The sequence below is a fragment of the Sceloporus occidentalis genome, unplaced genomic scaffold (genome assembly GCF_023333645.1).
Source record: "Sceloporus occidentalis isolate IW3139 unplaced genomic scaffold, rSceOcc1.0.p SCAF_10, whole genome shotgun sequence".
NCBI lineage: Eukaryota > Metazoa > Chordata > Lepidosauria > Squamata > Phrynosomatidae > Sceloporus > Sceloporus occidentalis.
In genome coordinates this window covers 30601307-30671720 of record NW_028316990.1, presented here as the reverse complement: position 1 = coordinate 30671720, position 70414 = coordinate 30601307, and the positions used below count along the sequence as shown (strand labels likewise).

Genomic DNA, 70414 nt, shown 5'->3' with positions numbered 1-70414 from the left:
CATGGGCTGAGGTCCACTCCAGGACAGTTAACAATAACAACAAAAGTGGAAGGCAGGAGGAAAAGAGGGAGACCACACTCCAGGTGGATGCCTACAACTAACATCCCTGTTTATATTTCTTGCTTTTGTATGATTTTTTTTTTGCCCGATGAAAACGCTAGCGTCTGAAAGCTTGCAGCCTGTATTTTATGCATTTCGGTTGATTCCATAAAGGCATCCCTGTTGGGAGGATTTGGGATGCTGCTCTTTATACTGATGGGAGCCAGTGTAGTCTATGGGATGTTGGTGGGTCTAAGGACTTTATCATGCAGGGAAAATCAAAGGTTTAAACAGTGATTATCCTGTGAAAATTGCGTGATCACGATTACAATTTTTGTACGACATCACAAATAAAGAGCTAAAGACGACTCTGGAGGCTAGGATTCAAATCCTGGCTTGGCCATGGCAACCCACTGGGTGAGCTTGGGCAAGTCACACTCTCTCAGCCTCATAGGATGGCCATGGTGTTACCCATGCTGCTCCATATATATTTTGGTATAAATGATAACCCTTAATGACCCCTAGATGAACTCTAACAGCCTGTCCACCATTGCCAGCAAGGCATGAGGACATGTACATACACCCCTGAGGGGCACCCACATCATCATATCTAGAGAGTCGCATAAGAGGATTATCATATGACCAGGAAGAGCAAATGTTTGCCTTGCCTGAGGCTCTTGCCCCCTCCCCAGGTCTGTTGTCCGAGCAGCTTAAGACCACTAAGACAATCAGACAGGGACATCCAGGTGAAAAGCAAGTAATTAAACACCTTTGTTCTCACCATCAAGCACCTTTGCCAGAAGCAAGATTTTGCCTATAAATACTCCCAGATTTGCTTGTTCACTGGGCCAGTCTGGATTTCAGGGGGAAGCTCTGTCCCCTTGAACCCTGACCTGGCTCCTGGCTCCTGGCTCCTGGCTCCTGGCTCCTGGCTCCTGGCTCCTGGCTCCTGGCTCCTGGCTCCTGGCTCCTGGCCAGTCATTCCATGGCTGAGCCTCATGCCATCCTCATCATATTCCATTTGGATTCCTGGAGGGAGTCTACATTCTGGTACGTATCACCCCAGTGATGCCTAAAATCCTATTCCATGCTAACCTATGCTTTTCCTGAGCCTTATATATGTGTGTGTATGCTAGTGAATTGTATGTGTTTTTCCCCTTATAAATAAATTGGTTATTAATTCTAGAAGTCTGTCTCAGCTCCATTTATTGGGATACCCTGGTCTACTCCGTATACATATCGGGAGACGATTCTGCAAGGGCCGTCGTAGCAGGCCCCCTCTTGCAATATTTGAGCTAATAACAATAATAATAAAATTCCCCTAAACGGACCCTTGGCTACAATGGCAAAGCCTCTCTGAAGAAACGTGCCAAGAAAACCCCAGGATAGGAAAGGACTTGAAGGCATGCAACAACAACATTGCCTTTTTCCATCGGACCTGTGTGCAGTTGCGTTTCTGTTGAATTACAAGGATAAAAAGAAGGGATCATTGTGCGGAGTGAAAGAAAACACATGAAGACAGAGAGAGGGAAGAGACTCTGCTCTCCAAGGTTGCAACCCATTGTGGGAGAAATAGAAATCCATGCAAGAAACAAATGAAAGCAAGGGTCCTGCATGAAGGCTGAGAAGTGGAGCAGCTCCCTCCCTCCATTCACAATTTCTTTTCTTGCTTTTGGCCCCCTCCTTCCAGAGAGAGGCAGGCAAAGAGTGGGAGGAGAGGAAATGATTGCCACTCTTTTGCCTTCCTTCGCAGAAGCAACAGGACTGTCCTTTTTTTGGATGCTTTCAGCTCAAAAGCTCCAGCCAGACAAGAAGCAAAGGAGGAAAAGCAGCCCTGATCTTGGGACCAGGAGGCAGGTAAGACCCCTTTCAAGGATCCCTTTTTCTCCAGATGATCTAGGAAATCTTCTTGGAGGAGAAGGCTTGAAGGTAGCATCCATCACCTTTCTTGGAAGCCCCTCTTCTCTGTGAATGTCAGAATAATTGCAAAGGGAAAGGCTTTCCCCCCCAGCTACAACAAGCCCTTCTTATGAGAGATCCCAGTATTTGGATCTGGAGGGGTCAAATCCTATTAGCATTACAAAAGACCTGCTCCTTTGGTCAACAACAGCTGCCTTCTTTTTGGGAATCTCTATGGGTCAGAGACTGGTTGATGCATACCACTGCCTGCATTTTGGGAATTGCCATGGGTCAGGCATTCTTTGATGCCTACAGCTGCCTGCATTTTGGGACTCTCCATAGGTCAGGGATTGTTTGAATGAGGGGTCGGCAGTGACTTCCAAATGACCATCACATCACTGGGCATCCCAGAGACATGTGCATGCCAAGGGAAACTGGAGTGTTGGACTACAATTCCCCACTTCCCTAGCTTCTGTGGAGATTCTGAGACTTATAGTCTGGCACCCATGGGCATCCCAGAGACATGTGTGTGCCAAGAGAAGCTGAAATATTGGACTATAGTTCCCTACTATCCTAGCTTTTCTGAGAGTTGTAGTTTGGCACTTGTGGGCATCAGGGAGAAGCTGGAGTGCTGGACTACAATTCCCCACTTCCCTGGCTTTTCTGAGAGTTGTAGACTGGCACACAAGGGCATCAGAGAGACATGTGTGTGCCAAGAGGAGCTGGAGTGTTGGACTACAAGCGTTGAAGGTGTTAAGTTGTGGGTTACTATAGGATCTGTAAAGTCTTAAACTGAGCTGGTGAGATTAGACAAAATTCAGCCTCAGATTTTTTTGAATGAGAGAGAGACCAAAAGTAGTAAAGACTAGTGCATCAGAATATGAGCAAGTGTGCATCTGAGCATCGCCAGAGTGACTTTCCTTCACCCAGGAGTAGAACTGTTGGCCCTACTACACCGATGGTTTTTAGAGAGGATTTGGCATTTTAGTTGAAGTAAGTTTGGAAAACCCTGGTGGGCCTCCAAGATCTATTCATCCAAGTCTCTAAAGGAGACCCAAAGGCACCTGAGAGACACCCATCCAAACACCTAAATTTATTAATTAAATTATTATCACACCATTTATCTCTGTCCTGGTGGCCATTTGCAAAATTTTGGCGGGTATGCAGTAGAAAGAGTGAGCGTGGTGTAGTGATTTGAGCATTGGACTATGACTCTGCAGACCAGGGTTCAAATCCTGGGTCTGCCATGTATACCCACTTTGGGCAAGTCACACTCTCTCAGCCTCAGAGAATGGCAATGGCAAACTGCCACTGAAGAAACTTGCCACGAAACTCCGTGATCGGCTCGCCATAAGTCGAACACGACTTGAAGGCACACAACAAGAACCAAATGTAGTGGACAGAGGAGGCCCCATCCACTGAAAGGTAATGGTTTGAGTGTGGGACTATGAATCCTATGAAGGGTTCAAGTCCCTGCTTGACTATGGGAACGCACCTTGGGCAAGTCACACTCTCTCAGCCTCAGAGGATGGCAACGGCAAACCTCTTCTGAACACATCTTGCCAAGCAAACCCCATGATCACTGCACCATAGAGTTACCATACATTGGTGGTGACCTGAAGGGACATAACAATAGTGACCAACAATGAAGCACCCTCCAAATGGCTATGTTGGCTGGGGATGATGAAAGCTGTAGTCGAACACATCTGGAGAGCACCAGGCTGGAAAAGGCAGGGTTGGAGTGTTGGACTAGCTCTGCACCCTCGCTAAAAAAGAAAAAGACATGTGTGGATGCATGCATAAACCACTAAAAGGATTCTGGCCCTTGAGTCGGCTATTATCGCCCAGGCAATTATTGCCTCCCTCGCAGAGGAAGATAAAACCCAAGGGAACTTGTTGGATAGAAATGTAGAAATTTAAGCCTGAGAGAACATTAACACATGCTGGGAAGCAAGAACGACTGAGCAACGTTCACATTAATTAAATACATTTTGCCCATAATACCTGGCAGGCAATGTTAACATTAATGCTATCCGGTTTGTAATAAATCCTTACCTTATTCCATTTATTACATCAATTTATTATATCAAATTATCCCACTTCCTCCAAGGGGCTAAAAAGGCATTCGGGGTCTTCCCACTGTTTGCCATGTTTATTGCTGGGTTCCTACAAGTCGTTTCTGACTTACAGAGACCCTAAGGCAAACTTGATGCAGGGTTTTCCAGGGATGAAAGCCTGTGGCAGCATCTGCACTGCAGAAATGACCCAGTTTGGCACCACTTTAACTGCCATGGCTCCATGTTAAAGCAGTTAAAGTGGTGTCAAACTGAATTATTCCTGCAGTGTGGATGCAGCCTGTCACTCACCCAAGATCACCCAGTGGGTTTCCACGGTCGAGTGGGGAACTGAACCCTCATCTCCGGAGTCCAAATCCTATGCTCAAACCACTACACCATGCTGGCTCTCAAGCTCACAATTTTATCCCAATACAATATTGTGACTTAGGTCCAAAACACACTGCAGAAATAACCCAGTTTGAGACCGCTTTAACTGCCCTGATTCAATGCTAGGGAATTCTGAGAACTGCCCAACTCCCCGACTTTCTTGCCAGAGTTGTGAAATAATCATCTTCAAACAGGGCCCAGCCTTGCGCTTAGAGCAGGGCATAGTGGCTACCTCAGGCAGCAGATTTTGGGTGGCATGCAAGGGCAGCAAATAGCTGTTCCATTTATTCTTAATGTGTTTCGACTCCAAGGGTGTGTCTACACTGACGGGAAAGCCTGGAATATCTCCAGGTTACCATGATCTGCAGTGACTGCATGCTTGTCTTCATGATCACCATATATACCAAGGTGGTTCGGGAGAACTATTCATACAGTCCTCCCTATTGAACTCACCCTGGTGCAATGAATCGCAATATGTGAGGCCACATGGCCATGGCCACTCTGGGTTTTTTCCTCTCCGCCTGCCATGTGTGCAAATTTACGTATTTCTAAACTACTCCCTCCTCTAGCCTCACACCAATGTTACTATGGAACGTAGTCCATGCACATGTCTATACACATTATTGAACTTTCAGGCTGTGGGATTTCAAGGTGCGCTTAATGCTTTCCCTGCTTGCCATGTATTTTACTTTATTTTTGGTCCAAATTGCTTTCCTACCTCTTAGGGCTTCCATCCAGTCTAGTGTTCATGAGATAAATACAGATCAGGAATCCCATTGAGAATCGAAGCCACAACCGTCCCCATCTAGGAGCCTGTCAGATGCTTTGGACTACAACTCACATGCAGGCTGAGAGATGATGGGAGTTGCAGTCCAGCACATAAAGAAGGCATCAGATCAGGGAATGTTGTAATCTGGATTCAGTTTGAAGTGAATGAGTGTTGCATGGGTGCGTTTGTGAGCCTGCATGGATGTGTGTGCCATTTGAGATCTGAATAGAGAGGCGGCAGAAAATAGAGATGCAGAATGAGGCTGTTGGGAAGGTTTAAGGGCCTAAATTAATTTTAAAATCTAATGAGGGATTTGAAAAACAAAGCATTTGAAGAGCCTTTATTATAGATCTCTCGGTGCTGGTTGTAAGTAATAAGCAACGGTGGAAGAACTGTCAATCCAACAAGCATTACTCATAACTCAGCTCTGTAGTCCTACCTAGACAGATTGACATGAGCATCACTGATGATCACTGATATTACCTCTGAGTAAGGAAGGACTGTCAGTTCCATTGAAAGCAAGGGGTTAGCTGTGATCCTGTTGCAAAACCAGACCCCATCAGGTGAGATTAATGTGTGAGTAAGCATGTGTGGGATTGAGTTCTTTTTTCATCACAGTCTTAAGTGACACTGACTTTAGTGGGAGTTCAAGTGCATCCCTTCTTCCTTTGGTGTGTTTGTTCAGAAACAAGTTTGTTCAGAAACAATCATAGGCATCATTAGGAGGAGAAAGAAGAGGCTCTAGGTTAGGTTTTTTTAAGTACGCTCGTCCCTCTGCATTCGTGGCTTTGACTTTTGGGGATTTGATTATTCATGGATTTTATTAATATGTTATCTCTAGGAATATCTAGAGTCCTGAGGAAGTAGACTTTAGCCTACGAAAGCTCCTGCTGCCAAATTCTTTCTTTCCATTAGTCCCAAAGGTGTTACAAGATCTCTCTAAGTACTGATTCTACAGACTCACTTGGCTATATCTTTGAATAGGTTCTCCAGTGCAACTCTGTGGTCAGCTTTAACCAAATGTTGCACTGAAGGATCTAATTCCTAGGATCTAACTCCACTTCTCTCTAGGCATTTGTAGCTGCCCTGGGTTTTTCCCTCTCCACCTACCATGCGTGCAAATTTATGTATTTCTAAACTACTCCCCCCAGCCTCACACCGATGCTACTATGGAACGCAGTGCACACACAAGTGAATATCCCAATTTTCTGCTCTGTCAAAGCCAAGTAACAACTGAATTGGTGAAAATACTGAGTTGGGGCGGGGGGGGGGGGACTGTGCATGGTACAACATTTTAATGGTATTTTTCAAATTCAACACCCAAAAATACATTACAAACAGCTACATTATTGGGAGGGGGGGAGCATGTGCAGCAGAGTAAATTTGTTTTACCCAAAACAGGAGGACATCTCTGTTTGATTTGCAGCTTCAGTCAATGTGTCTGACATGTAAATTAGCCCTTGGCTAATAACAGGGTATGAAGGCAGAAGAGTTATTTCCAGGAACCTGGATCACACTTTGTGTCAATGCTCTTTCAGTATGCGCTTGGATCACCTTTTGCAGATGGCTGAGTGCTGGCTTTGCTAATGGGAGATTATGTGTGGATCTGGTGGGGAGCCTGGAACAATTCCTTGTCTAAGGATACAGTTCACACAATCTCCCTGCTGGCATAATCGCTGGCCAAGTTAGCTGGATGATCTAAGGGTCTGGAGTCCAGAAAAATAACTTTTCCAAGCTCTAGCGTGGAAGGAGGACTCATTCCGGAGATCTGGTATCTCTGGGCATCTTTAAAGCTCTTTTTGGGAGAGTGTGTGTTAAGCTCATTCCTTTCAATTAAAGTTGATGGGATTGCGCACACATTGCCAACTATGCACCCAAAAGATATCTGAAGAAAAGGCCCAGCAGTTCCTCCCTCAATGGGTTGCAAGAAACAAGATGGAATCATTAGTTTGTTTATGCCATGGTCCGCATTATATGAATTGCAAAGTGGAAAGGAAGCCACATAAACAGAAAGGCTGCAGTCGCTTCTCTCAAACCTTATATTTGAAACAGATAGGCAGGAAAAAACAGCTTCAAGCAGCCTTTTCTGAAGCTGGATTGAGTCCTGCCAAACACACTGCTGACCCCGAAGTCAGCCTCAATGTGGATGAACCACATAAAATAAATGCAGCTTTGAGCCGCAGTGCTCGCTCTGTTAATTATTTTTCGCTTCCATTCTGTGCCTGTGCATAATCGCAGAGACACAAGAAGGCCATGTTCCTCTGTGCCTGTGCATGATCGCAGAGACACAGGAACAACACTACAAAGGCCATGTTCCCACCCGCATCCCTATGATCCTACATATTGTCTCAGTGACACCATTCATGTCACTACCAGGAGCTAACCGATATCATGGATGCCATGTCAGCTGTGTGGCCCGCACTGGCACTAACACTGCAATCTACAGGCAAAGCGGGCAGCGCTACATTGCTCCATTATGCCCAACACAGAGAAATGCTGACAGTGCACAGAGTTAATGATGCGCAGGTGCACAGGAGCATGGAGAAAATGGCACTGGAATTTGAGTGGGAATCCAGCTGGGAAGTGAAAGTCAAATCTATCACTTTCCACTGACGTAGCATCCGGTAGGTGAACTTTCAACGTCCTTTTATTCATACTGCTCATGCTCTTCCTCTCATTATATAGCCACACCTCTTAATATGCGTCCCTGCTACAATTCATTCACACAGAGAAATATGAACCTTTTTTGCTTAAGAAGTATATTTCTAGTCAGTGCATTCAGACGTACCTGCGAAGATTTCCCCCATGTAAGTCGCATTCTGTCTGGAGTCAATCCCGCTTTGAGACAGGCAGGATTGAATCCAGTTCATTTTAACTGTCTGTATCCCCCTGAATTCACCTTAGCAGTTCTGACATATTTATTTATGCATCTAGTACATAGTGGTCATAGCACAAGGAAGTATAGACCAAGGATGGTTAGACCAGAAAGTGGCTAAGAGAAAATATCAGGGAACCAAAGTTTCCTTTCTTGCTCAATGATGGTTTGTTTAGCAACAATGGCTGATCTGGTTTCTCTTGTGGGAGACCTGTTTGGGAATATCCTTGCATATGTTTGAAATGCCACCTTGAGCATTTCTTTGCATGTGTGTGACATTGTATCCTGAGTACCCAGATTGTTGGGCACAATTGGCTTGCACATTGCAAGCCGCTTTGGGAGTGCTAGTTTACCGATAAAGGGTATATATAAATGTACTTGCTATCGCTATTGCTGTCATACTGCTGTTCCTATGCAGCCTATATTGTGGTGGCTGCCATTAGAAATCCTAGTGGTGCAAGCAGGATTCAGGAAAGGAAGAGGCACTAGGGACCACATCGCAAACATACGGTGGCTAATTCAACCCATACAATGAGGAAATAGAAATAGTAAAAGAATTTTCATACTTGGGATAAAATGTTGGATAACAACAACAAAACATGTATAGACTAACTGCAGTTCAGAAACACAAGCCTTAGCAAAATCAGAAAGTTTTCTTTACATATCGGCATTCATCAGAGCATAACATTGTTGTTGGGACTTAAGCAACGTTGGGTTTCATAGCGTATTAAAAGCATTGAGCAGTTCAGACATGTTCACATGCTCACGCCCCGTTCATCTTCACACCAAAATATTCCCTTTTGCAAGGGATTAATTTTTCTTATAACGCTTCAGGAGATTTCAGATGGCGATAGCAGAGGATTCCAGACGGTTTAGTGTCCGTGAGTGGCACTGGTGTCAAAGATAAGGCGCACACCATGACAAGATTTCCCTGTGGGATTTGGCATAATCCTTGAAACTATCGAGCACATCTGTCTGAATTGCTGTATTGTTACTGGAGATAAGGCACTCTTCAGAGGCAACACTAGAGAAGGAGAGGTGCAGAAATGTGCATTTTATTATTTACTCATTTTGCTGCATGATTTAATGGCCATATTGGAATTTAAAATGAACCAAAATATTCTTGAAACCCTAACTCTTTTGTTAGGGCGGATTGTCTTGTTTTGGAGAGGCAAGGAAACCCATCTCTTGGCCAGCAGAAATGGTAATCAGCTTCTGAGGTTTCCGGAAGTCTTGAACATGATGCACTTTGGAGCATATCTTGGTAACAGTGAGATCCAATAGCATGAGTTGTTCCATGCTAAAAAGAAAGAAAGCCGGGTGGGAGTTTGGGGAAGAGTGCCTAATGAGTTATAGCACTCTCTGTTCCTTTTCTGTACATGGGGGGAGTTGCAGCACAGATAAGATGATGGAGAATTATGAGTCAACCCTTCTCTTCTTCTTCCCCCATAGTTTTTTTCATCAACCAAAGCTGGATCTAGGAACCTTATTGGCTTCAGAGAACAAAGCTGGCTGCTTATTTATAACTCAACCTGACCCTTTTGTTTTGTGCCGGCTGTTTGCTTTGAAGGGTCCTTTTGAGTTAAGATGGAATCTTGCTTTGCTTGAAGGATCATTGAAATCCTCTCTTTTATCCAACCAGCCCCCATGTTATACATATCACTAATGTCACAGTTATATAACGTGAAAGCAGTGTCTACTAGTGCAAATGCAGCAAGGGGCAGAATCTGGAAACAATACTTTTCTCCAGGGAGTCAGTGGAGTGTGAGGCGCTGAATTCACTCTGGGTTTAAGCCTGAACTCGAAAGGAAATATCTAGAGTTCTTGTTATAGTTATGCCTGCTGGAATTTTGTAAGTTCTTTGGCATTATATTGCTTTGCTTCACCTTTTAGATCCTTTGCTATAAGCCCCTAAGTTTTACCCTTGACTTATCCATGGATCATATCCATAATTTTGGTCTCAAAACCTGCCCTCAACCTATACATGAGGTCGATTTAGAGTCGAATATGTACGGTATATATGCCCTTTGGGGTCCTGCCTTTATCCTCCCACTGAGCCTCATTGCACTCACACCATCCCTTCAGTATTTTAAAGGGAGATAAGGGAACGCCACAACCCATTTCTACCCAAAAGCAGATGTTTGAGGAACAATGGTGTCACCCCTCTAAGGATGTCACCTGGCGCAGTCCGCACCCCATGCACCCTCCTAGTGACACCTGTGATGAGAACTATTGCTAGTTTCCTTGGTATCCTTTGGACCTGGATAAGTAAGCCATCATTGCTGTCCCTGCCAGCCAGAGTCATTCTTTTATGTCAGTTTTGAACATTATCCAAAACCTTTTCATTCCTCTTTCCGTAGGTCCATAATTTGCATGTGGCATCCCTGCATGCCAAGGACTGCAGCTAACCATGAGAGCGGCATTTCTCTCGCAGTGTGCAGTGAAGCTAATTCATTCCCTCTGGCTGAGCCTGATCTTCATGGAGGTAAGAGCATCAAAGCAACCAGAGGATGAAGGGGATGAATAATTAGCCCAAACTAACAGGCTGCAGAAGTTATTGCCAGCACTATGAAGTTGCCTTTGGAGAGGGCAAAGAGTAGCCTGGTCTCCCCAAACTCTCAGTTTTGTTTCCTCTTGAAGGAAAAAAGTGTCACTTCCTTGTTGCACCATTCTAGAATAGCAGAACTTCTGTATTTTGTTTTGGATTGCTTGCAAGCCGCTTGGGGTCCCATGCCAGGAGGAAGGCAAGGTACAACTTAAATAAGTAAGCTAAGCAGAAGGCGATTGACCAAGCGAAGTGCCACTGCTTTAAATCCACATGATGGTAATGGTGGCCCATTATGTTGTCTTTCATTTGGACGGGTGTATTTGGTTTCAGAGCTGTAGTGCGAAGGTTTTGGAAAAGACATTGGCGCAGTGGATGCAATACAAGGATGAGTGTTTTAAGAAAATGGCCAACGATCCCTATCCCTCGGGTGAGAAACGTGCTTTTCTTTGTTGATGGTTGTTGTCTGTTTTAAAGTAGTAAGAAGATAACGTTGAATGTCATAGAACCTTAGATTTGGAAAGGACCCCAAGGGCCATGTAATCCAATTCCTTGCCATGCAGGAATACACAACTATCGTATTTCTGAAATCTCTCAATCCAACCTTTGTTTAAAGGCCTCCAAATAAGGAGAGTCAACCATCTTCTGCAGAAGTCTGTTCTGCTGTCCAATAGCGTTTACAATAAATAAGTTCATCCTAACATTTAGCTGGAATCTCTTGTCATTTGAATCCAAATTACCATATAAACCATTTAAATCTGGCGTACTTTCAGCTGCATTATACTACACTTACTGTATATGATCTCTGTATTGCCAACCCAGTACAGAGTAAACTGCTTAAATGTATAAATTGTCCCCTCTAATTTCCAGGCAAACAGAGTGAGGCACTATATGTATGTATATATGTATGTGTCTGTCTGTCTGTGTATATATAATGTCACATAAAAGCAAGAAATGCAGGAACCCAAAACAATACAAGATGATTTCAGAGCAGCATTGAAATCAAATTTGGAGAGTCATAAGGATCTCTTTTCTTGTCATTTGAATCCAAATTACCATATAAAACTTTTCAATCAGGTGAAACGTCAGGAATAAACCCTTCTAGAACATGGCCACATAGCCTGAAAAACCCACAAAACATTATAGTCATGAGACACATTGCAACGAAACAGAACAGTCCTCTATGGATTGTCTGAAGCAAAATAAGGAAAGAGCCACTTTCACCTTCCTTGGGAGGGAGCTCTATGACTGACATTAGTTGTTGTTGTGTGTCTTTGGTTCTGACTTACGGTGACCCTAAAGCAACCCTATCGTGGGATTTTATGAGGCTGAGAGTGTGTGATCCAAACCAGTGGGTTTCCATGGCCGAGCGGTGAGCCAAACTAGAGTTCTAGTCCAACGCTCAAACCGCTATGCCACACTGGCTCCAAAACTAAAAGGGGCTTGTCTTGAATATCCTTCATTGTCTGGATGGGGGGACATGTAACAGGGTCTGTGTTGTTGATCAGAAATGAACAAGGAGGCTCATATCAAAGGTCCCTCTGATGTGATCCCTCAGATCCGTTGGGCTTCAAAGTGTTCGGCCTTTGTAGGTCAGAAGCAGCACCTGGAATTGTGCCTGAACTGTACACAACCCCTCGGTCAGTACTTTGAAGTCGATTTATACGTATGATGATCGACAGCGATACAGATTTAGGTTCATGATTTAAGACCAGAGGGTGAGATGGAGATTAGGAAGAGAAGAGGGAATTGGCTGTGCTGCCGTATTATATTTGTAAGGTGAAGGAAAATTTGTAAGCCCTGGGGGTTGGAAAAGAGAGGTCCCTCTTCTAACTTGGAATATGGCTGGATCTTCTGCATTTTTGTCAGAGGTCCTTGTTTGACTGGCTTTCCTATCATAGTGATTCACGAAACGTAGACTGCAGATGAATTGCTATTAAATGGATTTCACTCATTTTCAATTGGGGCAGAAACAGGGTCAAAGTATGGAAGAACAAGAGGGATCTGGAAACAGAAAAAGTTGTGTTTTGGTTGAAGCCGAGTTTGGGAGAGAGTTATTTTTGGGACTGCCATTTCCAGCTTCAGCGTCTTGAGATCTCTAATGAAAAAACTAAACCTTTCCAACCATTTTTCGAAGCTCTGGGCTGGAGCTTAGCCCTGAAGGCACAGGGCTTCTCGAAGTTACAGATCTGCTGCTCTGCAGAACTGCCTCCAATTTCCCCCCTCCGCACACAAATGTTCTGCTATATTTATACAGCATTAAATTTTATGAAGACACCGTCATCTATTCCAGACACCATTGCGATGCTCCTGGAACTTTTCACTGCTTGGGAAATACTTGGGAGCCAGTGCCGGCATTAAGGCTGCTCAGAGACATCTCCCCAAGGGCATCCTTTGCCTATCGAGAATAGGCGCTTCTCTTCAGTCTCCCTGTAAGGCATAATAATCTGAAACCTGGCTATCACTTTCTTTAGTTTATGGCTATCTCCGAAAACAGCACCCACCTTTTCAGATTAGAATCAAAGCCTAGAGATGGAAGGGAGTTGGGAGGTAAGTAGTCCAACTCTCCATGTAGGATTCTGGCGGTGCATAGTCCAGGAATGGGACTATATATGCCTGGATACCTCCAGCAAAGGAGAGTCCACCACTTTCCCAGGGAGATTATTCCACTGTCTAGCTAGCATTTATTTCTCATTGGGATGTTTTGCCTAAAGTTTAAGTGAAATCTATGCAATTTCCATCCACTGGTTCTATCCAAGAGCAATGGAGGAGAATAAGTCTTCTCTCTCTCTTCTAAGGCAAGAATGGAAACTTTTGGCCCTCCCTATGTATTGATCTGAGAGACAGCGTGATGTAGTAGTTTGCATACTGGACTATGACTCTGGAGACCAGGGTTCAAATCCCCGCTGAGCCATGAAACCCACTGGGTGACCATCTCCCAGCCTCAGAGGATGGCAATGGCAAACCGCCTCTGAAGGACCTTGCCAAGAAAACCCATGATAGATTCACCTTAGGGTTGCCTTAAGTCAGAAATGACTTGAAGGCACACAACAATAACAATATATTGATCCATAGGTCCCACCCAAAGCTTTTGGGGGGATGCTTTTGAGTACTCTTTCTACTCACGTTCCCTGGTCAGCTAACCAGGTTTTGCATCTATTTTCTTTCAGGGATCTTTTGCAACCGAACGTTTGACATGTATGCATGCTGGCCGGATGGGAGCCCTGGCGCCATCGTCAATGTCTCCTGCCCTTTCTATCTGCCCTGGTATGAAAAAGGTACGGTGGTTTGTGAACTCGAAGGCTTTCATGGCCAGCACTCATAGTTTTTTGTGGGTTTTTATATTGTTTTAAATATTATTTTAACATTATTATTATTATTATTATTATTATTATTATTATTATTATTATTTAATCTGTGAGCCGCCTTGGGTCCTTCTGGAAGAAAGGCAGCATATAAATGAAATAAATAAATACATACATACATACAAATCCCAGGATTCTGTAGGATGGAGCCTTGGCAGTTAAAGTGGTGTCAAACTGCATTATTTCTGCAGTGCAGATGCACCCAGTGACAGCAGGCTGAAGTCTGCATTAGCTGGAGAGAAGAGGAATCTTAGGGAACATTGCTGTCCTTAGTCCTGAAATAGCTCCTGCAAGACTCACCCACTCTATACTGTATATTGTACAACAGCGGTGTTGATGCAAAGGACACCAGAATGTCACAGCGTTGAGCCATGGCAGTTAAAATGGTGTCAAACTGGATCGTTTCTGCAGTGCGGATGCAGCCAGTGAGGTCAAAGTGCCTGCCTGGTCACAATCTTGAAATGAAATTTGAATGGACGAGGCTGCCGAGATTTCAAATTTATGTCCTCTGGGTGCTGTGATTATGGCACCAACCATTCTTGGATGTTCCTTCTGGAAATACACAATCCAGCTGTTACTCAGTATTGCAGAAGACTCAGGGGGACGCCAATTGCAAGGACTGCCATTTTAATGGATCATTCGTTGATTTATTGGTTGGGTACACATGTATCCCACCCTTCTTCCATTGAGTTCAAGATGGCATACATTGCTCTTCCCTATGTTGCCCTGAAAGGTAGGCCAGGCAAAGAGGGAGACAGGGAAGCCAAGGACACCCAGTGAATTTCACAACTCACTGAGAATGGGACCTGATCTAAATCTTTACATTGCAGTGGCCCTCCCATTTGTTGTAGGTGTTCTCCTGATGTTATTGAAACATGCAACACTGCCTGGCACCAAGTTGGTCCATTTTGCCCAATGCTGGCAGGAGGTTTCAGGTTGAGTTCTTTGCATCTGGAAAGGTTCAGGTTGAGTTCTTTGCATCTAAGAGCTAGACTAGGACCATCTGCACTCAACGTAGGCACAGTTTCTTCTCCAAAAAAGTAATGATGGCACTTATTGGCACCCATTCATAGCCATTAAGCACAAGATCCAGGTTTTAAATTGTCCATTCTCCCATATAATGCTGGACCCAATCTGGCCAGTAGCCACGTTGGCTGGGGAGTCTGGGAGTTGCAGCTGAAAGAAGTAATTTTTCTAGAGCTCTGTCTGAACTTTATCCAGGAAAACATCTTTGTCTGCCAGCTTGTACATTCGCTATGGATGGCTCTTTGCTTTTAAAGTGATGCTTGGGACTAGTGTTTCTGTGATTTATTTCTGTGCGCAGCTTGCAGGGTTTGCAGTTTGCAAGCATCGCTTGGAGACTGCACCATCTTGTGGCCATATAAGGTACAATTGGTGTTGCATAGACCAGTCCTCCTGGGACATATTCCCTACCGGTGTTTCAGTCTACCACTCCCAGACTGAGTGGAGGGGCCAGGGGCAATCCCCCCCGACCACAAAAGTGTGGTCACATGAAGCCCACAGGCTGTGGCATGCCCATCTTTGCCCAGCTACTTCTTCCTATGCTGAGCACAGTGTTCCATAGAATCATGGAAGAGACCACAAGGGCCATCCAGTCCAACCCCTGCCATGCAGGAACTCTCAATCAAAACATCCCTAACAGATTTTAAACTTAGTATTGGTTTTGCAAATGTGTGGCCTACTTGTGAACAGCTCATGCTGGTGCATCTCCTGCCAAGGGGGCAATGTCTAACTTCCAAATGCCAAGTCTGGATTCTTGTGCTTTCAGTGAAACATGGGCTGGTGAGTCAGAAGTGTGGGCTCGACGGCCACTGGGTGCTGGTGAATGGGACGGAGCTGTGGAGGGACCATTCCCAGTGCCTGGAAGAAATGGAAGCGACTGCTGAAGAGGTGAGTTGACCCTTGAGAAAGCCAGAGTTACCATCTCTCTCCGCATTCTTGCCCTCTCTGCATGCCTACTTAGGTTGCCTGGATGGTTGAATCTGTGGATAAGGAATCCATGGATACAGAGGGCTGACTGTATTACCTGTCAGATTCATGCTGATGGACATTTTTCTTCCTCTGTACAGGAGGGAGTCCATCGGTTGATGGTCAGTTTCAAAGTCATCTACACCGTGGGCTATGCCCTGTCCTTGCTGGCACTGGTCTTGGCTCTTCTCATCCTCACAGTCTTCAGGTACTGCAGTCATGTCTTGGGCTAGCTTAATGCAAAAAGCCCATGAGATGGAGACAGATATTTCCTCCTCTTACGCTTATGGTGTAGCTCTGGGTAGTTGTGTAGGGTTTGTTTTGCAGAGGTGCAGAACATGTGTGCCTTGCAAGAAAGCGAGGCTGGAACCTTCTGGATGGTTATGTGTGTGCATAACCCCAGATCACATGCATATTTTTTGGATGAGGATGTACTTTTCTGTTCAGGAGGTATTTATTACGCACAGTTTCTACACACCTAGGAGTGTTTCTGTTGCCATTTACTGGCCAGGGAAGCACTGCTCAGCTGCAGTTCAGTCCTTGGCCACAGAAGGACTAGGGTTGCATCCGCACTGAAGATGCCAGCCACAGATGCTGGCGAAACGTCCGGAATAAACTCTTCTAGAACATGGCCACGTCGCCCGAAAAACCCACAAAATAAAAAAAAACACTATGGATGCTCGCCATGAAAGCCTTTGACTTCACATTAAAATAAGAAATGTTTGTGATAGAATTAATAAGTTTAATAAAATAGATAATGAATATGTAAGATTGTTATTGGGTAATGTATTGGAGGGTATTTGTGGTAGATTTTAGTGATAGTTTCTTCTTTGCATGTATCGTATGAGATTTATAAGTGTTCTGGATGTGTTCAATAAACTTTCAAAAATGCAAACATAGGTTAGCACTCAGATAATTCAGTAGATAGGTTCAGGCAGAAGCAAACTCCTGCAGCCTCTCTAAGTTGATGTGTTCTTCCTCATTAATAACTCTTGCCATCTGAAGCACATTGTGCTGTTGCTTGGCCCCACATGTTTTCACCTGCGCAATGTTGGAGGGTAGATGGAAGGATGACAGCAGGAGTGGAGAGCATTCTGCCTGACCAGCACCAGGAGCTAAGTGTGGCATCTCTTTTGTTCCCCTAGGAAACTTCGCTGCACACGGAACTACATCCACGCAAATCTCTTTGCTTCCTTTGGGCTCCGGGCCCTTTCCGTGATCGTGAAGGATGCGCTGATGGAGAGGCTGTGGAGGAGGGAGGTTTTCCAGGTGTCTGACTGGGAGACCTTGTGGAGCCATGAGGCAAGTATGGTGGGTATATAGATCATTCCTGAGAGGACATCTTAGGACTGTAGCTACAAAGCGTAGGAGGAGGTCTCTTTCCGACTACATATACTTGGCCCTTAACAATGACATCTGAGACACTGCTTCATGTGGACAGTGGAACATCTTCACTTGGAGAGGGGTGGAGTCTCCTTCCTTGGAGGTCATTAAACAGAGGCTGGATGGCCATCTGTTGCAGATGCTTTGATTGTGAACTCCTGGATGGCAGAATGGGGTTGGACTGTATGGTCCTTGCAGTCTCTTCCAGTTTAATGATGCATGCCTTCATGTTAACTGCCCCAACGCCTGAACTTCCTCAGCCCTGCTTCTCCAATTTCTGCAATACGGGGATAAACCTGGTCTATCTTACAAGCCTGATGTAAGACTAAATAATGGCGAAACAGTTTATCAGGCATGCAATATATCTGTTCCTGAACAGTCTACAAGTGGAGAAAATGGACATTTGAGTGCTCCTGTGTGTCAAAACACTAGCAATATCCTCAGAGCTTGGAAAGGTTCATTTTTAAATCTTGGTTGACAACTTCCAGACCTCCAACCCCTTTCCCAAGCTCGGCACATTCATGTGTCATGTAGGCAAGGTCTTCTGCATGCAGCCCACTCATAGCTGTTCCTTTTACCACCTCTTTCTACTTGGCTCCCTTCTTGCAGGTTGCAATCGGTTGCCGTGTGGCTCAGGTCACGATGCAGTACTGTATTTTGGCCAACCACTACTGGTTTCTGGTGGAGGCTGTCTACCTGTACAAGCTTCTGATTGGAGCCGTGTTTTCAGAAAAGAACTACTACACTCTTTACCTTTACCTTGGCTGGGGTGAGTTGGGATCAGGGTGCGAAACATGTCCTCAAAATAGGACCTAGTGTCGATCATGCTTTCCCTTCCAACCCATCTCTCTCACTCGGTCAGAGACACATGTTCTCCTTAGAGCGGAAGCAGCCCCAGGGACTCCTCATTTGGATCAAGGCACTGGCACATTGGGAAGAACTAAGGCTACTAAGCATTTTTGGCTATCAAGTTTGCTGGGTGTATTTATTTATTAATTTGATTTCTATCCCACCATTCTCCCAGCATCTGATTCGCAACTCTTGGTTGTATTGCTTTCTTGACTGGGGTGGGTTTTATTTTTTGCAGGGGTGTTCTCTGCCAGTAATACAATGGAGAGAAGCTCTCTTGCTTTATAACTGCAGGGTATATTTGTCTTGCAGGGACCCCAGTGGCCTTTGTCGTGCCATGGATGGCTGCAAAATACCTGAAGGAAAATACAGAGTGAGTGAGATGCTGCTGGGTCCAGAATGGGGAACCTTGAGATATATGGGGCACAATCATGTCACCTGGGATTCTCTGGTTGACTATGTTTCCATATGCGCCAGCACTTCCCAGATGAAAACTGGGACAAGGATGTCCACAGCAGCTTCAGAGTGTGGTCTGGATGGCAAGTTATTAATGAGGAAAACACACAAATTAGGAGAGGCTGCAGCACCGTGCATTTGCCTGAATCTCCTCTCCTCTCCTCCCTGCTAAGTTAACTGACTACAAACTACTTTTGTACTTGAATACAGGTGCATAGCACAAGCTTTCAGGAATAGTGTACTGTAAGGAAAGCTAAAGCTCAAAATGAGCTGAGACTGGTTAGCAACCAGAAGGGATTTTCGAATACGTTCAAAGCAAAAGAATGACCAAGGAAATGGTGGGAAAAAGCTTACAGATCACACTGAAAAGGCAGTATCAATTTTGCTTGTTTTTTTTTTTAACCAAAAAGAGAACTGGGCACTGCATTAGCGGAGACCTTGTCAAGGAATCCAGATTGTAAATAAGGATTAATACGGAATTAGTCAGAAATTCCCCTAATTCTAATGAGTTTAAATCTGCAGGTCCATATGAATTGCATCCCAGAGTATTGATAGTGCAATAGCATTCCATCTCTGTTCTAACAGAGATACATTTGTGCTTCTTCCATTCAGCTAGTTTAGTAATGGTGTGGTTTTGATCCCACTTGTGCTGCAGGTGCTGGGGGGCCAATGAGAACATGGCCTACTGGTGGATTATTCGCATCCCTATTTTGCTTGCCTCCGTGGTATGTACTTCCCCTTGTTATGCTGGTCAGGGTCACAGAGCTGGCTGCAGAAAGGACGGGTTGGAGCTTGGGAGGGGACCTCTGGGACCATGCTTCCCAAAACGACCATGTTGTCTGGAGGATTTGGGGAGCTGTAGTCCACAGAAATCACTTTCCCCATCTGATGGCAACAAATGGATGGCAACAAGCTTCTAATACTCACAGCTTTGAATTGGGACCAGTTGCCACTTCTGTTGCATGGGACCTGCATGTTCCCTGGCACTGCATGGCTCATCTCCCCTTCAGTGCTGAGGACGGAAGAAAGAAACTGACTGCACCCAACATCTTTGGGCATAGCTGATAGAGATGCTAAGTCCAGGCAGGATCCACAGCTGTTGTCCCCCTCAAATCTTCTTTTTCTAATGTATCTTCATAAATACCGTATATACTCAACTATAAGTCGACCTCATGTATAAGTCGAGGGCAAGTTTTGGGGCCAAAATTATGTATTTTGCTATGAATCGTGGATAAGTCGAGGGTAAAACTTAGGGGCATATAGCAAAGGATCTAAAAGATGAAGCAAAGCAATACAATGCCAAAGAACTTACAAAATTCCAGCAGACACAACTCTTTGTGCTTACTCTTAAGGCTGGATGGATGAGAGAGTAGAGGGGGTCAGTGCTTCACATATTATACTCTTGCCTTTCACCAGGGGATAGTTCCTGTTTTTTAGTAAGAGTTAAAGTATAATTCTTACATTGACCCATGGATGTCGACTCAGGTTTTGGGGGGTCAGTTTTTTGAACAGGGAATCATCTTTTGTGATCCTCTTTTTGAAGGCTGTTAACTACCAAGAGCTGGAATAACCTTGCTGTGTGTTTGCTCTCCCTCTCAGATCAACCTGCTGATCTTCATGCAGATCCTGAAGGTTATCATGGCCAAGTTACGAGCCAACCAGAAGCATTATGTCGACTATAAACTGCGGTGAGTTTGAAGTCCAGCTGGCAGAGCCCACAAAGAAAGCTGTTGTTAGGTTTCCAACTGTGTCCTGACCACCTTCTATTCTGTGCTGTTCCTTCCAGATTAGCCAAAGCCACCCTGACCCTTGTCCCCCTCTTTGGGATCCATGAAGTGGTCTTCATCTTTGCCACAGATGAACAAACTACAGGAATCCTGCGTTACATCAAAGTTTTCTTCACTCTCTTCCTTAACTCCTTCCAGGTAAAAGTTTGTCTTGGATTCTGAATGATTCCACAAAGTTATAAACTTCCACCATCCTTTGTTGCAAGAATTGAAGGAGTAACTTTTCAGGGTCCATTGAACAACACTGACAAGAGATAATGGCTATTTAAGCACAAAGAGGACCTGCATGTTCATGGAAATAGGATGCATGAAAGAGCAGTGTTTCTCAATGGGGCTTAGGATCTAAACCACGATCCATCAGAAGTCATGGCCTACCCTGCTGCAACACTTATTTCAAACTCATGCTGTTTTCTCCTCTCATTTACTACAGGGTTTCCTGGTTGCTGTACTTTACTGCTTTGCAAATAAGGAGGTAGGTAATACCCATTCACTGAGCTGATTTTGGGGCCTGTAGCTGGGCTCAGCTTGAGCAATGTCTGACAAACCCTGCACCACAGCCAGGTAACTTTCCACCTTTGGAAGGAATAACAGCAGAAAGCAATTATTGGGCTTCTGGTTTTGTTGTGCGTCTTCAAGTCGCTTCCAACTTATGGAAACCCTATTGCAGGGTTTTCTGCGAGTGAGAGGTTGTTCTTGGCATATGACGTTATTTAAACTTCCAGTGCATGTTTATTGGTCAATTTCTAGCTCTTTCAGTGCCCTGGAAGCAAAGGGTGCTGGACAGAGAAGAAAGGTTTGCCTTCTGTAGGATCTAAGACAAAAACTAACATGATGCAACGTTTCACTTTTACCCAGGTAAAGTCTGAAATGAAGAAGAAATGGCAGCTCTGGAAACTGGATCACCCAGCTCTCTGCTGCACTCAGTGAAGATGAGGGGAGTGGAAATGCTGCAAACCAGTGCAGGGGTTTGTGCATCCTCTGCCAAGCTCCCCTTGAAACAGCAGCTGGTTCTCTGTCCCACGATGGACTGCTTCAGGCAGGCATGGGATTGCCTTGGGATGACCGCCATCAAGAGCTGTTACAATCACAGTTCTGATTGCAGGCCAAGAGTACCATTCAGAAAAAGGGCCTGAGGTGACTGTTGCCACTTACTCAAACTTGGAGAGTCATGCTACTGAGCAGAAGCATGGAATGATGTACCAGCCATGCTGCAGGAATGATGGCAGGTGCTTGCCTTAACCTCTAAAATGCACTGTAGACTGATGTGTATGTATCATATATCTACACACCAAGAACTGAGGACAGTCCCATCTGGACTGCGTTTTGACCAGGTATGATGGGCCTTAATAACGTCCTCCACCAGCTGGCCCCACTGAAGAACAGCTACTATTGATACTCACACTTCTCATATATTTGATATTAAAGAAACACAATCTCTTGTTCATGGTTTGGTCTTCAAAGCATGCAGGTTAAACAAAGGAAAAGATCCTTCTCAGTCCTACTTCTGAATACTGCAGAGCACACAGGAGGCAAGAAGCCAACACTGGTTTGCCACCAAGTGACCATTTCAGCTGATATAATCTTCTGTGCTCCAGGCACTTCCAACTGAAACACCTCTTTACAGATCCTAGAATACTCCTTCGACCTGTAATGTTCAATGAGTAATTCAAGGTTCATCTCCAAAGTGGACAAGCTCCTTGTGAGAACCCACTACTCTTCTCAGTGTGTTTTCACACCTGCAAAATACAGCAGTCGCAGTCATTTCTCAGTGAAAAGGTTCCAATGCCTCTCTTTCCTGAGTTGCACCATTAAACCAGGGAAAACTGATTTCTTTCTCTGTACATCCTGACATTCTCAATTCTTACACCAGCAGTATGGGGCAAATTTTGCATTTAAACCGGCTAGGATCACAGCAGCTCTAAAGCACAAACTGTCTTTGCTGCTCTGCAGTGGGTGATATAATAGAGAAAGATCTCTTCCTCCTATCCTATACATCAGTAATTCTCAAGCTGTTCTAAAGAGCATACTACTGTGGTGAAGGGAACTGAATGACAGCTTATTCAGTTACAATGGTGGAGGCAACTACCAGCTCTAATGTGCATTGATTTCTCTCTGCTTGCTTTTCCTGTTTAGAAGCAGTAATTGTCCTAAGGGAAAGAGTAAAACTTCCCTGTCGCAACCAGGGTTCTGGTTCTACAAATCAGTCCCATGCCTAAATATTGACAGCTCTGGTACAGAGAGACAAGTGGGATGGCAGGAGATAGTATTAAGGCTGCTTTAGTGTGGCAATTTTGACATTCACAATGCTGACTGGCTTTAGGCCCCCCTTTAAATTTTATACTGAGGGAGAAACCCTATGGCACAGGAGCCAAAAATGTGGAGAACATGGCTCTATGTGAACACACCCTGGACTGGAAGAAGCAGGTGCTCATACAATATAAGCATCATGTGCACATTTTTAAAATGTAAATAAACACTTTTTTGTAGACGAAATGCTCCTTGGTAGTGGTGGGGAACCATCAGGAATGGAAATGCATGGCTCTGGTAGTCAGTGAAGCCCAAATGTGGACTTTGCGCAGCTCTCATTACTGTGGTCAGATCTCTTCAGATACAACAGAAATAGAATAGAACTTGAAGAACTGTAGGTTTGGAGGGAGGAATTTGAGAAGACAATTATTCAAGGATAAAAGGTTGGTATCTTCTGGAACCTGCTTGGGGGCTTCTGTTTCCTCTACAGGGCCTTTCTTGGGAGGTAGTAAGTACAACAGAATAGAACACGGAGAGTAGCACTTACCTCCAATAATCCATTATCTGAGGGTTTATGTGAACATATAAAGAAGCAACTGCTCCACAAATTCAGGCGTGAGCCATCAACAGAAGCCTCCCAGACATGATTTTTCCAGACATGCTCTCTGTTCACAGCACTGGAGAGAGCTATCAAGATGAAAATTTATGAGGAGGTGATTCCTATGTTATAATCTCTGATACGGTTACTCTGTTTTTGCTCAGATTATAACTAAAGGAAGATGGTCAAAAGGTTGGGGACTCCTAAGGTGATCTGCTTTCTTAAACAGGAACATGGTGGGTAATTAGGCTGCTACTGTGAATATATGGATCAGAACTGCATTTCTGTCAAAATACAGAATGGAGAATTCTGTAAAGTGCTAAGGCATTTGTGCATGCGTGCAACAGGGGTTAGAGGCACAGGACTCCCATGGAAGAGGGAAAATTTGAATATCTCCTAGTCCCCCAAACTCCAGCTGCCTGCTTCTGCCTTTGGAATGAATGAGCACAAACACTTCTGAGACCCTGCTGAAGCACTTGTCTTCACTCCTTCCAAAGGTGGAAGCTGATGGTTGGCGGGCTCTCCTGCCTCCGGGAGTATGGCTGTCACCCTTTTTGCCTTGGGAATGAGAGAGGAGAAGTGAATGCCTTGAATCTCATTATGGGAGAAAGATGGGCTATAAATCCCATAAATAAAATCAAATAAAACAGACATGCTTCCCAGAGGTCAGACTCCACTACAGTCGGACACGACAACCTTGTCACAGGGAAACATTTACTTTTTTTACCCCAAAGGTAGGGGAACCTGCCAGCCATCAGCTTCTGCCTTTGGAAGGAGTGAAGGGAACCTCTTTCTGTTCCTCTCATTCATTCCAAAGACAAAAGGAGTGACTGCTGTGCTCCCTGGAGGCAAAGGAGCCTGCCAGCCATGCACTTCTGCCTTTAGAAGGAAGTGAGGGGAAGGGAAAGGTGTTTCTCCTTGCTCCTTCCAAAGGCAGAACCCAATGGCTGGAAAGCTTCCCTGCTTCTGGAGGAGCACAGCAGCAAGGCCTTTGGAGCAAAAGAGCACCAGCATTGCAGCAGGGCCTCACTGGCACTTATGCGCCTTCATTCCAAAGGCAGCAGCTGTCTAGTCTAGAAGTGGGGGGCATCCCATTTATGTATTGATGGCAAACTGTCAAATAATGAAACATCAATGAAAGTTAATGCAAGAAAGTCAAGGTTCAACTGTACAATGTCTCTGTGGGAATTAGCACCTTGGAGAGTTATGAGTCAAAGTGATTTGTTCACAAAGCATAGCATGTTAAAATCTGGTCACCAACGGTAATAAGAGTTGGCATTAACAAAGGGAAATATCTTCCCACAGCCCAGTGTTAAGACCCATAAGCCCAACAGCAGGAGTTAGGCCCAGTTCGGCCACTTCTCCAAGATCCATCCTGAAGCAGAAGAAACAACCCTTAGAAGGAGACCATTAAGGTCACCTGCTCCAGCAAACATTCAGCCATTCCAACTGGACATGTAAACATATCAGCCGTCCTCAACGTGATGGGTCTCCATGTATCTTGTACTACAACACTTGTCACCTCCAGCTACCATGGCAATACGGCCTGGGGATGATGTGCATTGTAGTACAATACCTCTGACAGGTGCCAAGCTCTTCCACTGCACTTTGGGCTTTAAACTGGTCCAGATATTCTGTTTAAAAGTACTGCTTGGAGAAGTGATCACAACATTTAAAAAAAAACTAACAACATACAGATGAAAGTGGTAAATCTCTATGCCTGAACTGTATCACTTCTTACTACAGTTCAGCTTTCTGGGAGACAATGCTCCTCTTGTTTTTTCAAAGCACAATTTCCTACCCATTAAAAACATGTTGATCCAAACCCAGGTCTCCAACAAGACATACAGTTTTTATCCCAACCTCTAGCAATTTTACATCTCAGTTCTGAGGGGGGTTATAATCCAAAACGTTCAAAATGCACAAAGTGCAGGAGGCTGATGTAGCCAATGGAATTATTACTTTTCAAATGGAGACACATTCATTCCTTCAAAGCTTTCTTCCAGTTGGAAGCAATACACCTCAGCTCCAAGCTCATTTTCTATTTGTTATATTTTAATACCATCTTATCATGTATAAGGTAAGGTAACAAATCATTTTAAGTCATAAAACATCACAATATTAAACATAAAACCCAACAACATTTAAATTATTTTATCACCTCTTTGAGAAACTAGGCTTAAAATGTGCAACAGAAACAGCAAACTGAATACAGAACAAAGTAGATACCAGACCAGTTTCCCTCAGTTGAGGCTATTAGCAGCCAAGAACCCTATAAAGGCCAGTTATGATTTGTATTAAAATACGTGAAATGGAAAGAGTATTTTTTAAAGGATAGATGCATGCGCTCTAGCACAGCATCCACCATTTGTCTAGAACAAACACACTGCTCTAGGATGACTTAGCACAGCGGTTCTCAACCTGTGGGTTGCGACCCCTTTGCAGTTCTCAATTTGTGGGTCGCAGCATTAGGAAGGTTGAAAACCACTAACTTAGCAGGTAGGATACCACGCTTCCCTAATTTTTGTGTTACATTCCTGATTCTTCCCATCATACAGGTCTGACGTTAGCCAAAGCACACAGCCTTGTACACGGACTCCCTATGGCCATACACACATGAAATACAGATATGGGAAAGAAAAATGGTTTGCAACTTTCCTCTTGCACCAAAAAAAGACCAAAAAAATGACAAGGTGTTTGCAACACATAACACCTTGTCAGCTCGGCTAGGCTAGAAGAACTTTCAGCTCAATGTCTCTGGAAGCAGTTTCTAGCATCATTTAATCTGGGATAGTCACTTCAGAACATCAGGTTTTAATTTAGAATCGTCCAGGAGCACTCAGCTGAGCTCGTCCATGCCTTAAAATAATTGATCCCACGAGAACAGATGCAGACTGTCATCTTTGGTTGGTGGTGTTTGCAGTCCTGTAGAGAAAAGTGATAGCCACCCCATGGGTAGCACAAGGAGTCAGCAAGATGGGTAATAATTCCACATTGGTGCTGACAGGGACTGCCTGACATTACAGACTTTGAGAACGACGATCCAGGTTACCTGCCAGAAGACTAGGAGCAAGAAAGCCCCACTAGGTCACTACTAGTTACAGTGCATTTACTGAAGGACCACTTAAACACTGTGGACCAAAGGAACAAGTGAGGGGAATCAGAAGGGATGTTGTTTTGTAGCACAATGGGCTTTCATGAAGAACCCCCATCTTCTGTTGCACTGCCTATTCAAGCTACATGCTCAGGTTCAACACAACTGGACAGGACCACAAGTAAGTCTTTGGACTCCTGCAGTCTCCAAGTCAGTTGCTCTCTAAACAGATCAACTCCAGAAAAAAGGGGATGAATAATCTCCTCATGTAGACACAAGGAAAGGGACAGGTATGGAATCTGGCGCTGGAACAGTAGGCACTTGGTTGGTTCCCAATAAATACCAGACACCTTCCATGGCAAGGAGCACACATAATCAGGCTGCATTTGTGGCATCTCTGGGTTTTGAGAGACCGCTCTGAACTCTCCTGGCTTCGTTGCAAAGTTCAGATCCACGCTCTGCATCTCAGCATCACCCAGCAGGTTCCGCTCCCATTCTATGCACCAACACACCTGCTTTCCTCATGACCGGTAGCGACAGCTCTCGTTGGAGATGGCCCATTGTGTCGATCCATCTCTCTCACTCTTGCACTCTCCCAAGCAAAACACAGCTTCCGGGTGGAAGAGTCACCCGACGTCAGAATGGCTGTAAAGAGGCAATACAAGAACAGGGATAAATGCTTACTTCAGTTTTGATCTGCCTATTAATCAAAAATTCTCAGATTACGTACAGCCTATAACATAAAATGCAACAATACAACAAAACAATGACTAAAAGCAGAGAAGAAATCAAGACAACCAAATATGAAAGAATGCAAAATAATAACAGGATGGGGGTTCAAAGATGCAAAAGTAGCAAAACAGTTCTTAAAATACCTGGGAGAATAAAAAGGCTATTTATGGGGCACTCCAAGCATGCCTTCCTAGGGACAGCATTCCACACACAGGAGCCCCCACTGAACAGGCACTCTCTCTCGGAGCCACCTGCTTTGCTACCTTTGGTGGCTGCTCCTGTAAAAGCGTCTTGACTGGTAACCTTATGAGTCTCAAATGGTCTTCAGTAAGCTTTCTAAAGGGAGAAGGGGCAGGGAGGCTGGTGCTGGCAGAAATGCAGGTTGGTGCAAATCTCTTTACAAGGTAAGCAAACAAACAATGAAACCCTCCAGCAGCAAACTTCTATAGAGCATTTATACTAATGAAAGAACCTTTCTAGAACAGATCAGAGTTCCAACTAGCTGAAAACTGTGTTTGCTAGAATGGTGAACACGAACACTACATGTGGGGTTTCAAGGCACGCTCCCTCCCAGCACTGTTGCCATTCAACAATTCATAACACCCTCCCTTTCTGACTTTGAGGCCATCGACTAAAGAGCCATAGAGAAATCTATTCCCCGTCAATTTGTTTCAATCCAAATTGAAAGATCAAAGCTGCTTAGGCCAATGGCCATCGGATTCTGTGGCTGCAAACTGCTTAAGTTGGCCCTCCACTTCACACAAACATTTACCAATGGCCATGTTGGTTGGGTTTGGTGTGATCTTAAGCAGGGACGTAGCCAGGATTTTAGGAAGGGGGGGTCCAGACTAAGTGCCACCATTATAATGGGGCTTGGACGCGGCGGCGCAGCAGCACACACCATTCATTTTTCTAATGCAAGGGGGGGTCCAGACCCCAAGAACCCTCCCCTTGGCTACGTCCCTGTCTTAAGTCCAAAAACTCCCATCTCAGTATACAGGCTGCAGGGATAGCAGCTATGAACTCCTATACCGTTGGCAAAATTATCACACACCCCATTCCCACCCCCCACCCCCAGTTGATGGTACTCTTCCACTCACCCTTCCTCCACTGCTAGGGCTGCTTCTGTGTTGGCTTGCCTTTGTCTGGACTTTGTAGCCTTTCAAGATTAATGTTGACAGAATGAAGAATTTTTCCTAGAGAGACATATAAACTTAATGTCAGGGATGAGCAGATTTCGGGTTTGCAGGATCTAGTTTCTTTGGCCTGCAAATACACCAGCTAGGGTCAGGTTGCAAAATACTGGCTCAGGTAAGCAGGCAAATGCTAAGAATTAAGGAAAAGGTTTTTCTGATCACATACTAAGCTTAGGAAACGACCAGGATTAAGCTTACAAGACTTTTTACACAAATCTATATTCAGCCTCTCTTCATACCTGTCCTTGCATTTTTACTGACCCAATGGATAGAGTCACACAACTATTGTTTGACCCTAGAGCCAGTGTGATCTAGTGATTTCAGCATTACTCTAGGACCCTGGAGACCAGCTCAGACATAGAACCCCACTTGTGTTAGTCACACACTCTCAGCCCCAGAAAACACTGTAATAGTCTTGCTTTAGGCCACATCTCACTCCATCAAGCCTTAGAGTTGCCATAAGTCAGAAATTACTTGAAGACACACAACAACAACAAAACTGTTTGAAAAGTGGGAGTTATGGATTCGCCTCTAGAACTAATACACTTCCTGATCTGTCTTCTCTAACTTCCACTACTATCTCCGAAGATTTGTTTATTTTCAGACAAAGGGGATGTGAGAATTAACCTTACCCATTTCCCCGACACACTCCTCAAGAAGAGTTGACAGCTCAGGCAGACTAAGCACCTTCAAGGTGGGCGACCATCCTCCAGAGCCTACAACAAAGAATCAGCCAGAAGAATCAATGTCTTGTGGCATCACCAACCAGCCTGGATAGTGCCAAATATGAAGTGGAAATGGTGGTAGTAAAACAAAACAACTCATGAGCAAAATCAGGCTCTCAATTGGCTTCTGCAACAGAAGGCAAGGTGATGTCAAGTAAACAGCCTGTACAGTTTGCTTGTAAAGAAGAGAAGCAGTGAACCTCCCTGGTATTTGTCTCACTTACCAGCTCCCAGCTGTCCTTTAGTCTCCAACCATGAGCCAGCAATATGCTCTTGATTCATTCGAGAAGACAGTTCAGCCTGACAGGCTCTAGCAGAGAGGGAAAACAAATAATCAGCAATGTCCTATGAATAAAAATATAAAGTGCATACATAGTGGAGAAGCAGAGACCAGGACCATGTCATGTGAGTATCATAAATCATGGTAATAAAACATTGGAGAAATAACACTGACAAAAATAAAGTAATGGAGCTACACGCCAAAACAAAGAGAAGTGCTAAAACTGGGGATGAAAACAAGGGGAAGCTTATGACTTAAAAGTTCTCCCCTTCTAACTCCAGGACGTGAACTCTTAAAATTCTGCACCCTAGAAAGATAAAGTCTGCAATATGCATAGATTTTGCAGCTATAGTGGGCCCTTGGTATCCACTGGGGGTTGGCTCCAGGACCCCTCTCCCCATGGATACCAAACTCTGTGGATGATCAAGTCCCATTAAATACAATGACATAGTGAAATGGTGTTCCTTATGTAAAATGTCAAAATCAAAGTTTGCTTTTTGGGATGTATTTTTTAAAAAGCATTTTTAAGCTGTGGATGGTTGAATCTGTGGATTAAAAAAATCCATGGGCAGAGAGAGCTAACGATAAAAACTTTGCATATATTTCCCAGAATTCTGGCACATACTATTTTGGCTAGTTTATTCTATTATTCCTATAGTTATGAAAAGAGCCATATAAGGGTTGAAACCCTCTCCTCCATACCTACTGGAAACCTTCTTTGCCCACCACTGCTGCATCTCAAATTTTGTCAAGCACCTCCCACACACTCTCATCATGTCATTGCAATAACAAGGGTAGACGCAGGGTTTTGTTTTTTGCTGCTAAACTAGACATATCAAAATAGACTGAGTTTCTGAAGAGTTACATTTGGTCTTACACATTGTGACACACACACACTTTCCAGAAGTCAGACTACTACAACTCTTCTTAATTACAATAAACAGAATAGGGGAGAGTGTAGCTCTTACATCAAGCTGTCAATGGTGAGGAACAGAAGAAAGAATCAGTTCCATGGTACCAAACCTTTAGCATGCAGGACCAGTTGATACCTGCATTTTGGCATATGTGATACCCCCCAACCATCAAGCTAGCTTCCCCTCAGATAGAAGAAGAGCTGACAGAGTAAGGAATGTAACTCCAAACTAAGCAAAACTGGTATTTGTTGGTGGCACTCACTGCATTTGTTTCAGGAGAATCCCAGCACTTCTGGTGACAGCCTGCACCTCTTGAAGTTTCACCTGGACATCACTCCAGGCCACATCTTGCTCCATCAGGCAACTTTCAGCCACAGCACGCAGCTCCTGCTCCTGGGAAACCTGCCCCTTCAACTCTTCCACCTCCTCACATTTCTACAAGGCAAAAAGTGTAAGAGATGAGGATTCAAAGTTGAGGGTGCACAAAGAATTTAAAAACTTATTGCTAAACCCACTGCACAATATTAGTGTCTGCAGGGAGGAGTGCCAGCTTACTTTCTAAACCTTTCCCATATTTCAGTTGTGTGTCCACAGATATCTCTCTCCCAAGATGCAGCAAACAAATATACAGGTGTGCCAGGCCACAGAAAGGCAGAGACTTCCCAATAGGCTTAAGGAGCCAAGTTCTTACCTTATGGAGCTGGATAGCCAATTCCTGCATTTCTGCCTCCAAACGATCAGCATATGCCAACTCCAACGCATCACTGGGAGGCCGGGCACCGCTATGCCATCGAGCAATGGCAGAGGTCATCTTCCTTTTTGGTCCAAACAGACTACAAGGGGAAAAAAGAGCCAGGGTGAAAAAGACTGTGACTTTTCCAGAGATGCTTTCTACATTCTTATACCTCAAAATGGGTATGCAGACTGAGTGAGTATAATAAGCCAGGCAGTATAAGAAGCCTTTTATTCAAACTTCTAACAGCAAGAACTGGATGATCCGAGGACAGGGTATTTAGCAGCTAAGCAAAGGATGGGCAACTGTGACCCTCCTAATTTATTTTCCTGGCCATCAACAAACATCAGTCCTAGGAGCCCTGGTGGCGCAGTGGTTAAATGCCTGTACTGCAGCCACTCACTCAAAACCACAAGGTTGCGAGTTCAAGACTAGCAAAAGGGCTCAAGCTTGACTCAGGCTTGCATCCTTCTGGGGTCGCTAAAATGAGTAGCCAGATTGTTGGGGGCAAATTAGCTTACAGTTGTAAACCGCTTAGACACTGCTTAGGCGGTATGAAGCGGTATATAAATGAAGCTTGTTTGTGTTTTGTTTTAGTCAGGATAGCGAAAGTAAGGGATTAGGGAAATAACGGTCCAAGACATCTGAAGAATCAAAAGCTGCTCATCAGGCTTAGCTGACAGCCTCCCAAACAGAGCTCCAGAGACTCACGTGATGCCAATCTCTTTCAGGTCACTCTCTGTAAGAGTTAGGAAGATGCGAAGGTCAACATCTTGTTCCTCAAACACCTGCAGATATTTCAGACAGCCAATTTGTTCTAGGAAGGTGGCAAGATCCTGCAATCCAGAAAGAGCAAGTCACAATAAGAAGGAACAGTTTATAACTATTTGAAATCCAAGACAAGAGATAGTAAGCAGGCATTGTTTAACCTTTGACTGTTCTGCTTATAAACATGCAGCCAACATCAGACTTCTGTGAACTCAAGGCATTCACAAAACAGTAAGCTCTTATATAAAGTAAATCAAGTGTGGTATAACACAGCTCTTAGAGAAGTTACTTGAGACTACAATTCCAGAATTATACTGGTGGATTATGAAAGTTTTATTCCAAAAACATAACTTTACCACACTCTGGTATAACAAGAATAAGAATTGGGAGAACAGAGTCCAAACTCCTGTTCAGTCATGACGTTTACAAGCCAACAGTGGACCAGCCTGTCAATCTATCCTATCTCATCCTGTATATGCTATTCTAAGATCCTTGGAGGAACTCGAGTGATATAAAGGAACTAGTGAAGGAAGATTTGTCTGGATTCTGAAGCATTCATATACAGAAATAGGGCAGGAACATTACACTGCCAAATGAAACAGTGAATATGAACAAGAGGACCCTGCTGTTACTCTCCCCAGCCAAGGAGGTTTTCCAATTGCTTTAATAATGTTACCTGGGGTCCTGTGTAAGATGGTGCCTCTAGATTGGAAGGACTGAACGGCTGATTAGATGTCCGGGATCTGCAAAACCAGTGGCTGTCACTGTTGCCACAACGATTTTTTGCCTTTACATAGCTCTTGACATGTTTCCGGTTGGAGACTTTAGTTGCACTGTCTGAATCCTGTAAGAAATAAGAAATGGTGGCTATTGTTTTTTTTTTTGGGGGGGGGGGGTGTGGTGGTGGAATTTGCTACAGTGCAAATCACAAGAATAATCATGATATATCAAGAGCATCATTATCTTTTTGTAGTGTGACATCTGTGAAGAAAGAGCCCTGATGTGTGGCAAGGTACATTCCTATCTACATGTTAATATTAACTGACAAAATTAATAACAGAAAAGTTAACTAGCCCCCCCAAAAAGTGAAAAGAGGTTGGAAATAAGAATGTTTTTAGGTATGTGTTTGGGAGAGAAACATGGGATACAAATGATAGCTATGTTTAGACTGTCTTATTGTCTTAACTGCCACTGTGAGCATTCATCAGTCTAGCTTTTACTTGAGTGTTTATAAGGGTAAAGGATCCAACCTATTTGACTCCAATTTGGGAGCTGTCACCCTTTCATGAAAGTTGATTGGTAGAGGACAGTAAAAGGTAAAGGTTTCACCTATGACAAGGTTGTCAGGTGATGTCCAACTATAGCAAGTGGTGCCTTCTTTTGAGGCAGGGAGAGTGGGACTTGTCCAGTAGGTTTCTATAGCTCAGCGGGGATTTGAACCTTAAAACGACTACCCCACACTGGTTGTGTATTTAACATTTATTTTGATGTTCACTGCAGCTGCTTGCCAATGTTTTGCATGAGTTACCAAAAACATCACATTTCAAGGTTTTTAAGATTTACAAATCAGATCTCCACTAAAACAAACTTAAAGATAAAAATAGGAAAGGAACATGTGTCAGAATGCAGAGTACAAGAAAATCAAGGACAGAGAATTCCATTCTAATATACAAGTAAAAAGCATAGGGAAATGAGTCACCACAGGCTGGAACAGTAGCCTAGAGAATTTTGGCTTGTCTGGTACCTATTAATGCTGTTCTTCCTCACATTTCTCCCCCACTGAGAATATACATCTGGCTATTCTATTTATAGGACAGACCCTGCTTTTCAGCAGTCTGTGCGCCAAGAACCCTGGGCTCCAGCCCACTTAGAGCCACATGGTATACCTACCTCATTGCTCTCCAAAGAACCCTCACTGCTGATCCCTACAGCATTCGCCAAACCTTCACTACTGCTGCTGCTCTTGATCATGATGGTGGCCAAGTCATTGGTGAAGGAAGAACTGTCCTCTGAAACGGGAATAAGTAAACAGTGAGCTTCCACACTCAAGCATACAGATGCTTAGTGAAAGAAAAAAAAAACCCTATCAATATTTTGAAGTTTACTGATAGTGATTTCTTTTGATTATTTATTCAAGCACAAAATACACATCATTACAAAAGGGCTAACATCATGGTTTCCTGGACAATTGGGCCTGAAGTGGAAAACTTTGACCAGTCACGCCAGTGGCTTAGTTTAGAAGAATTAAAGTTACCTCGGCTGCTGCTGCTTTCCACGTCATGCTCATTAATAGGAGAGGTGACATCTCTGTAACAGAGATTGCCTCCTTCAAAGCCACTTCCATCATCTTTAAAAGTAACATAGCCTTCTGGAGGGACCTGCTCTGTGTGTAAAAGGGGGATAAGGGAGAGGAAGAGAGGTGAACAAATGAACAGAAAATATTCATTTAGCAATTCACAATTATACAAATATTATCCTGAAAGGGGGCAACTACCTGATGAAGAGTAAAGGGATTGTAGTTGGAGGAGCCTTTGAGGAGCTCCTCAAATTTTTGAAAAACTGGATCCTGAACTGGTGCCAGGCCCCAAAGCATACAGGATTGCTGCCTATGCCTTTCCAGGGGGAACTTTGGGGGCAGAAACAGTTTTTCAAAACTATTGCTCTCTGCAAGCTACAAAACTAGTCCTTGTGGCTACATGGAATATTTGAAGGGATGTCATACTGAGGACGGAGCATGCTTGTTTTCTGCTGCTCCAGAGACTAGGGCCCGGAACAATGGATGCAAGCTACAGCAAAAGAGATTCCATCTCAACATTAAGAAGAACTTCCTGACAGTAAGGGCTGTCTGACAGTGGAACACACTCCCTCAATGGACAGTGATGGAGTCTCCTTCTTTGGAGGTCTTTAAACAGAGGCTGGATGGCCATCTGTCTGGGATGCTTTGATTTGGATTTCCTGCATGGCAGGGGGTTGGACTGGATGGCCCTTGTGGTCTCTTCCAACTCTATGATTCTATGAGTAATTCTAATAGGATAATTTCAAGCTGAAATCTCATAGAATAGGATAAAGTTTCCTCAACAGCTCTCCCACCAGGCTGATAGCAATAGCAAGTATATTTCTATAGCGCTTACAAATGTACAGTGCGCCCTTGCTTATGCGAGGGATCTGTTCTGGACCCCCCCCCCCCCGCATAAGCCAAATAGGGCGTAAGCTCAAGTCCCATTCGATTGAATGGAGCTCATGCCTGCGGTGCGGGAGAGTGCACACGCCACGGGCGCGCACACCATTCAGTTTCCCGTCATGCGGCTTCCGTGTAAGCTGGAAGCTGCGTATGGGATGCCCGCCTATAGCGCGGGCGCACTGTACTGAGCAGTTTACAAAGTGTAAGCTAATTGCCCCCAACAAGCTGGATACACATTTTAGCAACCTTCCAAAGGATGCCAGGCTGAGTCGATCCTGATAAGGTGACATCAGAACCAAAGTGTTAAACAACAGGCTGTCACTAAGCATCCATTTTTATCGTAGCAGAGAAAGTGAAGCTCGAACTCACCATGACATGAATGGCTTTTCCCTCCAATTCTGACTGCTGTTATTTTGGCCAAGGCATGAGGCCCATCATGGATACTGGGGCCTTTGGGTTTGCGAGCAGGACGCTGCCTTTGAGGAGCAGAGTAGGACTCATCCGATGAGCTCAGATCTTCATATTTACCTGATTGTCAAAATGCATACAGTTAGCCCCACTGCTTTTGTTGTGACAAAAGGATCCAAAGCAGTCCCCAATCTTTCTTCATCCTCCCCATGAATCTTTTGCCATTCTTAGGCATGATAGAAGTCAGTATATTCTTATCCATGCTTCATGATAAGCTGGGCTTGTTGTTTATCCCATATTACACAGAATTAGTAAGATACCTCCGAACTAAGTGTACTCCTGTATTTAGTCAGCCTGTATTAATCAACAGCTAGACTGTCTGTAAATCTCTTCCTGGCCTTGCACTGCTACGTTTCATGTAGAGAGTCAAATTACTTAAAAGTCGAACAGAGATAGTTAACTACTAAGTTACAGCCTTCAACAGATGCACTTTTTCAGCCTACTTTTTATCTTTATTTTCATAGTCACTGACAGCATAATTCTATACACAATTCTATACTCCTTGGGTCTCTCCTTAGGAGAAGCAGGTCCAATATAAGGCAAGACACATTGAAGTCACCCATTGGCTTAAGATTGCAAAAATATTCACATTAGAAAGGAGAGCAGAAAGAATGCCTGCTAACCAGCCAGAGAGTCTTTACTGGCCTCTCCTCTTTACATATGCAGTACATCATATTTCTCGGTGGCGAGGTTTGGGAGGGAAGGGCTCTTGAGTGCAAGCACCAAGGAGCCAATGTTATCAAGCGACCAATCTAGCACTGTACATCATATTACATCAACAGCTTTTCAATAATTATCAGTCTTAAGAAGCAGAGATGAAATGGTAGTAAAAGATCCGATGCTTTTTGAGGCAAGGCTCAGCAACATTTCTAAGAAATGAAAATGACAGCTCTAAAAATATATCTAGGTAAGAAAGAGACAATTAATCTACAGTGCAGTAAAAATACAAACATCAGAAAGAAGAAATACAGGAGGCAAGCTAGGATCCTGTCTAATGAGCCAAAGATCCTTTTTGCTGAAAGCCTGTAACAAAGTGCCTCAGTTACCTGGACCCCTGCAGAGGACTTTGGGCACAGGAGCTGTATGCAGATCTATCAGCCCCACGATCTTCATGTGCCCATATGTCATGGCTAGGGTCCGTGCAGTGGCTCCGCTGTTGTCCCGTACATCCACTCTCACACCCTGTTGGGAAGAAGCATGCATTGTTCAGTTTTACTGGTAGGATTCTTGTTGCAAGTTTCAAGGGATTCAAGTTGTTGGGCAGTCTAAATTGAGCTAAAACTAATACTCCCATGCAGCATCTTCACTGGACCCACTTAAAGATTATCATCCAGCAAGACTTGCTGTAGACCACATATCTTTCAGAAGTGGCCCTCACTATTAAGCCCCTTCCCCAGCATGAAGGTTGAAATGTTTTGCACTGTAGTGCAAAAATTTCAGCTGTCCTGAGAGATATTCTGACTAGATAGCCCAGCAGGCAGCCCCAGCTCTAAACCAATGTGGTACACATCCCATTTCAATACAAAAACAGACAAAATGAATGAGAACTCTACCAAATTGTAGTAATGTACAGCTACTGTAATAAGAGCAATCCCATTCAGGGCTCCAGCCAGCCTGGAAGAGGAGCCATACAAGGCTTTCAGGGATAGCAGAGGCAACGATTCTACAAGCCCCTGCAAAAGCTTGGAAAAATTACTCTTGTCACTACACCTTCTAGAAACTACCAGCCAGCATGGCCCCTGAGTGATTGTTGGGAGTTGAAGAAAGTAACTAGAAAGTAACTTTTCCATGATTACTGACCACAGCTGTTATAGGGACCATATAGGGCCTGTGTTGAAACAGCTTCACCAACTACTGGTCCATTTCTGGGCCCTATATGGTTTTGGTGCAGCCTATCTGAAAGTCCGTATCTCAACAGTATGAGCCTGTCTGAGTTTTGAAATCAATAGAGGAAGGATTTCTCCCAGTCTCACCACCATCACAGGCACATTTGATAAGATGAGAGTGAGCCTTCTTAGTGGTTGCATCCAAGTTATGGGAAAGCCTCCTATGGGAGATTCAATTGGCCTCCTCTTCCACCTTTTTTTGCTGGCAAAGAGCTTTTTACTGAGGCAAGCCTTTGGCTTACAGTTCATGTGGTAGAAAGAGCTTTTAATGGGGTTATCTTTCTTTACTGTATTTTAATTGTTTCATTAAGGTTTCAACTTTGCATTTTTTAACCACGCTGTTGTTTGATAAGTTTAACTTTTGTACAAATATCTTTTAGTTGACTGAAAGCCACCTTGGATCCTGTACAAGGAGAAAGGCAGGCTATAAATTAAAACCGGTCAACCTTCTGGTCAAATACTGGGTTAGAGCACTTGTGTCTTGAATTAATTGAAAAACTCAATACTTACATGGTTGAGAAGGTCCTGTACAATGATCTCATGGCCAGAAGCGGCTGCTTCCATCAGAGGGGTGTATCCACAAAGGGGTTCCCTGGACAACAGAAAGACAAAGCTCCCCATAAGGCCAGAGTCAAGATTACAAGGTATGTAATCAATAACATGACGGAGGTTTGCTGGTCACACATGTGCATAAGGAAAGAAGAAACCACTAAGAAAAGGAAACACCTGGGACAAAAACTTTGACTAGCAGTTGCTGTTCACGGTCTCAGTACTGATTTGTTCTAGCCCTGCTATCCCAGACTATTTGAAGCTGATTATGGCCATCTTGGCCTCCAGAAAGACCAAGAAGGCCAAAACATCTTCCAGATATTATCGAACTCCTTGAGAGATTCTGCCACACTCTCTTCTCAAAGCAATCTTCTGGGGATTTTCTAAGCCTGCGCCACTTCTGGTTACAGGTACTTAATATATCGCTCATGTTCTTCAACTAAACTTCTCCAGACAATTTAACAGGAAATACATGACAAGGAAAGACGAGAGGAGAGCTAAAAGAATATGGAATATTAATATCTTGGCAAAAATGGAAAAGAAAGGGAGAGGTGGGATATAAATAAATTATTATTATTATTAAAGGAAATGGTTACATTGCGCAACTAGATAAATAAGTAGTCTCCATACAATTTTGTATATATTAATACTAATCTATGGCCCCATACAGACAGGCCAAAATAAAGCTGCTTCAGGACACTTTGGAGGTATGATGTTTAAATGATGCATGTGTCCTAAGTGTCCAGAAGCTGCGCCAAAGCTGTGCTCTAGTCCTTAGGACTGAATCATGGCTTTGGCGTGGCTTCCGGACTCTTAGGACGCATGCATCATTTAAACAGCATACCTCCAAAGTGACCCGAAGCAGCTTTATTTTGGCCTGTCTGTATTGGGCCTCTATTATAATTACCTCCAAAAACTCACCCATATAGGACTGATATATTTTTGTTATGACATTTACTCATTCTTCTTGAAACAGCTTCAGCTATTCAGCAAAAAGTAGCCCTTTCTCTGGCCTCTCTCTTACCTGCAATTGGCATTAGCTCCATTGTTCAATAAGAATTTGACCATTTGCTGATGACCAGCACTTGTGCAGTGAAAAAGAGCAGTCCAACCATGGATGTCCCGCATCTCCAACTCAGCCCCTTGCTTCAAAAACAAAAAAGAGAGCACTATTATGTCAATGTACTTCCCATCCATGAACCACTTAAAAACGTGCGCATTTCAGGAAGGGCTAGCATAGAGGTGGGCAACCTCTGGAGGGTTAAGTGGCCAAACTGTAGAACAGAGGTTGTGGGGATAGCCACATGTGACCCACAGATTCCAGATTCTCAGTGGCATCACTGTGACGGCTTTGCCTCTCATAGCCATTTTTTAATTTCAGAGATGGACAGCACACAACAGAGTCACTAAGCTTGATCTTAAGACACAGACCAGTTCACACACAAGTAGAGATTCACCACTAAACGTATTTCCATTTATGTGCCACAAGATGGAAGTACAGGTGGAAACTAAGCCCACTCCTGAGAAAAGCAGATTAACTGATAAATCTCTGTGGACCACATCACCCCAAACCATAAAGAGACATGCGTAGTTCAGTGCTGTTTACATATGATTTTTGTCTCAGATGATGATCTCCCCTTTTGGCAAGCAAAATTCAAACATGACAAGCAAGGACATAGCTGCACAGCACTGCACATATGCTGTGCGTCAACAAAGCCATGTTTGCATGTTCTGCATTAGAACCCCAGGGATCTGCAACAATAGAAAGTTGGGACAGAATATGAAGCCAGCTCTGCGGAAAACTGCACTGCCATCTCCCCTTCAGTGGTCATTGCACAAATCTTCTGTACTTCTTACTCATGAAAAACAAGCTATTCTGCACTTATTTTCATTATCAGGAATAACAGACATAGATGAATATCCTCACCAATGCTCATAGCCATGCTAAAGCTAGATGACATTCCCAACTACAGTAGGCCCACAGCATCAACGAAATTTACCCAAGTGTTTATTTACACTTAAGTGTTTAGTTATGATTCCTCCCTCCATAACTGTCATCTTCCGGCCTGCGAGGGAGCTGACTAGGCAGGCCCAGCTCCACCAGGGCTAGCCTGGAAGAAGAGACTCCTCCCTCCATAACTGTCATCTTCCGGCCTGCGAGGGAGCTGACTAGGCAGGCCCAGCTCCACCAGGGCTAGCCTGGAAGAAGAGACACCTCCCTCCATAACTGTCATCTTCTGGCCTGCGAGGTAGGTGACCAGGCAGGCCCAGCTCCACCAGGGCTAGCCTGAAGAAGAAGAGCCCTCCCTCCGGTCCATCTGCCTTGGTCCAGGCCTCAGAGGGAGAGAAGAATGCTGGACCTGATCTCCTCCTCCCTTACCATTCCCTTCTCCTTTTGTGTCGTGTCTTTTAGATTGTAAGCCTGAGGGCAGGGAACCATCTATTATCCCCTCTGTTGTAAGCCGCCCGGATTCCCAGTGATTGGGCAGCATATAAATAAATCCTATTATTATTATTATTATTATTATTATTATTATTACTAAGTTCCCAATGAATCTAAGTCTACTCTGGGACTAACAGCTAGATTTAGCTGAATGTATAAGAGAGAGAATGTTAAACATTGACAGTGTAGTTGGAAAGCATAGCTGGTCCCCTTCACAACCCTGACAAGTACCCACCTGGAGGAGGAATGAGGCAACGCTCTCATTCCCACAGCTAGCAGCCAGCATGAGCGGAGTCTGCCCTTCTGGTGTGGGTACGTTCACATTCACACCAGCCTCTAGCAGCATGTGCACAATGGTATCATGACCAATGTAAGAGGCATACATGAGCGGGGTCCAGCCGCCACAGTTCCGCTGATTCAGGTCCGTCTCCTTGCTGGAAGATAAAAACAATCAGTTTTCAATGAGTATCATAAACTACCACAAATTATAAACACGAAAGGCTACCTTCTAACCTGTTCAGTTTCTTAAGTTCAAACTATTAAATGTTTCTTTTAAATTTCGCTGTTATGATTGTTCTAGGTTTAAGTTAAGGAGCAAAAACAACAAGGAGAATCCTCACTCAATTACTCTCGTCACTACTTTTGCTTGTTCATTGGAGTGCATAGTTACAGGTGGGAGACAGTTGTAATCGCAGGGCCTACCAAGCTATTAAGGATTAGGTTTCAGTTTAAACAGTGAAATGAAGGCACACCCTGACAAGCACTACTCCAAGGCTTCATGGGTTGTAGTAGTGGGCCATATGGGAAGAACTCTTCAGAAAAATAATGAATGGCTATTATATGTCTTTCTCCTCTGGCTGCTTTTACAGTGGTTTATAAGTCAGTTTTCCCGGAAGCACTATTGTCTACACATACGTCTTAGCCTTTTGGTTAGAAACAAGTGTAGAATAAAAAAAGTAAAGAGTAGCGTTTTGTTTTAGTAAAGAGGAACATTTAAAAATGCCCTTTTCCACATCTGCCAATATGAAACAGTGACGTCTTATCTCCTCTTGATCTTAGACTGCTGCATGTATACTTGCATACTCAACTATCATTTGTACAAAGATATAGCCGTGTTAATCCGTGGAATCAGTATGTGGAGAGACCTTGTAGCATCTTTGAGACTAAGTGAAAGAAAGGCCCTATACAGACAGGCCAAAATAAAGCTGCTTTGCTTTGGTGTGTCTTCTGGACTCTTAGGACACATGTATCATTTAAACAGCATACCTCCAAAGTGACCTGAAGCAGCTTTATTTTGGCCTGTCTGTATCAGGCCAATGAAATTGGCAGCATGAGCTTTCGTAGACTTCAGTTTACTTCCTCAGAGGAAGTAACGTATCTGCATCTGAGGAAGTAGACTCAAGTCTACAAAAGCTCATGCTGCCAATGTCTTTCTTCCTGTCAGTCTCAAATGTGCTACAAGATCTCTCCACATATCAATTGTGCAGCAGTTGGAATGAGTTTGGCTAAACACTACTGAAAGGACACTATATGCTAACTGCTACTTACCGTTGAATACCTTCCTTGACCACCTCATACTGGCCAATGGAGGCTGCTGTGTGGAGATCCAGTGGGACGTCCAGCTCTTGGTGGCAGACCATCTGACCCACTCCGTGCCACATGGACAGGCTGCGGTTCAAGAATTCGGATTCACTGGCTTCGTCGCTCAACTCCGACATTGTGTCCTAAGAGCCAAAGGAAACAAGCACCGTCACTTCGTCAGGTTCATAATAATAGATTGTATGGTCACGGCTTATGAAACTGAGCAGGGAAGATAACTTGGAACATAAACCTGGATTCATCCTTATAGTTATCATCCCAGGTGGATACGATGACCAGGAGTGCTTGGTACCAGCTTCGGCTGATACGCCAATTGCACCCGTGTCTGGACCGAAAGGACCCTGAAACTGTGGTACATGCTCTGGTAACCTCTTGTTTAGATTCCTGTAATGCGCTCTACATGGGGCTACCTTTGTACCAAGTTCAGAAGCTTCAGTTAGTTCAAAACGCTGCAGCCAGATTGATCACGGGGACACCTAGATCGGACCATATTACACCGGTATTAAAATCTTTACACTGGCTACCGATTAGCTTCTGAGCCCAATACAAAGTTTTGGTTATGACCTTTAAAGCCCTACATGGCTTGGGCCCGAGTTACTTGAGGGAACGCCTCTCCCTACACAATCCGCCCCGCACTCACAACAACTGGGAAGCTCCGACTTGAACATCCCAAAGTGAGATTAACAGCCACTCTCCAAAGAGCGTTTACAGCTACGGCCCCAACGCTTTGGAATCATCTCCCGGAAGAGATTCGATTTATCTCCGCTCTAGACCAGTGGTTCCCAACCTGTGGGTTGGGACCCCTTTGGGGGCAGGGACGTAGCTAGGATTTTGGGAAGGGGGGGGGGTCCAGACTAAGTGCCACCATTATAATGGGGCTTGGGTGCAGCGGCGCGGCAGCACACACCATTCGTTTTATCTAATGGAAGGGGGGGTCCGGACCCCAAGAAACCCCCCCCCCTTGGCTACGTCCCTGTTGGGGGTTGAAGGACCCTTTCATGGGGGTCGCCTAAGACCATTGGAAAACGCCTATTTAGTTACAGTTACGAAGTAGCAATGAAAATAATTTCATGGGTTTGGGTCAGCGCAAGGTGAGGAACTGTATTAAAGGGTCGCGACTTTAGGAAGGTTGGGGACCACTGCTCTGGACGCCTTTAAAAAGGCGCTGTGAAAACCCATCTCTTCCAGAAAGCATACCTCCCTGACTGTTAAAGAGTCCTGAAGTGTTCTACTGGACGTATTCTGACTGTGGACGCTGGGTTGCGCTTCGCGTAGCCTGTGTAGATGGTGATATGTAGTGCTAGGCTGGACCAGGCGTGGGTTACCTAGTCCCCTTGAGAGGCTGCCCTGCAGAGACTTGGAATGCGGTTGCGTTTTAGGGATGGAGGGTGGGAACTAGTGCTGGGAAGGAGGGGTCCTGCCGCGTGGGCTTTTGCTGGGGCTGGAGTGCTTCGGCTTCGGGGGGGGGGGGCTTATGCATTGCTTTGGCTGGGAGGGGTCAGTCTGAGCTTAGGAGCTGGGCGAGGAGACATGGCCGGCCTTGGAGCCTTCAATCAAGTTCTGTTGTTCCATTAAACAGTCAGCTTGAAGGCTCCAAGATCGGCCATGTCTCCTCGCCCAGCTCCTAAGCTGAGACCAGGGACGTAGCCGGGGGGGGGGGGTGGGTGGGTTCTGGGGGTCCGGACCCCCCCCCTTCCATTAGAAAAATGAATGGCGTGTGCTGCTGCGCCATCGCACTCAAGCCCCATTATAATGGCGGCACTTAGTCTGGACCCCCCCCTTCCTAAAATCCTAGCTATGTCCCTGCTGAGACTGACCCCTCCCAGCCAAAGCAATGCGTAAGTCCCCCCCCCGAATCCAAAGCACTCCAGCCCACACTCTGACACTGAAATCGCACCAAATATAGATCTATCTCAGGACATAGAATCCTAGAGTTGGAAGAGACCCCAAGGAGGGCCCTGGTCGAGCCCAGCCCCCTTCTGCCATGCAGGAACTCTCCGTCAAAGCATCCCCATTGACAGAGGGCCATCCAGCCTCCAAGGAAGGAGGCTCCGCCAGGATCCAAGGCAACGCCTGCCACTCTTACTCTCAGGGAGTCCCTCCGAATCTTGAGCTGGGATCTCTTTCCCTGCGGCTTGCATCCATTGCTCTGGACCCTGTTCTCTGGAGCAGCAGAAAACAAGCTCGCTCCCTCCTCAACATGGCACCCCTTCCAGTATTGAAACAGGGCTCTCTCTCGCCTCTAAGCCTTCTCCTCTCCGGTTTTGAATGATTGCAGTTGCGATGAATCGCTGAACTCCAGCCTCCGAGTGACTTCCAGTTCGTGAGCTTGTCTCCTGCTGCTCAAGGCTAAAGGATTCTGGGAGTTGTAGTTTATCGGCCTCTAGGGCTCTGTATCCATTTTGCCTTAAAGAGTGAGCTCCAAGCCCCAGCGCTGGGGTTTTACCTCAGGGAATTGGACGCTTCGACGCTTCCCAGGCCCCGCTCCACGAAACCGGACCTTCCTTCCTCAAAGAGCAGAGCGAACCGACCACAGGACAGTTTAACCGCAGAGTGGCCTCGCCGGAAACGTCCGACAACACCTCCGGCGGAGAAAGGGCCAATCAGGAGCGGAGGGAGGAGCACGTGACGACAGTCTCTGGAACCGCCCAATGCGCCTTGGCCCCGCCTCCCAAGCAAAGCCAACTAACAGGAGCGCGCTTCTCGCCTTGGCCCCGCCTCCTCTAACGCGCCTTGGCCCCGCCTCCTTAGCAAAGCCAACCAACAAGAGCGCGCTTCTCGCCTTGGCCCCGCCTTCTCCAACGCGCCTTGGCTCCTCCAAGCAAAACCAGCCAATAAGAGTGCGATTCTCGCCTTGGCCCCTCCTCCTTCAACGCACCTTAGCCTCGCCTCCTTAACAAAGCCAACCAATAAGAGTGCGCTTCTCGCCTTGGCCCCACCTCCTTCAATGCGCCTTGGCCCCGCCTCCTTAACAAAGCCAACCAACAAGAGTGCGCTTCTCTCCTTGGCTCCGCCTCCTTCAACACGCCTTGGCCCCGCCTCCTTAGCAAAGCCAACCAACAAGAGCGCGCTTCTCGCCTTGGCCCCGCCTTCTCCAACGCGCCTTGGCTTCTCCAAGCAAAACCAGCCAATAAGAGTGCGATTCTCGCCTTGGCCCCTCCTCCTCCAACCGCCCAACGCGCCTTGGCCCCACCTCTATAGAAAAACAAACCAATCACCGTGCGCTTCTCGCCTCGGCCCCGCCCCCCAGGGAAAACCAACCAATGAGAGTGCGCTTCTCTCCAGCTAGGTCTCGGCAGGAGTGAGAGGAAAGGAAAAATGAGGGAATGAGAGTAAGGACGCTTTTTTTCCCTTTCCTAGCAAAGACAGGCCGTTATATATCTATAGAAGTGTGACGTGGAGTTTTTTAAAGGGAGTTTTAAAGCATATAAGTCATAGTGAGAGTTAGGATGGTGGTTTATTAGCTGCCAGGACCTGGAGGAGAAGTGGGCGGGGCGAGGGGCGGGGCGAGGGGCGGGGCTTGTTCGCCGTTAGGGACAGAGGGCCGGTTGGAGGGAGACAGAAAGGCCGTTCTCAGGGAAGGCGCGTCGTTTGTGGGAAAGGAAGGGATGATGACTCGGTGAGGGCACTGTGCGGGCGATTTGGCTCCGCTGAGGGCGGCTGTGGAGAACGAGGGGAGCGCAGACTAGCGTCCGGTTGGCATGGCAACAGACGCCTCGGCACCCCTCCTTCCGGTGGGCGTGGCCTCGTGACGTCATGTTGCCATGGTTGCCACCTTCCCTTTGCAGAGAGGCCTTGCAGCCCCTTTGAGACTCACCGAAGGAAAAAAGTGGCAGCATGGCCTTTCCCAGACCTCAGTCCACTTCCTCAGATGCATTTGGAGATCCTTTGGCTATTATTATTATTATTCATTAATAAAAAGTATTGATTTAATGATTGGGGGACACCTGGATAAGGAGACTATGAAAGGGATCTAGGAGTCCTAGTAGAGCACAAGTTGAACATGAGCCCACAGTGTGATGCGGCAGCTAAAAAGGCCAATGCGATCCTAGGCTGGGTCTTTAGAAGTATAGTGTCTAGATCAAGGGAAGTAATAGTCTTTCTCTCTCTCTCTCTCTCTCTCTCTCTCTCTCTCTCTATATATATATATATATACATATATACAGAGAGAGAGAGAGAGAGAGAGATAGGATGGGCGACACCTGGATAAGGAGACTAAAAGGGATCTAGGAGTCCTAGTAGACCACAAGTTGAACATGAGCCCACAGTGCAGCTAAAAAGGCCAATGCGATTCTAGGCTGCATCAGGAGAAGTATATTCTCCCTATGGCTGGACTCAACTTGGCAGCCTTGCCAATGGGGAACACCTTTACCTTTTAGCTGAATGTAGTATTTTCTCGGCCGGTCCCTTCAGACTGGCTTTGCCATGGCCGTCCTCTGAGGCCGAGAGAGCGTGACCCGCCCAAGGAGTAATGTTCACAAGGGTGCATCTACATCGTAGATATAATGCGGTTTGGCACCACTTTAAGTTCTGTAGGTCCACGCTATGCAATCCCGGGATTTGCTCTACAATCCTATTCTTGTAAATAGAGGCACTAGACCCCATCTGATATCATTATTATTATTATTATTATTATTTATTTTATATCCCACCTTCCTCCTGGGACAGGGACTCAGACATTTGAAGCTAAGCAGGGCCAGCCCTGCTTTGTACTTGGATGGAGAGACAGACAATGAATACCATAGAATTGGAAGAGACCACAAGGGCGACCCAGTTCTGCCATGCAGGAAATCTAAATCAGAGTAGGCTGTGTTTTAGAGGAAGGAACTGGCGCAACCACATACGCACATGCGCCCTATTCCTCCTGCAAGGAACTCAAAGGATTGTATATGCTCTTACCCCAATTCTAACAATGCAACTGTCTCACACAGGGATGCCATGAGACGCTGAGAAGCGAGAAGACCGTTCCGGTGGACTTTCCAAGCCTAAGACCCTCTGCCTTTCTATGCAGACATTCCTGCTTTCTGGTTACTCTGCCCTTTTCTTTAGTGCTGTGCCCTGGAGCTCAGCTGAATAGCTTGTATATAGACACCACTTCCAATGGCATCGGAGTATCAGAATAAGGAAGAAGAGGATCCCTATGAGCTAGTGATAGCTCCTTTCCAATGGGGGACGTTCCTGTCTGCAGTTAAGGATCAGATCCCCTCAATGGACTCAGATATATTCGTAGTAAGTCCTGGTCTCCATTTTCAGTTCTCTTGGCGTTGTAGCAAATCATACGATCCCTCAGAGTTGTTGCTTTCTCAAGCCTTGCCCCTTCCAGATGCGCTGGACTCCCACCGCTACAGACAGCACAGTTTATGGCAACTCCCATCATTCCCAGCCAGCGTGACCATTGATAGTACTGGGAGTAGTGGCGCAAGATACCTGGAGAGCACCTGGTTGGAAAGACATGGCGCAGGCTGCATCCGCACCGCAGAAATAATCCAGGTAGACACCACTTTAACTTCCAGCAGAGCTCTCTGACAAAGAAGGCTAAATGTCCCGCAGAACTACCATTCCCAGGACTCCATAGCATTGAGCCCATGGCAGTTAAAGTGGCGTCAACCCGGATTATTTCCGGATCCAGCCACAGAGATTCCTAGAAAAGCTGTTTTCGATGGCAAAATGTTTTTTCTCTCATGCACCGTAAAACAAAAGAGTATATGGGATTAAGTCGTAAGACTGCTAACTTGCCTTAGGTGACTGGAGATGATAATTCAAACTGAGGCCAGACATTGCGCATTTTAGCATAAACAGAGTGCGTCAAAGCATAAATGGAGTTAAGAGCATTTTTAATCCTATTCTATGGCGTTTACCCTAATCTGCTTTCCATTTTCTTTATTGTTCCCTCTCTCTAAAAAATAGTTTAGCGCACCATAGATGTTCACAAAGAAATAAGTGTGCTCAACTTCATAACTTTATATATGACTAGTTAGATTTACTATTAAAAAGGGGGTTAATCCCAGTACAAGGTGGAAATAATTTCATTCAGTATCTCTCTACCTTTGATAGTCTGATGGTGAAGACGACGAGGAGCTTTTCATCTTCCAGCGAGATCAATCCAACCTGATTCCTGACTTGTCAGAGGAACTCGAAGACCTTCCTCTGGAAGAAACACACTTGCAGGTCAGTGATTTTATCCAGCCGCTGATTTCAACTTCAACAGTGTAATATCTTCATTGGGCCCAATAGAGAAACATGGAAGGAAAATAGGAAGTGGAACAGATACTCAAAATGAACAAAATTCTCCATATTGGATATTGATATTCCAGGTTTGTGGTTTGCCGACTCTAGGACATGCAACATATAACTGTCCATATGAGAAGCAATCCGTGTCTAGCTCTAAACCTCACAATGCTAAAGATTGGCCCTGAGCTTTGTTGATGTTGATTGCAAACGCCAATCAAATATTGAGTATTGTGTGTGTTGCTGTTACGTCTAACAGATGGCGCTGTTTTTCCAAAACCCATATTTTTACCTGTCACAGGTGTGACATCTATATAATAGCAGGTATATGTATATAAAAACATGCGTGTATTCAAAGCGATTGGTGAAGAACGTTTGGAGATTTAATGTTTTGAACCAACAAACTCTTACATTTTTATTTGTGGAACCCTACATGCAGTTATTAACACCTCACCGTATCATCAGTGTCTCATTTAGTCCATCTCATTTAGAATATTTATGATTAGGATATTAATTTTTGCCACCGAAATGTGACTGCTGTTTCTCCTGCACTTTTAGAACACCTTTGCATTTATGAGGCATCCACCAGAAGTCCAGAATGGAGATCAAGGAGGTCCACCTTCTCAGAAAGACAAGCCTGTCTCTCAGTCTGTGCCAATGGAACATGTATTACTAAGCAGTGATTGCTTTGGTCTTCTTGCGGAGGAAAGACCAAGCCAGCAAGCCATGGCTGCTTCAGAATTCTCCGCAAGCGAACCAAAACCTGGAGAGGCAGTTAAGAAAGATAGAGGTTCTGTGAGATCGCTGTCTGATCCGTCACCATCTGTGGAAGAGGCACCTTTTCTGATATTAAACAGCAGCATAAAGGAGCGAAGGAAGCTAATAGAAACGAAAATACTCTCCAAGGCAACATTGGGGTCCCCTTCCGGAGATATAGGTCATGTGCAACCAAAAGACGGTAACAAGGATTTTAAAAGAATGGCAGAGACAGAAAGAGAGCCGGGAGGCATTTCAGCTGAACACCCCAGAGAGCTGACATTGTTTGCCTTCAAGGTATGCATGGTAATATCATTCTCTTTTCCTCTTCAAAACAACCTCTCTGTGTTTTCTTTGTCATCGGCGGTTGATGACACAAAGGAGACCTGTTGCCGTCATTGGAGAAGAAGCTCCAAATATGCATAATATTAATAGAACATTTTAGCTTGAACATTAAATTGTTCAGACAGATAAAGGCTGGAGATTGGACATTGATTGGACAATAGCTGTGGTGACCACACTCATCCCGCAGTGGTTTACTGATGGCGTTTTTCAAGATTTTCTCTTTGATCAGGGATATCAGCAGGGGAATGCATGCGCTCACCGCAGGCAACAATGCTCCTGTCATGTTGGCTGTCTCCCAGCCTCTTCCAAATACCCGCTGATTCCAGCTAACAGATAAGCCCAGGCCAAGAGAACATGAAGCGTTCTTTTAATTAAACACTAGCAAAGTAATCTTATATTCCAGAATTCCAAGGAGACAATGCGCTGCTACTCTTTTGGTGCAGTAGCTGCCGTACGTTGACAGCCAGCATGCTCTGGAGGCCAGGGTTCAAATCCATGCTCGGTCGTGGAAACCCACTGGCTGACCTTGGGCAAGTCACACTGTCGCAGCCTCAGAGAAAGCCAAAGGTGAGCCACCACCAAGTTTTGTCAGAGGTACAAGAGGGAGGTTCTGGCAGATACAGAACAGTTCTCTTCCCACACAAGAGGCGGACATATCACGGGGCTTTTGATGCTCACTATGTCCGCCTCAAAACACAGCCTGATATTTATTTATTTAGAGTATTTCTACCCTGCCTTCCAGCAAAAAAGGCTCCCAGGGTGGCAGCTTACAAATAATTAATTTGACAGTTCGCTGCCTCAGGCTTACAGTCTATATAAGACAGAAAACATAAGGAAAAGGGAATAGGAGGGATGGGGGGATTAAGTCTGGCAGATAGTGCCCATTTTCTCTCTCTCTCAGGCCACAGTAGTGGCGCATGGGATGCGGTGACCGACGACATTTCATCCACTTCTGGAGTTAAGGCATGATGGAGCTGTGCCCACCTATTCCTCTGTTCTCTCCTCATAGGAGAAGATGTCACCGGATGAAACAACAGAGGGGACAATGCCACTGTAGGAAATCTGGCAAGAGCACCCAGACTAGTAAATCTATGGCTGAAGTGCAGGTTCAAGTGGCGAAGGCTTCTTTCAGAGCTTGCAAACCTAGTCACTGAAGTATTTCTTTTACTCCCAAAGAATGCTTGACAGCAGGATCCAAGTATTATTCACCCCACGCAGCCGTAGCAATTGCGTAACTTAAGTATATTTGTTCTGCTCCTTAGAGAAAGCAGCCTCAGTTCTGGTACCGAAGGCAGTTTATATTGTCCTGCCTTCTCCATCTCTTACCCGCTTCTTGGGGGGGTTGCTTGAACCAGCGAATCGCTTACAGCCTTTGCCAAGCCGCGATTATCTCTAATGTTGCAAATTAAATTGGAATATCTGATGAATGCCAACAGCAAAACTTGCCATGCTAAAGCCAGCGCTAATCAGAGGTTTCTTGACTCCTTTGAGGTTTATCAGCCAGGAAGCAGCACAGAGAGCCCCCTTTGAGATGGCGCAACAGACAAAGGAGATTATCACAATGGAAACTGCATTAGCTTTCAGCGCTGACAGTTCTGGATCGAAATGAAAGGGCTGAATTTACGCATCTGTTGTAACTCGGATGCTGTGTAGTTGTAATTGGCAGTTCACATCTTCTTAAGACTTATAAAAGCTTTTCTCGAGTGCCCTGAAACTGTCAATTTAGAACCGAGACCCAGGCTGTAGTATGAAAAACAGAAAAGCATGATCGGAACAGTTCACATTATGAAAACGGTCAGTTTTAGGTTCTTTGTGGGGGGCAAATAAAGTTCCTGGGCCTGAATTGTGCCGGTGAGGGGAGAAATTGAACCCCCATGGTCCCAGTGGGGGACAGGGGTGTTAGAAGAGGTGTAGTTCTCCTACATTTGGTGGGGAGCATGGCTAGCCCATCAAAGTGGCCTAATCATAAAATCATAGTTTGAGAAACATAGCTTTCTATCATAGAAATGAAAGCACAGAGGAGATAGGAAACAGGCAAACAGCATAAAACAGTGGTTTGCCTGTACACCTATAACCTGGTGATGTATAACAGAGAAGAATGTTAGACTTGCACTTATTCTAATCCTCACTCAGCTAGGAAGGGACCTGGGAGACTTTGGGTCAGTTCACACATTATGCTGAGCTAGGTAGCAAACCCGATGTGGTAGCAAACACAATGAGGTTGGAGTGACCTGGGGAGAAGAGACAGAAAGCGGTTTGTTGTGTGCATTCAAGTCTTTTTCAGCTGATGGCGACTCTAAGGTGAATCCATCACAGGGTTTTCGGGGGCTGAGAGTGTGTGACTCATCTAAGGTCAGCCAGTGGGTTTTCATAGCTAAGCAGAGAACTGAGCCTTGATTTCCAGAGTCATAGTCCAATGCTCTGGCTCTCGTGTGGTGCATTAGGACCATCAACATGGATAGGGGGCAGGAGAGGATAAGAGATTCTGAGAAAAGCAGCTGTAGCATTACTTTCAGCATTTACATTTTTTATGTAATTGTTGTTATCGTTGTCATTTATTTATGCAGTGCACATCAGTGCACATAGCACTTTACACGAGCCATTTCCAATTGTTAACTTGACGGTTATTTAATTGTTACATTATACTGATCTGCCTATGCATTTTTCATTCACTAGAAATACTCGAATTCCACGATTTGTAAAATAAAATGTATTCCTGCCTTTAAAAAGGATCAGAAAGGGGCGCTCTTCATTCAAACCAAAGCCACGAGGATAGGGTTTGAACCCCTCCCAGCAGTTTACACCTGGTTTACCAATCCATGAGCAAGTGCTAGGCACCCCACACAGCTCCTTTCTTTATGTGCCTTCAGTTTTGTGAGTGGTAAAGCGCATGGGAGTGGCAAAACAAGACAATATTAATGGCGTAAAATAATTTCCCACTATATGCAGTTCATTAAGTATCAGTAAGCACTTCTAGAGATGCCAAACTTCATAAACCTATAAGCCACAATTCATAAGACTTGGATTTGAAACTGCTTTCCATTTTGGCTAGTCTAGATGCTCTTAACCGTAATTCTTGGGTGGCTGAATAACAAGATGCAGGGCTGGAGGTTCGTATGTTCTGAATTCTGGTTTGTATTCTTGCTTATAGAAAGGGAGGAATTAAGTGAGAGCAGGCATGCCGCATACACACAGAGCTTGTGTATTTCTTGCCTTAAGCCACAAGGGCCTGTTACAGACTGCCAAAAGAAAGCTGCTTCGGGTCTCTTTGGAGGTATGCTGTTTAAATGATGCATGCATCCTAAGAATCCGGAAGCTGCACCAAAGCTGCACTCCAGTGCTTAGGAATGGAGTGTGGCTTTGGCGCGACCTCCGGACTCTTAGGACCCATGCACCATTTAAATAGCATACCTCCAAAGAGACCCAAAGCAGCTTTATTTTGGCAGTCTGTAACAGGCCAAGATTTGGTTTCCCATTACATGTGAACCTAGCCAATCTAACATGAATTAACTGCTTGCCCAAAAGGCACAAGAGCTCCTCGTTCAGGAGATAAGAAAAGACAAGTGCCTCTTGCGAAGAGTGAGTAATACTTGAAACATCTATGGCACCATCGGGAATTAAAAGTGTATTTGCAAATGAATAACTTTCTTTAGCATTTTAGAGGCTTCTTTTGCTTTTTTAAAGGAGCGCATAAATGTAATCATGTCAATAGCAGCCTACTTTCTCTCCTTTCCTTTTACTTTTTGAGCTATTATTTGATCTATAGCCCACATTTCTCCTAAAACTGGGTCACAAAATGGCTCATGAGGAGTTTACTGTATGTACTCGACTATAAGTCAATCTCATGTATAAGTTGAGGGCAGGTTTAGGTTCCAAAATGATGGATTTCGATATGACCCATGGATAAGTCAAGAGTAAGGGTCATGTAACAAAGGATCAAAAGGGAAAACAGTGCCAAAGAACTGACCAAATTGCAGGAGGCATAACTGTTTGTGTTCACGCTGATGGATAGATGGATGAGAGAATAGAGGAAGGTTAGTGCTTCCAGGAAGATTATACTCTTGTGTTTCACCGGGAGATGGTTTCTATTTGTATGAGAGTTAAAGTATAGTACTTACATTGACCCATGGATAAGTCGACTTAGATTTTTTGGTTCAATTTTTAGACTACAATTTCTAGACTTACACATGAGTATACACACATTAACTAGGAAAAAATTACAGATAAGGACACAAGCATTATAATTTTAAAACACAATTAGAAAAGCTCAGCAATAAAAAAAGGATACCACTCACCACCTGGAAGTCCCTTTTTCAGCAACCATTCAGTTGTGTGGTTGCCCTGTATGCAGCTGCCTTTGCTGGCAAAAGCACAACACCTGGCCAGTTCATTGTAGGGAGCAACCATGTCTTCAACAAAACTGGGCAGGATATCAGTAAAAGAGAGAATGCATGGCTACATATTCTGCATAGCATCACAGAAGTTCATTGCACAAAAACACAAAATGCATGCCTTTGTTACACGAGCCTAAGTTGATCTAGTACAGAGTTAAAGCAGCACTTTAGCTAGCACAAGCGATAGTGATAGCTGCAAGCTTGGATAGCTTCAAAGGAGGATTAGGTAAATTCATGGAGAATAAAGCTGTACATTATCTTCTGATGAGACGTTTTTATCCCAGAGATTATAGATTGTAGGTTTCCCGAAAGCATCTCACTGTGAACTGGATAGACCTGATCCAGTATAGACCCCCCTGTGTTCATTTTACAGTTGTGCCTCTTCAGTCACAAGCATTTCTTGTTTCAGGAGATTGAGAAGTGGGATCTAGACAAAGTTCTTCAGGACCTAGAGAAGCAAACCGATCATACAAGTTGGACAGGAGAACCTGCTTTTCCTTCAATGTACCACGGTAAATTAAGAAACATAATTTGCCTTTCCCAGATGCTGAAACACAGCGGAGATCTATGAGGACACAAGGTGGATTTGAGAAAAGCAAGCTGAAAAGTCATTCCAGATTTGAGTCCTAACCTTCCTGGCTATAACACTTAACTGCCAAGATTTCCGTATAGAAATTCAGAGTCAAAATAGGTTAAACGGAGTTATAAATGCAATTTATCAATGTAAGTTGATAAATAATCCATACTTCATTTCTTCATGGGAGGGAGTGAAAAATAAGTGGGGAAAGCTATCAATGAACAGCTATCATTGTGGACACAGGAGTGGGAACAACGGGATTTATTGCTTTCAGGATACTCATTTTAGTAGCCTAAAGCCACAAGCATCTTTCTCATGCTTTATTTACTCTTTCTCTGAAATAAAAACTGCCAGTCCTCTCATGCACTCAGGCCTAACATATTTATGTGACCCGAGGTGGAATCATCCCTTAACTCTTCATCTTCTGCATTTGGCTATGTGAACATTTATGGGAGTAAAAGCAAAGACAGTGACTCCTTGCAGCAGCCTTCCCTCACATTCCCAACATGTTTGATTGTAACTTTCACCATCCCTAGTTGACACATTGGACTACTATATTGGAAGTTGTAATCGACACGTGAAGGATGCCAGTTTTAGTTACCTAGTTGCCAGCATGCTGGTTCCATCGTAACTGGAGAAATGCCTTTTATCAGCAAGACTAAGTAGTTGTCTTCTCTTTTGCACCGCCAGAAAACTCCAGGGCTATGTCACAAGCAAAGCTCATGGGAAAGCTGGAAGAGTTGTCCCTCGAGCAGTCCAGGGCATTTTTTGCACATCGCAGAAGGTGCCTTGCCAGGCTGCCACACTTTAGTGAGTGCCAGGGAGATGGGAGGTAGGTCAGAGTTTGCTTTTATGTGCCTCTGATGTTGATTTTTATAATTGTCTAAGAAACAGTGATGTCTAGGCTGGCTTGAGTTTTCCCCCCCTTATACTTAGACAGGGCTTTTCCCCTTAGTATAGTTTAGCAAGTGTAGTGCAACCTCCTTTCTATGCTACCACCAGCAGTTCACTTCGAAAGCATGATATGAACCTTTTCTTTAGACCAAATGGGCGAGAACGTGTAGTTTTTTTGGTAGACCCACTGGTGACTTTCCAGGGCCCGTTCTTATCTGAACAGTCCCAGTCTTATAAAACTGTCACATCTGAGTAGTTTCTCAGCCTGAGCAATTTGTGTCAGTGGTGAGGGTTCTGTCTGCTCTCTTGCACCTTGAATTGGGACTCCTCTCTGCCTTTGCATCTGACACTTTCAACCGTCAATTACTATCCTCGACCTCAATGTTCTGCGTTGCCCTGGGTACATCTACGTTGTAGAAATAATGCGGTTGGACACCGCTTTAACTGCCCTCCATCCTACACAATCTTGGCATTTGTAGTTTTATGAGCACTCTTTGGCAGGGAAGACTACAGACCTTGTAAAACTTCAGATCTTGGGATTCCATAGGACGGGGCTACAAAATGGTGTCAGACTGCACTATTCCTACAATGTAGATGCACCCCCTACCTCTAGCTGAGGGATGGGCAATTGTGGCTCTTCGCATATTGTTGGACTACACATGCCATTAGTTTTAATCAGTACGAGTAATGATGTGCTATGATTGGCAGACTGTAGCCCAAAAGATGTCTCATCCACAGGGTCGCCACAAAGTAGGGTCGAGTCAAGGGCCATTAACAACAATAGGAAATCCAAAAATATCTGCAGTTCCACAGCTCCCCACTCATGCCTCCATAGCACATCTGTGACCACACCTGCACTTCCAATCCTTCCAGTGTTAGCTATGGTTTGAAGCTGGTTTAAATGCGCAGTGCCAACATGGCTTTTATGGACAAAACATTACAGGAGATGCCTTCTTCACCAGTGTGCAAAACCTAATGCAGGAATAGTATTGTAAAAGCAGTTCTAATAACAAGGGCCTGTTACAGACAGCCAAAATAAAGCTGCTTCGAGTCACAGTGGAGGTATGGTGTTTCAATGATGCAAGAGTCCAGAAGCCACACCAAAGCCACGCTCCAGTCCTTAGGGCTGGAGCGTAGCTTTGGTGCGATTTCTGGACTCTTAGGACGCATGCATCATTGAAACACCATACCTCCACTGTGACTCGAAGCAGCTTTATTTTGGCTATCTGTAACAGGCCAATGAAATTATTTTGTGCCTTATTGTTTGAAGATGGATAGTCGGATACTCCAGTGACACAGCCATTTATATTCTCAGAGATGTTCCCATTCTAGCGCCACTGACCAACGATCAAAGCCTGAGTCCAGTGGAATTGCAATGGGCTCCAGAACCACCAACTGTGTACATTGATTTAAGGGACACCATTTCCCAGAAGCCTGAATTGTTAGCTGATGAAGAGGAAAGGTAATTACCCAGACATGATATGGGGGATGTTCGTGGAACTAGAGGTAACTAAAAAGCAAAAGCAACCTTTATATTCACTGTGATGATTTGGAAACTGAAAGGAAGGAATAGGTGAACGTCCTCATTTTGTTCATGTGGGATATTTTAATTCCACCTTTTGGGTCAGCAACAAACAAGGGAGCAGGGCTTGCAGATACAATACTGGAACTGCTCTTTGTTTTAAAAAGATGGTGCACATGGCTCAGTGGGAGGGCACAGTGGGTTTAAGGTGAAATGAACCTCCAGTTAAAAGACACAAGAACATTTGAAAAAGAAAGATGTCTGGAGTCAGTTCTCTGATGAGTCCATTTGAGTCCAGAGCTTGGGAATATCCATTTTTGAATATCATTCCCAGAATCTCCCAACCTGCTGGCAAGTTAAGGGAAGCTGGGATCCCAAAAAGTAATGTTAACATTTCTAAGCTCTAAACCAGTGATGGTGAACCTTTTAGAAGCCAAGTGCCCAAACTCCAACCCAAAACCCACTTATTTATTGCAAAGTGCCATGTCCCTCTGGCTTTCTAATAACAAACTCTGGCAAATTCTGTCCAGGGACGATGGCACATGTGCCCACAGAGAGGGCTCTGAGTGCCATCTCTGGCACGCGTGCCATAGGTTCGCCATCACTGCTCTAGACCAACTGAGATACTAGTTGGATAGAGTAATTCGCTCGGTTTAAGCTACATTTCAGTACATGTCCGTTCTGAAGCAATAACATATCCTAGAACTGTCAGGAAGAGCTGGATTGTCTACTTGGAAATTTGAGCTGGTCAGTTGAAAATTAATTGGATTGTCTGGATTATCCATTTGGGCTGCTTTGTAAACTATACTGTACGTTTCAGCATCCTGAGCTTGGTGGGTTTTATCTTTTTGATTGTTTGCACATATGTCTGAGTATATGTTATTGTGGTTTTTAAAACAACAACAACAACAACAACAGGTCCTTGCCTTTTGCTTTAGTGATTGTTTCCAGCCATCTTCCCATTATTTGTGTTTTCTTGGCATGAGGCAACCTCACACACCCTTCCCCAGCTTTGCAGCGCTTCTTTCTTTCCACACGAGAAACATGTCAAATAGAGCCAAATCCTTTGATTTCCAGTGGAAGAATTAAGTCGGAAATGGCCGTGAGCTTTAATCACTTTAGATGGGAGATGAACGAATTAGAACATTGGCTGGCAATTCAGCTGGGGTTGGGTTCTTTTAATCAGTTACGGGGATATTTAATTTTTGAAACTGTTTGGATCCTGGTGCATTACTGCAGCAGAAAATGAAAATGAAAATATTAAAGGCAATGTTTCCTATTAGAGATTAATGCTAGCTTGCACCAGTTATGTTACTCTTCCTTTATTTTTGTAGAAAGACACCTATGTTGACATTTAGAGAGAGATTGAGAGAGAGATTGAGAGAGAGAGAGAGCAGGATGTAGTGATTTGAACATCAGACTATGACTCTGGAGGCCAGGGTTCAATTCCCCACTCGACCATGGAAACCCACTTAGTGGTCTTGGCTCACATACTCTCAGTCCCAGAAACCCCTGTGATAGGGTTGCTTTAGTGTCGCCATAAGTCGGAAATGACTTGACAGCAAACAACAATAACAAAGCGATATCAAGAGGGATGATATGAAGGTTATTTACGTGGATTTGTCTTAATTATTCATATGTCAAGAAGTAACGTCCAAGTTTATTTTCTATGCTGTTGACCAGCTGAAGAATTCGAGTGCTTGTGCCAATTTATGTAACCTTCATTTCTTTGCAGAAAAGCACCTATACTGAAAGAGAGGATATGAAATGTATTTAAAGTGAATAATTTCCCAAGTTTCGTACAGTTTTTTTCCCTATTCGGAAAGGTTGAAATGCTTCTCTTAAGGTTTACTTACTGGCCATTTGAGCATCATGGTAAAATATGCTGCTGTTCTGGCCTTCAGCTGTGCTGAATGCACCACCGAGAACCTTTCTGAAACTGAATTGAGGAAATTTCCCAAGCCTTCAACTACAGTAATGAGATTTCTTGTTCATTTTGCAGCTTGAGTGACAGCTCCACAGAGGAGGAGGAGGAAGATACAGACATGACAGACTTGGAAAAAATGGAAGACAAAATGAATGAGCTTCTCCAGCCATCACGGTACCGAATAATGATGCTTCACGTTTTCTGGAAGTGTTAACATGACAGGGATTACATGTGTTTTCCAGACACTGACACCTCTGCAATCCCAAGAAAGATTAGCAGACACAGAAATGTACAAGTGTCGGTAAACTGGCTGGCTGCAAACCTACATTTGCCACTAGGTACATACCCAGAGTGCTGCAGACAAGTCAAGTTGTTTCATGAATGTTTCCAGACATGCTTGTCTTATGCACACATTACACTCATAAAATCATAATGTGCCATGTGGCTCTGAGATTCCCAGGGATCTCAACTCTGTATCCAAAAATCACATTCTGTGCTTTTTCTGCACTTGCATGATATCATGACAGACGCACAGCCTTGCAGTTTTACAGCCATTGGTGTTATCACTTACTGTAACACTGGTCATTCCCATGCCAGCTCCTGCCTATTAACCCGACTCCACTGGCCATTTCTTAACTGGTGGTTAGGATGGTTCTAAGATGTCATTCCCTTATTGCCTCCTCACTCTTCTGGACAATGAAATTGTTAACAAGGAGAGGAACAGAGGGAAGTGACCATATAATGCTAGAATTCACCATTGTAGGGCAGGCAGATATCGACTGAAAACAAGCACTAGTAGACAGCCAGAAGGATTTTGTGACTCATTTCTTGGGCCTTTGCTTAAATTGTGTTTGTAACAGCATGATAACAATAACTTTTACATTTGACTGTTTTTTGGGAGGGTTGTCTGCTTTTATCATTGATTTTATTAATGTTTATTGGTTATGGTTTTTAATCTTGTGGGCTATCCTGAAATGGCTCTGTATCCCAAAAGATGGCCTTAAGTAGTACTTTAGAAGAAGCAACAAAATAAGTCCTCTCTCTCATTTAGCAAGGATTGCACCGGGAAAAGCTTTCTGCTGCAACAGCTTCGTAACTTTCGTAGAACGGCGTCTCAGTCTGCGCCAGACGAAAGAAGGAGCCCAGATCATCCGAGCTCAGAAGGAGCCGATCCGTTGAATGTCAGAGGAAAGTACAACCCGAAATGGAGTAGTCTGACTTCAGTAAACCCAACTGATTCAAAGCCAAATGCAAAGTGCTTCCCACTTAAGTGCACTTACAGTGTTGCTAGGCCCTCAAGAAAACTCAAGGAAGAAGCCAAGGAAGGGCCATGTTCAGAGTTGCATCAAGATTCTTCCACAGACAGCAATGCAGAATATCCAAGGTGAAAAAAACCCTGGCATGTTATTGATTCCATTTGCATCTCATTTTTCCTGTTCAGCCCCCTCCCTTTTTAAAAAATCCTAATAACAAACTAATAACAATAGTCATGGCCAGACCTACAACGGCTGCTGTTCTTCAAAATGTTGTGCAGTTCCAAGTAAAACTGTGAGTTTCTTGAAAATATACAGTTTTTCAGTGCTGCAGTGTTTTGTATCCTTTGCCATGAAAAAAAAATCCCAAATGTTTTGACACTACAGGACAGTGGTTCCCAACCCCTTTGGGACCCCTTTGGGGGTCAAATGACAATTTCATGGGGGTCGCCTAAGACCATTGGAAAACACCTATTTAATTACAGTTATGAAGTAGCAATGAAAATAATTTCATGGGTTTGGCTCACAACAACATGAGGAACTGTATTAAAGGGTCGCAGCGTTAGGAAGGTTGGGAACCACTGCTACAGGAAGTAGTGTTTGCTTTTCCCTCGATATCTATGGGGAAATGGAGGTTTTCACCATCCAACAGATGGTGCAGACTCACCAAGACTGGTGCACATAGTGCTAAATCATGGCTAGCTTTATGAGGTTAAAGTTTCACAACTCTCTTATCTATATGTAGATGAATTAAATATAGGATGCTTTAATTCATTAGATGGATTATATCAAGGTGGGCAAAGTGTGACTTCGCCAGGTGTTGCTGAACTACAGCTCCCAGCAGTCCTAGCCAGCATAGCCAAGGGTAAGAATGTTGGGCGTTGCAGTCCAACAAAATCTAGACAGCCACATGATTTCCTACCCTGGATTAGAGAAGGTTGTGTGTAGAGAAAAATTGGTTGTTGTAAAATTTGTCAAATATACCTTATTGATTTGGGGTGTTTTTAAAATGTGAAATATTGCAACTGAATCTTTTTATGTTTATAGCATCATAGAATCATAGAGTTGGAACTGGTTGCAAGAGACATCTACTCCAGCCTCCTATAAAACCCAGTGCAGTTCTATGTTTTTGGTATATAATTAATTGAAAAAACACATCAGGAATCTGATTACTTATGAATTTTTTTTTTCATTGGCTAGAAAAGTGGAATTTTAACAAGCTGGTACTTATGACACAATGTTGTGTCCATCCTGCTGCTGCCTTGTATTCCATTCATTAACTGTTGTGCACCTTTTCATTGATGGACAAAACGCATCAATAGGCTCTCAGTTCCATTGCTATTCTATTACTGCCTTTGTGCAATAAGTTCCTTCTGCTACAGTTCTACTTCTTCCTGTTGTAGCAGTTGTGGCCATGAACACCTTCCCAGTGTGTCCTGCTGTGTACACAACCACACAGCACCTGGCTTCAGGAGGTGGTTGGTAACCAGGATCACCCATTCCCCTGCTTCCTCCGAAGTGTTTGGCAGTGTGAAAAATGGATGGATCATGGTATCCTTCCATTCTTAAACTAGCATGATTCTGGCAGGACACCAGGCTGGTATGATAAAATCCTTAAATGCAAATAAAGACCAAACCATACTAGAAAGGTTTCCCTGTGTTTGCATTTTACAGGTCAGAAGAAAGCCAGAAGGAAGAGTAGAGGAAAGAGAAGCTCAGGGAAGAGAGACTCCAGGAGATGATGAGAAATTAAAGCTTTGGCACCGCACCGCTGGGAAAGAGCCCATGGCAAAACAAATGGCCTTCTTGTTCCATACAGTCAGTCAGTCGGACAGAATAGCTGAGGAACAACATTTTCCTAGGGATCTCATTCTTTATAGAGCTGACTTCATTTTGACCCTGTTTGTCTTCTGGCTGTTTTTATTTAAAGCTAAAACTTCAAGCATGCTAGCTGCAGTCAGGGCAGAAATTTCTGATCTGGGTTGTGTCATGCTATACAGTATTCAGCATCCGGATGTTTGTGTATATAGTGTAGTATCAGGGTGTTTTTGTTGTTATTCATTCCTTTAATACAGTGTTCCCCAAATTTTGGTCTTTCAAATGTTTTGGACTTCAGCTCCCAGAAGTCTTGACTGTCGGCTAGACTGGCTGGGGCCTCTGGGAGTTGAAGTCCCAAACATCTGGAGGACCAAGGTTTGGGAACACACAGCTTTAATGGGTTTATCATCCCTCTTTTTGATCCCAAACTGGGCTTACCATGCTGTTTAAAATGTAACCATTAAATCCTTTTTAAAAATCACTAAAATATTATAGCAAGCAAATAAAATAATATGATATGGAACAGCAGCGGATACCTGCTGCATTTTGTTAGTTTGTTTTTGATGTAGGCAGATATTCAGGGCATAGAACCCAACACCGAAAAGGCCTTGTCCCTTGTCATTGACAGACCAGTACTGTGGAAACAGACAGCAGGACCTGCACTGACTGTACATTAGTCTGTTTACTCATATTCTGACATATTCATATCCACGTTCCCATCCCAAAGTGCTTGGGCAGCTTATGAAATGAAAACAATTTCCATTCCCTTAAAACTGAACATGTCCAGATCAGCCAAGTAAAAAATAGGAATTAAATACAACCCTTCCAGCAGGAACCTCCCAATATCAACTCTCCTGTCTAGTACTTTCACAAAATGTTCCCATGCATTTTCCTCTTATTCATAAGCCTTTATGCCTCCCTCATAATCCCCTAAGAAACACAAATGTGTTGTATTGTAGTAGGCCGCTGATACTAAATGCAAGGTTTGCATTAGCTAGCAAACATCCCTTCCCTGCAAATATTAGATATTATTTTCCTCTGTTATTTTATTGCATTCAGTGTATTGTGGTCCTTAGTCCTTACTGACTGTGTTAATACATCTGTTTCCCCACCCCCCCACATCTTTTGAAGATGTGCTAGCACTTATCCTTGTCTACTTTTACAAAGTGAATTAAAACATTCCCACGCAGTTACTTTCTTTGGTGCTATTGTGGTTATTTTTTAAAACAGCTTGCTTTTTAAACTGTGAAGAGGTGGGGAAAGTGCAGCCCGTGGCCATTTTGGGGAGTGGGTCAGGCCCCCCCCGGCTCAAATTTCCTCTGACCATTGCCCACCTCTGCTTTAGTGGATATTAATATGAACGTTTGTTTTCTTAATCAATGACGAAATTTAAGTCCAGATGGTTCAGACTGTCCAGAATGTCCGGTTCCAGTTGTGCTCATTGAATCTTTCAGTCCATGTTTCATCTGTATTTGGAGCATGCTGTATCTCTCCATCTGTATGCATCTAAGTCTTTGATTTGTCCTTTGGGTTCAGAGTCATGAATATTAAAAATATGCAATTAAAATTTTTCATTTGGAAGGAGAGAAAAAACCATTGGTTATCCAGGATACAGGGCTTGACCCGTTCTCTAGTTGGTTTCCTTCAAAGAGATGGGAAAGGAACTTGTTGTTAAATCTTTCTTTTTCTCTCTCTCTTTCTTTCTTGCTTACGGTTTACATTTGTCTTTGTTCAGTTTATCCTCCGATTCTCCCATTTATTAAGATCATTTTGAATTCCACTGTGTCTCTCAGAGTATGTTGCAGAAGACCTGCACAGGTTTGTGTCATCTCTAAATCTGATAAGTACACTATCCGCTCTTTCATCTTAATAATGTTATAAGCTAGAATTCTTTCACGTACGGTTCTCTTCACAATGTACAGTTAGCAGTGCCAGTCTTCCAAGGGTCCTACATGGTTTGCGATCCACGTTTAGCTCTTAACTCTGACACATCTTTATTCTTCACAAACGTCTATTAATAAAACGTTTAAAAGGGAAGCAGCAACAGCATCATCAGTCCATTTGCAGCTGTCCTTTTCAAGATAGGTTTGAAAGATAGCTTGACAGCCGCATTTTCTGAGTCTCAGATTAGAATATCCTCCCCACCAAACACCACTTTTTGATTCACACAGATTGATGAATTAAGTTATTTTGACATGCGGAACCAAAGCAGATATAATTTGGCAGCCATGTCCTTTCGAGATTTGGAAAGGAGCATGACTATATATAAGCATCGCATTTTGACAGCGCCACTTGATTTTCAAGTGAATTTCCAGCTGTGTCATTTTGGGTAGATCCTAGGCAGCCTTGACCAAGTTTCCTACTTTGGGTCTTCTTTTGCCTGATTGCATATGTAACCACTGTCTCCAGTTGAATTCTGTGTCTGCTGAATCCTTGCCTAGCTGCCAGGGCCCTTGGGACAAGCCAGCATCCATAAGCAAATAATACTTCAGCACAAAGAACGAACTGGAAAACAGGATCAAGGATTAACCCAGAAACATGGACAAACCAGGACTCAGGATCAAATATGCAGAGCTCAGGAAGACCGTGTCGTGTGAGCAAGGCTTATTTGGGACATGAATCCCGTCATGCTCCTTACCTACCAGAAAGATCCAATGGCCAGCCTGGGTAGACAGAGTCAACCCAAGTCTGAAAGGTGCGTAATGGAGAAACTGTCACACCTTCTTGTGTGGATAACCCCACAAGACAGCAGCACATAGACTAGTAGCTCCTGACCTCAGAAACTGACCACTTGTTTATTTGGACTTCTTTTGCCTCTAACCCCGCTGGACCCTGACATGAGGCAGTGTATCTATAAAGACAAAGGAATTTATCAGACAAGACTAAAAAGCAGAATTTTAAAAGGATAAAAGTGTATTTGGATGGTACGTATCATATGACATAATGTTGGTCCCGCTGCTGCCTTGCACTCTGTTTGTTACTGTAGTGCACCTTTTTATCAATGGGTAAAACCTGTCATAGAATCATAGAGTTAGAAGAGACCCCAAGGGCCATCCAGTCCAACCCCATTCTGCCATGCAGGAACTCTCAATCAAAGCATCCCTGACAGATGGCCCTCCAGCCTCTCTTTAAAGACCTCCAAAGAAGGAGACTCCATCACTTTCCGAGGGCAGTATGTTCCACTGTCGAACAGCCCTTGCTGTCACAAAGTTCTTCCTAATGTTTAGGTGGAACCACTTTTCCCGTCGCTTGCATCCATTGTTCTGTGTTCTAGTCTCTGGAGCAGCAGAAAACAAGTTTGCTCCATCCTCAATGCGTCAATAGGCTGTCAATCTCGCTGCTAGTCTATTACTTCCTTCATCGTGCAATAGGTTCCTTCTGCTGCAGTTCCACTTCGCAGGCCGTCATGAGCTGTGAGTGGTTGTGATTCTGCTCCTTACCCCTTTCCCCTTTGCAGCAATTGTGGCTGCCAACAGCTTCCCGAAGCCTGCTGCTGTGTGCACATTCTCACAGCATCCAGCTGTGGGAGGCAGTTGGCAGCCACAATTGCTCATTCCCACCCTTCCTTCTGGAAGGTGGCATTTGAGAGTGTGGTAAACAGATCACACCACCATGGATCCCCAAAACGCTATCGTAAAGAAAATAGTACTGTGGTGGCAGGACTCAAGCTTGTGTGATAAATTTGAGAAAGGCAGCTTGAAAGACAGGAATGCTTGCCTCTTAAGGTTTTAAACTTATTTTATTGACCCACTGTGGTGTACCCGCACTTATTTCATGGCACACTCCTCTAGTGCGGTATATTGGTCTGGTGCATGTCCACTATAGTTCTGGGCATTTCTGCCATAGACCTGGAACATGGCAGTCTTTCTGATCATTCATAATGCATCGCTCTAATTGAGCTGAGCAATAATGACACTGGGGGAGCTTGGAAGCCCTTCGTTGCTTAATGAAGGTGCTTAGAAAGTAATATACTTCTTCCTCGCCTCCTTTTTAAATAGTACATTAGCAATTACACTAACAGACGCAACTCAGAGAGTCAGGAGGGAAATGGCTCCTCTGTCCTTAGCCTACCCCTTTGTGCTGCCTATGGGGAGTCGTATCCTGCTCTGTTCTTTTGTGAGGTCCCTCTCCCTTTGGCATTGTATACGTGTAACTGAATTAAATTTGGTCTGTCGAACTAAAATGAAGGCTAATCTCTGCAGATTCAGTTCCATGGCTGGGTGGAGACTTAATTTAGCAGTGATCTAAATAGACTTCCACTGATCATGCTGATATAAGGGTAACTTGGACGGATTTGGGTTCCTAGAAAATACGTTACTTAAATTGGGCTTGAAAAACAGATATTCGACTGGCCACCTAGAACTACTTTTGGGCAACAGGTTTGGAAAGCTTTTCAGATACATTTTCTTTTAGGTTACACATATGCCACACTAATGTTCAGCAAATTTGCTCTGGGCTCTAGGGACCTACTGGTAAGCAGAGCTTGAAAGGTGTTGCAAACAATGATCTTACCTGTAATGGGTTGCTCTTGCAGGGAATTAAGGCTACATTCTCACTGCAGTCTCACCCTCATAGCTATTCCACCAGGACTATGGCCACATATATGGTCTTGGTAAGGGTTTCCATACCTGACTTAGGTAAGCCAAGAACATGGTTGCAACAGCTGATGTTTATCTGTCATTGATTCTGAATGCACAATCTAAGATGGATGCTGCTTTTGGCAGAGCGGTGCTCTTTTCTAATGTGCCTGCCTGTGTCCCAACAGGTAAGATTGCTATGCACATAAAATACTGAATGCAGAGAAACCACAGGAGACCAAGATAGCATATAGGTAACAGTGACTATGCAATTGACAGTCTCTGCATTCGCATGACCCATCATTCCTCCTTGCTCTGGTACACTGTTCAAGACCATTGTGTTGGGGGGATGATTGAACTAAATAGTAGCTTAGAAAGGACCTTGGCTTAGTGACGGAGCACTGTCTGTGTTCCCATTAGAAACAAGGAGATCTACACTGTAGAAATAATGCAGTTTGACCTCACTTTAAGTGTTGCAGCTCCATCCTGTGCAATCCTGGTATCTGTGGTTTTACTAAGTCTTTAGCCTTCTCTGCCAAAAAAATACTGGTCCTCTACAGTTAAAGCAGCATCAAACTGCCTTATTTTTACAGTGTAGATGCACCCAAGGTAAAGGAAATCTTCCTTTTTTGCTAGAATCCCAGGACCCAAAAACCAAAGTTGGGTGCAGAAGAGTAACATTTGAGCCAATTCTAGCCTGAGAATTCATTTTTCGTATTGGAAGTGGGCAGCTTACACAAATTCCACTTGTATATCCCAGGCTTCTCTTCATAAGATGTGCCTCCATGAAGGAGAGAACCCTTAAAATACTGTGTTTAAAATACTGTTTACATCACCTTAACTAGCTGGAATGGGATTCCTCTTCTACCAATTGGCTGGAGAAGGCATGGTGCCAGTTTGAACATACCTCCATGTGGTATCATGTTCCCTCCCTTTGGGACACCATAAGCTTTCAGTATTAGCAAACTAGACATTTTTGTGGACGATTACTAGTTTTATCACTGTTTTATCAACTTTGCCAGCTAAATACATTGGCTTACATCATGCCTGTATAGTGTGGATCTACAGTCATATCATTGCATGTTGGTTGCACTGACTATACCACCTTTCTGCATTGTACAACTGATTGTGCATCTGCCGATGTGCCCACTTAGTGCCCTGTTGTGCGACGAAGAATACACAGTGGCTGTTCCCGCAATCCCAGTGAATCAAGTTGCACGCTGAAGGCACTTAGGTGTAGCTACACACCATCCAAGCTGCATGTGAAACAGCTATACTTGTGCAACTGTGAACTGAATGCAAGTGTTACACAATGGCCAAAAAAGTGTAACCACACATGTCTAAAGGAACTTTTGCAGCAGATCAGAAATTGCAAGTGGTTGGAAACATCTGAAAATTCTTAACTGTTATCTCTTGGTTGAAAATGGCTTGAAATGCGATGCTAATCGGCAAAATGACTCATGAATCCTGGGCTTTTGGAGACGTTGAAGCACCAGGCAGCTTTATATTAAAAGTATAACTTTTATTACTAATGAAGCATTAGCTGCTGCCTCCTGGACATACGGCGGGTTTAGGGACGATGACTTGCACCAAATTTGATCTTTTGAGGGACAGGGACTTGTAAGGAAAAACCTCTCCTGCAGAACTCTTATTTGTAATAACGGCAACAAAAAAGACGATGGTATCAGATGAAATGATGACTAATCTTATCTATTATTTGGATTTCATGGCAAATTTGTGTAGATTTAACAAAGAAAAATCCAAATCAATAGAAGGAGTGTTCCGTTTGCTATGCCAATTGCTGCTCTTCTAATGTATCTCCATCCATTTGGGTGCTCATCTCACCATGGTTGGCCCACCACTGTGGGATGTTCATGGTTTTCGATCTAAAACCTTGCAGAGGTCCTGAGATCTCATGAGACCCTCCTCTCCCAAAGTATCTTGCCTCATGCATCCTATATGCATATACAGTCGGCCCACTTTATCCACAGTGGACACCAAGGGCGCATTGTATGCAGAAAACCTGGCAATGCTACTTTTGATGCCTCCATAAACTGGATGTAACATGGAGGGAGATGTCAAATAGGAGCTCTGCAGAGCATCTTTCGCCTCAGGGGAGCGTTTGCCAGTTTCCAGTTATATGCCCAACATCCCTGAGTCTCTCCTTCGGCTCTAGGTCCTTTTGGTCTTGTTCCCCTAATTGGAATGTATTTTAATAGCCTTTCAGAGATATGAAGAATGGCGTCTTTTATAATCCCGGCTTCATTTTGGGTTTGATTAAAGTGACCTTTCAGCTTTAGTACTGAATTATGCCCCGGACAGAATTTGACAAGCTAAATGGTTTGTTGCTTTGGCTTAACGGGGAAGGATAATGTTTGAAAAGCAGACGAAATGATTGCTTGCTGGTACTATTTCCTTCAGGTTGACTGAGCGACCAGCAGAGGTCCTCTTATACCTCTCCAGCCTGAAAAAAGGAACCCACACGAAAGCCGACTTCCCACCATGGCTAGCCTCCAGATCTGGCTGTTTCTGTTTTGTTTTCTTGCTGGCTATAGGAAATGGAGATAGCATTTTCTTGCATTCTTATCACCTAGCAGGGCCGGTGCTGTTCCAAACATGATAGACTAGCCTTCCCTTGCAAGATATCCCTCTAAATGCACATGAATTAGTGCATTGCTGAGCGGTGTGGTCCAGCTGATAAGAGCACTGCATGGGAAATGAGCATACAAAAGGCAAGAGAAACTGCAGAGAAATAGGCCTTGCTACATTGCTATGACTTACAGTCCTGCACAAGCCATACCATTTGGTTACACAGGAGGACTGGGTGTTATAACTGCAAAGGACGGCAAGGTACCCCCAAATTGCAGGACATTTGAGAGAAATGGAGGACATTACAAAATAAAACCTAAAAGCACTCGTATAAATGTGATAGGATTCAAAGATATAGCCGTGTTAGTCTGTAGAATCATTTCAGATGTGGTTCTGGAGAAGAGTGCTGAGGATCCCGTATGGACAAAAAGACAAATGTGGGTCCTAGAGCAGATGAATCCAGAAATCTCCCTGCAAGCCAAGATGACAAAGCTGAGGCTGACGTACTTTGGAAACCTTATGAGAAGGCAGGACTCATTGGAGAAAACAATGATGCTGGGAAAGGTGGAGGGAAGCAGAAAGAGAGGGAGGCTGCGTGCAAGATGGATGGACTCTATTAAGGAGGTCATGGGTATGTATTTGCAGGACCTGAACAGAGCAGTGGAGGTGATGTCTCATCCACATATAGGTCAAAATCGACTTGAGGGCAGTTTAATAATAACAACAAAAACTTGTTTCTAGCCAGAAGGTGGATATAGAGCAGAGCAGAGGGTGAACCTTGGCACCACAAGGGAGTGAGGAAGCTAACTACAGGGCTGTACAGACCGCCTCTTTTAGAGCCAGATTGGGGCTGCGGCAACCACACACCACAGCCCCGATCTCACCTATCCGCTGTGCAAAAAGGAGCCACAAAAAGCAGCTCCTTTCTGCATCACGGAAAGGGTGCCATAACCACAGCACCATGGCTTTTCCACTCTCCTTTGGTGCTGTGCTGCATCATGGCACCAGAGGAGTGCCATGATGCCCTGCACCATGTGGTGTGGGGCGCGGTGTCACTTTGCCTTGACTCCACTCCCAGGCCAGCCAAAGTTGCCGATCTGTACAGCCCCTAAATAAATACAAAGACTCCCTGAAGGGTTTTTGCAACAGACTTCTAGATGGAATTCCACAACTAACCAAGGACTATTCTGTATTTCCATGGAATTTCCCATATATCCAACAGTCACGCATGCATAAGGGAACAAGCTGTTATGACAAATGATCAACAAGGAAAGATTTCGTTCACTGGTACCTTACAAATCTGTCTCCCTACTTTTAGCCGCTTCCTTTGCCTCCCATCTCAAAAATCAGCTGAGGCTTAAAAATCTCAGTACCATCCAGGCAAAGCGGTGTATGTTTCAGATCAGTGACTTTCAAATGTTTAACATACAGAAAACCAGTAGCATTATGGAATACAAATTCAGTACCAACGTGCATCAACTGAAATGCTTGGGCCATTAGTGTTGCTATTACCTACCTTCCCGCAGTCAAATGTTTTTTCTCTGACTATAGTATATCTGGACAAATGAATGCAGGCTGATGACGACGACGATGATGACTATTGCTATTGCTGATGCTATGGTTCTCTTTTTGGCGCATCAAGGCAATTTTCACAGTGCCTCCAATATTTATTTTACAACTTAATGTGGAACTCTTGGTTTGTTAGCAGATGGCACTGGTAT

General features: G+C 44.3%; 3 protein-coding genes across 8 annotated transcripts; 2 read left to right on the top strand and 1 right to left on the bottom strand.

Annotated features, from left to right (window-relative positions):
- Positions 1 to 10436: 10436 nt before the first annotated feature.
- On the top strand, positions 10437 to 22352 carry LOC149306318 (glucagon receptor-like). Its single transcript, XM_089540464.1, has 13 exons — positions 10437 to 10511; positions 10905 to 11001; positions 13742 to 13849; positions 15726 to 15847; positions 16027 to 16133; positions 17071 to 17227; positions 17918 to 18077; positions 18470 to 18530; positions 19269 to 19338; positions 20213 to 20301; positions 20400 to 20538; positions 20831 to 20872; positions 21256 to 22352. Exons 1-13 carry the CDS (start codon positions 10437 to 10439, stop codon positions 21325 to 21327), a joined length of 1299 nt encoding a protein of 432 aa, XP_089396590.1. The 3' UTR covers positions 21328 to 22352.
- A 2097-nt stretch (positions 22353 to 24449) lies between these two features.
- ANKS3 (ankyrin repeat and sterile alpha motif domain containing 3) lies at positions 24450 to 44361 on the bottom strand. 3 transcript variants are annotated; one of them, XR_016282508.1, is made up of 18 exons: positions 44260 to 44361; positions 41763 to 41938; positions 40450 to 40648; positions 38796 to 38917; positions 37733 to 37814; positions 36383 to 36518; positions 35238 to 35396; positions 33942 to 34070; positions 33578 to 33696; positions 32364 to 32531; positions 31631 to 31755; positions 30878 to 31019; positions 30449 to 30621; positions 29217 to 29302; positions 28900 to 28983; positions 28172 to 28267; positions 26852 to 26984; positions 24450 to 26170 (listed from the first exon to the last, which is right to left on the bottom strand). XR_016282508.1 is itself a non-coding variant. In XM_089540663.1 (17 exons), the coding sequence occupies exons 2-16, from the start codon at positions 41930 to 41932 to the stop codon at positions 28185 to 28187; spliced, it is 1977 nt and encodes a 658-aa protein (XP_089396789.1). In that variant the 5' UTR covers positions 41933 to 41938; positions 44260 to 44361; the 3' UTR covers positions 24450 to 26984; positions 28172 to 28184. The 3 variants fall into 3 exon arrangements, 1 of the variants encoding a protein (XP_089396789.1); XM_089540663.1 differs by having other exon boundaries at positions 24450 to 26984; XR_016282509.1 differs by lacking the exons at positions 24450 to 26170; positions 26852 to 26984; positions 28172 to 28267 and having other exon boundaries at positions 29217 to 29337.
- Positions 44362 to 44903: 542 nt separating this feature from the next.
- On the top strand, positions 44904 to 62710 carry DNAAF8 (dynein axonemal assembly factor 8). 4 transcript variants are annotated; one of them, XM_089540805.1, is made up of 10 exons: positions 44904 to 45145; positions 46745 to 47042; positions 47868 to 47981; positions 48600 to 49103; positions 53946 to 54048; positions 54804 to 54945; positions 56323 to 56469; positions 58532 to 58630; positions 59508 to 59840; positions 61384 to 62710. In XM_089540805.1, the coding sequence occupies exons 2-10, from the start codon at positions 46914 to 46916 to the stop codon at positions 61409 to 61411; spliced, it is 1599 nt and encodes a 532-aa protein (XP_089396931.1). In that variant the 5' UTR covers positions 44904 to 45145; positions 46745 to 46913; the 3' UTR covers positions 61412 to 62710. The 4 variants fall into 4 exon arrangements, with proteins under 4 accessions (XP_089396931.1, XP_089396932.1, XP_089396930.1 ...); XM_089540806.1 differs by lacking the exon at positions 44904 to 45145 and adding an exon at positions 45349 to 45432 and having other exon boundaries at positions 48600 to 49094; XM_089540804.1 differs by lacking the exon at positions 44904 to 45145 and adding an exon at positions 45349 to 45432.
- Positions 62711 to 70414: the final 7704 nt, after the last annotated feature.

Excerpts from the sequence above, each read along its gene's own strand:
- LOC149306318 (XM_089540464.1), top strand. The coding sequence starts at position 10,437 with ATGAGAGCGGCATTTCTCTCGCAGTGTGCAGTGAAGCTAATTCATTCC. Across the intron at positions 17,228-17,917 it reads AGACCTTGTGGAGCCATGAG|GTTGCAATCGGTTGCCGTGT; the intron begins GCAAGTATGGTG and ends CCCTTCTTGCAG. Across the intron at positions 18,531-19,268 it reads TACCTGAAGGAAAATACAGA|GTGCTGGGGGGCCAATGAGA; the intron begins GTGAGTGAGATG and ends CTTGTGCTGCAG.
- DNAAF8 (XM_089540805.1), top strand. The coding sequence starts at position 46,914 with ATGGCATCGGAGTATCAGAATAAGGAAGAAGAGGATCCCTATGAGCTA. Across the intron at positions 54,049-54,803 it reads TTTTCCTTCAATGTACCACG|AAAACTCCAGGGCTATGTCA; the intron begins GTAAATTAAGAA and ends TTGCACCGCCAG. Across the intron at positions 58,631-59,507 it reads GAGCTTCTCCAGCCATCACG|CAAGGATTGCACCGGGAAAA; the intron begins GTACCGAATAAT and ends TCTCTCATTTAG.
- ANKS3 (XM_089540663.1), bottom strand. The coding sequence starts at position 41,932 with ATGTCGGAGTTGAGCGACGAAGCCAGTGAATCCGAATTCTTGAACCGC. Across the intron at positions 30,622-30,877 it reads TGGCTATCCAGCTCCATAAG|AAATGTGAGGAGGTGGAAGA; the intron begins GTAAGAACTTGG and ends TTTGCCTTGTAG. Across the intron at positions 28,984-29,216 it reads TAAAGGACAGCTGGGAGCTG|GCTCTGGAGGATGGTCGCCC; the intron begins GTAAGTGAGACA and ends TCTTTGTTGTAG.